At 31.5% G+C, this 72,089-nt stretch overlaps 3 protein-coding genes and 1 long non-coding RNA gene across 13 annotated transcripts; 2 read left to right on the top strand and 2 right to left on the bottom strand.

Annotated features, from left to right (window-relative positions):
* Positions 1–17,205: 17,205 nt before the first annotated feature.
* On the bottom strand, positions 17,206–21,430 carry ARP6 (actin-related protein 6). 8 transcript variants are annotated; one of them, XM_090315088.1, is made up of 10 exons: positions 20,552–21,412; positions 19,849–20,065; positions 19,704–19,767; positions 19,294–19,378; positions 19,151–19,201; positions 18,996–19,058; positions 18,752–18,899; positions 18,493–18,613; positions 17,641–17,818; positions 17,206–17,457 (listed from the first exon to the last, which is right to left on the bottom strand). In XM_090315088.1, the coding sequence occupies exons 1-7, from the start codon at positions 21,280–21,282 to the stop codon at positions 18,770–18,772; spliced, it is 1,341 nt and encodes a 446-aa protein (XP_090171214.1). In that variant the 5' UTR covers positions 21,283–21,412; the 3' UTR covers positions 17,206–17,457; positions 17,641–17,818; positions 18,493–18,613; positions 18,752–18,769. The 8 variants fall into 8 exon arrangements, with proteins under 8 accessions (XP_090171214.1, XP_090171213.1, XP_090171216.1 ...); XM_090315087.1 differs by having other exon boundaries at positions 17,206–17,526; positions 18,493–18,535; positions 20,552–21,406; XM_090315090.1 differs by having other exon boundaries at positions 18,493–18,535; positions 20,552–21,406.
* Positions 21,431–22,498: 1,068 nt separating this feature from the next.
* On the top strand, positions 22,499–31,686 carry BRIZ1 (zinc finger (ubiquitin-hydrolase) domain-containing protein). 2 transcript variants are annotated; one of them, XM_039034071.2, is made up of 11 exons: positions 22,499–22,954; positions 23,435–23,543; positions 23,629–23,743; positions 23,855–23,952; positions 28,574–28,680; positions 28,798–29,047; positions 29,299–29,352; positions 30,123–30,266; positions 30,379–30,443; positions 31,057–31,111; positions 31,199–31,686. In XM_039034071.2, exons 1-11 carry the CDS (start codon positions 22,644–22,646, stop codon positions 31,352–31,354), a joined length of 1,464 nt encoding a protein of 487 aa, XP_038889999.1. In that variant the 5' UTR covers positions 22,499–22,643; the 3' UTR covers positions 31,355–31,686. The 2 variants fall into 2 exon arrangements, with proteins under 2 accessions (XP_038889999.1, XP_090171181.1); XM_090315055.1 differs by lacking the exons at positions 28,574–28,680; positions 28,798–29,047 and having other exon boundaries at positions 22,556–22,954.
* Positions 31,687–32,773: 1,087 nt separating this feature from the next.
* On the bottom strand, positions 32,774–44,426 carry LOC120079780 (topless-related protein 4-like). Of its 2 annotated transcripts, none has more exons than XM_039034163.2 (26): positions 44,202–44,426; positions 43,937–44,057; positions 43,646–43,825; positions 43,425–43,538; positions 43,166–43,324; positions 42,874–43,051; positions 42,633–42,756; positions 42,161–42,276; positions 40,311–40,479; positions 40,074–40,183; positions 39,905–39,974; positions 39,695–39,768; positions 39,453–39,548; positions 39,274–39,369; positions 36,954–37,081; positions 36,608–36,842; positions 36,356–36,520; positions 36,180–36,272; positions 35,846–35,992; positions 35,157–35,267; positions 34,892–35,071; positions 34,311–34,439; positions 34,119–34,214; positions 33,789–33,977; positions 33,529–33,695; positions 32,774–33,409 (listed from the first exon to the last, which is right to left on the bottom strand). In XM_039034163.2, the coding sequence occupies exons 2-26, from the start codon at positions 44,014–44,016 to the stop codon at positions 33,211–33,213; spliced, it is 3,405 nt and encodes a 1,134-aa protein (XP_038890091.1). In that variant the 5' UTR covers positions 44,017–44,057; positions 44,202–44,426; the 3' UTR covers positions 32,774–33,210. The 2 variants fall into 2 exon arrangements, with proteins under 2 accessions (XP_038890091.1, XP_038890092.1); XM_039034164.2 differs by having other exon boundaries at positions 42,161–42,273.
* Positions 44,427–50,695: 6,269 nt separating this feature from the next.
* LOC150035785 (uncharacterized) lies at positions 50,696–53,294 on the top strand. Its single transcript, XR_016530232.1, has 2 exons — positions 50,696–52,718; positions 52,962–53,294. It is a non-coding gene; the product is annotated as an uncharacterized LOC150035785 (long non-coding RNA).
* Positions 53,295–72,089: the final 18,795 nt, after the last annotated feature.

The raw sequence follows: 72,089 nt of genomic DNA, 5'->3' as shown, positions 1-72,089 counted from the left end.
GAACTTTTTTATCAGAGAGATTCTGCGTATTCTTTATCAAACTCAAGAAGTGGTAGATGGTTACAATCCTCTGCACATTTTTTCACACACACATAATAGAGAGAAAAATGCCTCCCAAAATATTTTTTAAAAGAATTAATTAATTAAAGAAATAATATTTAACATTGATATATATTTATAAGATAACTACTTTATCATATAATATATATTAAATTTTATGTTATATCAAATATAACATATAACTTATAGTTTAATATTGTATCAAATACAATATAAAGTATAATTTTCATTCTCTCATTAATGCATGGTATTTAATATAAATCTCATTTATACTAAATTTAAATATATGAATCCAATTCAAATAATTAATATTTGAATCATATTCAAATATTTATTTCCTCTCAAATAAGTTTTATATTATAATATATCAAATATATTGTAGTAATTATATCATATATAATTAAATTAAATTAATTATATCACGTATAATTAATTTCCTCAATTAACTTGAATAATTTAAATTAATCCAAAATTGGTTCTTATTTAATCCCTGTTGAGCTATAGAGGGAACCTCATGGACTAGTAGCTTGAAGCTCCAATGGTACTTGAATAATGAATAATTAATTAAACTCTTTTAATTAAATTATTCAACATCCATTAACTGTCGGGCACTCTACTAAAGACCGACAATTGCACTCTTTAAACTACATATAAATTTTTGTATCCATTGGATATAACCATTTAACAGTGCGATGACCCTTCATAAATTGCTCGCAAGTACAGCTAGGCCAAAATTACCGTCTTACTCATGTAGTTACATTTAACTTCTTAAGTACCACCGATCCCTCTAATGAATAATAAGTCATAGTCCAACTATGATCAAACCCCTCTCGGGCCAGGAGAGAGTGTGACACCACATTGTTTAAGCCCCGTAATGTTGGATTAAGGAAGCAAGCAACGAAAGAAAAACAAGATAATTAAGCAGTCCAATTCATTAATTTTAGCTTCAAATTCAGCATGCTCTTAAATTAAAAACAGAGTTTCAACACTAACTTTTGAAGTACCTCTTGAATCACGATTTCCAACTGCAATCCTCCCTTCTTTTGGATGTGAACCACCAGAAGGTCTTCCCGACTATTCTTTTGGTACCTTAGATTGAGTTGTGGGATTCAAAATAAGTTTGAATTAAGGAAACGGAGGAGAGAGGTTTTCTGGTTTTCAGTAGTGTGAATAACACTTCTTCAACCATTTTTCTCAGCAAATTACAACTGATTGCCTCCTCATTTCCACTCAGATCTCATTGTTATATTACACGACTTTCATGCAAATCATCCTACATGAATTCCAGCTCAAGCTTGAGAATTTAAGCTGTAAAAATAGTAGAACCATGAATGAGCTACTAAGTTGAAGAAATGGGAAATTCCCACGTTTCCAATTTTCTAATTTTCCAATTTTTAATTCAAATTTGAAACTTTTCCAAAATTAAAATTAAAAGTTAACTTTTCCATTTTAATTCTTTAATTAAAATTGAGTTTTTTTTATTAATTTTACAATAATTAATTTTTCTAATAAAACTAATAATTAATAATTAATTAAAAATTTTAATTAATTCTAATTAATTTAATATCAAATATCAAATTAGTTAATCACCAATTCAACTATCATGAATCCCTATTTATGAATTTAATATTTAAATCATATTTAAATATTAATTGATTCTCCAATTTTGTTTAATTCCAAAATTAAACGTGTAATTATATCACATATAATTACTAGTTCCCTTAATTATAATTTGAACATTTCAAGTCAACTTATCACGCTACTCTAAGACTAATCCGTTTGTGAGCTAGTAGGGGGACCTAATGGACCTACAGATCTACAGAGCATGGGCTCTAACGATCCAAGATTAATTGGCTAAACTCTTTACACCAAATAAACCCCCATTTGTTAACTACCGAGTCACCCCACTAAAGCCCGTAGTTGCACTCCTCTCACTGTAGATATATTGTGTCCACTAGATATAACCATGATTAGTAAGTTAACCCTTCACAGGTTGTTCATAATAACAGTTGGGTCAAATGGTTGTTTTACCCCTGAGATTACTTCTTGTTTCTTAAGTCCCACTGATCATCTAATGAATAATTAGTTTGTGATCTGATCATCAAACCGAGTCTCTCAAGCCAATGAGAGGGTGGGGCCCCTTATTCAAAACCCAGAGTCAGCACTTAAGGGAACAACCTCTCTACAATCCCTAAAAGCAGGTAGGAGTGAATTCCATCTTGCACCCTATGTTCCCAGCTATCTACCCGTCTTACCCCTAAAATGGGAGGCTTATTGAGCCAGTGCTTTTAAGTCAACCCTCACCTATGCAAATATAAAGATAATCCCAAATAAACAGGAGTTCATATTTAGCTCAGGATTTAGGTCAAGTTACCTAGGTCATCGTTTTGAAATAGTCAATTATAAACAGTAAATAACGTTATAAAGTAGGAATGACTTATTTCTTGGTCCAATCTTGCACAAACTCATTGCGTAGGACGCCCCCACTTCTCATGTCAATACATGTACGAATCAAGATCACTTCGTTTGTAGCACTTTACAACTCCTTGTATTCATATACTATAGATCATTTAGACTATTTATTCGAACCTGATCCACTTTTATGTCTCCACATAAAGTTCAAGTACTCATGTAATAGTCATGGATCTTTTATTTTATTGGATTTATTTCTAAAACGAAATAAGCAATTCATATATTCAATACAACTTTATTGAATCAAACTTCAATGACAACTTTATTGATTTACAGAATGAGTATTGTTTACAAACCACGAGTTTTAGGACATAAAACCCAACACGGAATCAATCCTTAAAGGAATAATTTATCTACTTACCCCGACATTAAGGAAAGAGTGAATTTCGTCTTGCGTAGCTGTATTTCAAGCTCCCCAATCAGAAGAATTCCTAAAATGATAGGCTTATTGAGTCGGGGATCTGGCCACTTTCACCCATACGAATAAAAGAACCACCCTCATTGGTAAGAGTTCACAATTCACTTAGGATTTAGGTCATGTCACCTATGGTCATCCTGATGAAATATAAGTCTCAATTATGAACGTCGTTATATAATAAGACTAGTCATTTCGTGGTCCGGTCTTATACAAACTCCTTTGTATAGAATACCCCCGTTCACATGTCTCCACATGACTAATCAGGATCAAAGCATTTGTAGTACTTTACAACAATTGTAACATCTATAAAGCGGGTCGTACTCGTACTTTCATGAGGATAAGGTATCCGACCTTATCCATCTACTACAGACCATTTAGGTTATCATAAACATGATCCATTTGTATGTCTCTACATACATGCTTAAGCTATAGATGATAACCTTATATGTTAGTTTATTGGTTTGTAGGTTTAATGCTACTAAATGTCAAATAAAACAACATACTTTATTAAGCAAATAATATAGTTGTACAATAGAATTACAAACTACAAGACCTTACGAGATTTAGGGCATCAATCCCAACATTAACTAGGGTTGTCGATTCAGTTAGTCTTTCATCAAGAGTTAATGAAGAAGTCAGCACTTCAGGTTAGACTCGTCCTTCTCAATCGTTGAGAGTGTCTTCAGTGGGAGGGTTGTGATACAACCTGACCGTTACTTGGGTTTAACCGAAACTCAGGTTTTCATACCAAATGATGGTGTTGATGTCTTATAAATAAGCAATGAATGACGTAGACAAGGACCAATGGGTTAAAGCCATGGACTTTAAAATGGACTATATGTACTCCGACTCAGTATGGGAGCTTGTAGATCCACTTGAAGGGATTAAACCCATAGGGTGTAAATGATCTATAAAAGAAAGAGATGTGTAGTTGGAAAGGTGCAGACCTTCAAAGCTAGACTTTAAGCAAAGGGTTATACCTAGAGGGAAGGGGTTGACTATGTGGAAACTTTTTCCCCTATTTCTATGCTTAAGTTTATAAGAATTCTCTTGTCTATAGCCACATATTATGACTATGAGATATGGCATGGATGTCAAGACTGTTTTTTTTTTTTTAATGAAAATCTTGAAGAGAACATCTTTATGTCTCAGCCCGAGGGGTTCATAGCCCATGGTCAGGAGCAAAAAGTTTGCAAGCTGAATCGATCCATTTATAGGTCAAAGCAGGCATCCAGATCTTGGAACATTAGATTTGATACATCAATCAAATCTTTTGATTTTGACCGAAACGTTAATGAACCTTGTATCTACAAGAAAACCATCAACGATAAAGTAGCTTTCTTAGAACTTTATGTGGACGATATCCTACCCGTTGGGAATGATGTGGGGTACGTTACTAAAATTAAAGAATGATTAGTAACCCAATTCCAAATGAAATATTTGAGAGAGACGTAGTATATACTTGGGAACCAAATCACTAGGGATTGCAAGAACAAAACGTTGGCTCTATCTCAAACAACTTATATCAACAAAATGTTGACTCGATATTCGATGCAAAACTCTAAGAAGGGTTTATTACCTTTGAAGCATGAGGTTCACTTGTCTAAGGAACAGTGTCCTAATACACCTCAGGAAGTTGAGGATATGAGACGTATTCCCTATGCCTCAACTGTTGGCAACTTAATGTATGTTATGCTCTGCACTGGGCCATACATTTGTTATGCAGTGGGAATAGTCAGTAGGTACCAATCCAATCCGGGGTTAGACCACTGGACTGCAATTAAGAACATCCTCGACTATCTTAGGAGAACGAGGGATTACAAGCTGGTGTATGGAGCTAAAAATTTGATCCTTACGTGATACACTAACTCTGATTTCTAAACTGACAAAGATTTTTTGAAATCCGTGTTAGAATCAGCGTTTACCTTGAACAGGGGAGATGTAGCATGGCAGAATATCAAACAAGGAGGCATTGCATATTCCACTATGGAGGCTGAATATGGAGCTACTTGTGAAGCAGCAAAGAAAGTAGTTTGGCTTAGGAAGTTCCTAAGTTATTTGGAAGTGGTTTCAAATATGGACTTGCCCATCACCTTATACTGTGACGACAATGGGGCAATAGCCAACTTTAAAGAACCTCGCAGTCACAAATGAGGAAAGCATATTGAAATGAAGTATCACTTGATATGAGAGATTGTGCAACAAGAAGATTTGTTCGTCACAAAGATCACCTCGAAGCACAACATTGCCGATCCATTTACAAAGGCTCTCTTAGCTAAAGTGTTCAAGGGTCATCTAGATAATTTAGGTCTACGAGACATGTACATTGTATAATCTAGGGCAAGTGGGAGATGTATAGTGGGTATATGGATGTCCTAGTTTATTGTATTTATTTACCATATTCCCACTGTTTTGGATTCTGATATTATGTACAACCCACTAACTAGAGTTTTAGCTAAAGTGGAAGTTTGTTGTGTTTTATACCGTAAAACTCGTAGATAGTAAATGTTATCAATTGAACGTCATCAATAAAGAGTTATCAATGTTAATTCAATAAATATTATTGATTGTGTTGTATTCTACTTGTCTTAATAACCCTAAATTCAATAAACTAACATCCAAGGTTGTCATATGAGTCTTGAACTATATGTGGAGACATGTAGGGATCAATGTTCAAGAAACAACCTAAAGGGTCTATAGTATAGGGATAAGGTTAGGTAACTTATCTTTGTGACACTATGAATACGACCCACTTTGTATTTGATACAAACGTAATGATCCAACGTGTTCGTGTAGGTGACGCACGAGTGGGGGTATCCTATGCAATGAGTTTGCATAAGATGGACCGCGAAATAGTAACCACTAGATGTAACATCGTTAACTAGTTTGGTTCTTATTTCAATTGGATGACCTAGGCAACTTAGTCTTAATCCTGAGTGTATTATAAACTCATGTTCACGAAGCATCGTCGTTAACTAGTTTGGTTCTTAATATTTTCAAATTAATTAAACTCATATTTTGATAGTCATTTAGCTACCGTGTTTTGTCAGAATAAGTGTGCTTATGACTATTTATTAATTTATAACTAATTTGATGTAATTTGAAGTTATATAACATATTTGTTTTTATCAATTTAAATTTCTTTTAAAATTAATACAATTTATATTATTTTTATATGTCATTTTTCTCAACAAAATAATGTATAGAAATTTAAGATTTTTATAAAATAAATATTAATTTAAATATATTACTAAAAAATAATAAGAATTATGATATAACTAAAAATATATGATACACGATGTTGACAGTATTTATTTTATTATATAATGCAAATGAAAATTAATATATATATATATGTGTGTGTGTGTGTGTGTGTGTGTGTAAAATAAAATAAAACGAAATGACAAAAATGTAAAATGGGGATGTTCTCAACTCAGAAATCTAGAAAACCCATGTTTCAGAAGGGCATCCAAAACACCAAGAATCTTCAGATGTCAGACTATCTTATAATACCGCAAAACAAACAAGGCAATCCAGATGTCCACTTCATGGGAATCTAAGATGTCCGTGAAACAAACGACTCCTAAGGGTGATTATTCATTGAATGAAGATAAAATATGATTCTAATTTTGTTATGATTAACTAAATCTCAAGGCCTCTGTCTTTTAAAATTATTTTAATTTTGGTTATTTGAAAAATCAGTAAAAACCAAATTGTTGGGCTTGAAATGAGAATAACGGGCTGAAAAATGCACAGACTCACTAATCTTTGGGCTTTGACAATATGCTGGCCCTTAATCGAATATCGAAAACCACCTTATTTCTTCACACAAACACAAAACAATGTGCTGAAAGCACAATCAGTGTGATGAAGGATCTCGACCTTACACTTTGATGGCTGAGATTAGAGCATCACACTTCTGCTGGTTATGCACTTCGAATGACTATCTTTTCTTTTCTTTTTGCAGAGAAAGAACGAGAGAAAAGAAAAGAGAGAACTAGCAGAAGGTTGCGGGAAATCGCAGAGGGCGACGAATCTTCGGTCGTCTAGACGAAGGGAGGTAAAGCTGGAGATCGTCTACACGATAAGGGACAAGTCGTCTACACGATGAAGGCTTTTCTGAAGATTGTCTAGACGAAGGCGTCTAAACGATGGTCGTCTACACGATGGGGCTTATAGAAGGAAACGATCGTTGGCTAAAAGCTAGACGATCGTTTGCTAAAAGCTACAAGATCGATGGATCAGAGGTACACGATAGAAGAAGACGATCGGGAAGAAGATGAACACGATGGTTTTACGTGGTTCGGCCAAGGGAGGCCTACTATAACGACCCGAGTTCAGGAGGGATACATGAATGAACCGGTATCACATCCGAATGAGAGAGATCCTGAGGACATGAAAGTATGGTTAAGAAAGATTTAAAAGAAATGAAAGTTACTACCTATACCAACAAGGTGCACCTTCCTTTTCGGTGGCTTAATCATAAGAACTCCAAAGTTAAGCGTGCTTAGCTTGGAGCAATAGGGGATATATATTTGGTTTTTGGTATATATATTGCACAAACCGAACTAAGGATATATATATTCTTAAAAATAAACTTTAAAAAGGTATTTTTAGTATTTTAATTATCATGATGCCTATATATATTTGTTGTTTAGAAAAAAGACCAATTTTATGGTGCTTGTGTGTTTTTTATATAAAAAAATGCCAATAAAAAACAAAAATATCAAATTTCAACATATAAATAAAAGAAGTAGATCCAATTTTAATTTAAAATTAGCAAAATGAACCAATTCAAAACAAAAGTAGAAATAAAAATAAAATTTAGAAGAAAAAAAGAAAATACAAAAAGTCGAGAACAATAATAAATCGGACCAAATAAAAGTCAATCCATTTGTTTTGTTTTTTTATTGGACATTGGTTTGGATTCATTCTTTATAAAACTATTGGTCTGATTTGGTTTTTGATTGGCCCAAAATCGAAAAAATCGAACCGACTTTCATTCTTAATTGTTCATATAAACGACTACATTTGAACCAAACTATGTTATTCAATCAAATTAAGAAAAAAAAAATCCAAAAAATCAAAATCTCATGTGAAAAAGAAATACTGTCCCCTCTTTGTTAAAAAGGCTTTTCATAAAGGATTTCTCAGCTCAGATAAATATATACCAAAAAGTAGCAGTTTTTATTTTTTGTTTTTCTGAAAGAAAGTAGTAGTTTGGTTTTAAATACTATTTGGTCTATTTATTTTAATTTCTGTCTGGTCCATTGTTTTCTGTTCTTCTTTATTTTTTTCTTGTATTTTTAATCATACTTTAGACTCCTTTGGTATCAGGATTTCAATAGATTTCAAATCAATAATTTTAGATGATGGAATTGATTTCAAATTACTATTTGTGTTTAGATCCAAATTGATTTGAAATCACTGAAATTAAAATTTATTAATTTGGTTACCCACGGGAAATAAAAGAAAATATATGATATTTTATTCATATTAGTAACTATAAAATATTTGATTAAATATCAATTACTATATCATTTAATGAAAAAAAAAATCAACTTACAAAAATTTAAAATTTGTAAATGTTATCGTAAAAAGAAAAAAGAAAAAGAAAAATCATTTGGCATCTAAAATTTAAAGGAAGATTTTAATTTACTAGATTTTAAAAAGTAATTAAAAATATTAAATTTGTTTTGAACTCAATAAATTTAAATGAAATTTAAATCAATAAAAAGATAAAAATGTATTGTTGGAATATTTAGAAGAAAACACCAAAGGAAAAAAAAATATTCATCTGTATTTTATTAGATAACTTTTTAAATATAAAAAAAACATTTTAAAATATTTACATTCATAGCAAAAAGTTTCAAAAAGTAAAAAATATTCTGAAATGTTTTACAAAATTTTTGGGATTTTTTTTTGTTTATAAGAATTTCTCATTTTATTATATATCTATATTTAAAAAACCAAACTAAAATTAAAAATTAAAAAAAATTACACTTAGTAGAGCCAATCATTTTTGTTCCTCATCCACCTCTTTCTAATATGTCAATCACCCCAACTTTTAATTTAACTGATTTATTTGATATAAAATTGAATTTTGTATCTGATATGATTTTTTAAATTTGCAATTTTACGTATAGTAAGTCCATGAATTTTTTAAAAATGTTAAATAAGTCAATGACATGTTAGATACAAAATTTAAAATTTAAGAAATGATATCTAAGATTAAAAATTTAAAGACTTGCTAAACATTTTTAAGATTAAAATCATAAACTTAAAAGTTCAAAATTTATTAGACACTCTTAAAAATTTAGAGATGCACGAACTTAAAAAAAAATTGTATTAAACTTATCATTTAAAAAGAAGGAAGATATCTTAATTTGGTATGTTTATTATATTTTTTTTCCTATTCCTTGCATTACCCAGTAAATGAGTGTTTATTTTATTTTTACTTCTAAACTTTCTTTTTATAATATATGGGCTGAGAAAATCGAACTATCTGATTTCGAGGTTGATAGTACATGTACTATGATGGTTGAGTTATGTTCATTTTGGTTACTTTTAAACTTTTTAGATAATATACTATCACGCTTAAACTTTTGAAGATTTTTGTTTTAGTCTTAGAACTTGGGAAAAGGTAATTTTAGTCCTTATCAATTTCTTAAAGAAAAAGTTGTTGTAAACTTAACACAACCACATGTTTTGTTCATTTACCTAATGAATAGAAAGTTCATATTTATATACACAAAGTACAAGGATATTCATGAGAAAGAAGAGAGGATGAGGATAGCCATGTCCCTATCCTCTTTTAACTCAAAAAAAAAAAAAAAGTGACAATGAAATGCAACTCCAACCAATCAAATTACACATGATTTTGGAGTTTTTGAAAAAAATTACCTCTCACAATATGATGAAGGATTTTCCTAGATAATATGTATATATAGAGAGAGAGGGAAAAAACATTTAGTTCAAAGACAAATAATGTTACACAGTACTATCAACATCAATTATTTTCAGTACAAATAACAGAAGATTCAAATGCCAAACTTTGACCATTATTGTCACAAAATCAACTCCTCTTTTTATCCACTCATGTTTATGTATTTGGAGCCTCATTATTTTACCATGCTCATTATCTTATATTGTTGAAATGATTTGTTGCCTTTTCAACATTCACACTTGTTCTTTTTCTTTAACACATGGAATATAGAGACATTGGGATTTAAATTAAAAAATTTAGGATTATTTTTTTAAATATGATATACCACGCTTGATGTGGCTTAAATTACATATTTATATTGAAAAAATAAAGTAGATCTAACATAGAATACAAATGTCTCAAGCATGATGTCACAAACAATATGTATGACAAATGGGCAACACAGAAGTAAATAGAAATATAAAGACACAAAAATTGATAACTCAATTTGATGCAATATCACTTGCATCTTGGAGTTGTATGTCTGGTGGAACGAAACTTCATTATATATAAAGTTTAGCGATTACAATGAAAAGTACTTTTCTGATAGACTCTTTCTTTGTTGGATTTTATGCCCTAAAACTCGTAAATAGTAAATGTTATCAATTGATCGTCATCAATAAAGAGTTATCGATGTTAATTTAATAAATGTTGTTAATTGTGTTGTATTCTATTTTGTCTTAATAACCCTAAATCCAATAAACTAACATCCAAGACTGCCTTATGAGTCTTAAACTATATGTAGAGACATATAGGGATGTTCAAGAAACGACCTAAAAGGTCTATAGTATAGGGATAAGGCTAGATACCTTATCCTAGTGACACTATAGATACAACCCACTTTGTATTTGATACAAACATAATGATCCAACACATTCGTGAGGTGACACAAGTGGGGGTATCCTATACAATGAGTTTGCATAAGATCAAACCCCAAAATAGTAGTCACTAGATGTAACATCGTTAACTAGTTTGGTTCCTATTTCAATTGGGTGATCTAGATAACTTAGTCTTAATCCTGAGTGTATTATGAAATCCTGTTCACGTGTGATTGTCTTTTGATTTGTATGGGTGAAAATGGTCAATTCCCCGACTCAATAAGCCTACCATTTCGGGACAGACCAAGTGAGAGTTGAGAACATAATAATACAGGATGGAATTCACTCCTTCCCGACTTCAGGGTAAATAGATGAGTATTCCCTTAAGTGGTGTCTCTGATATTTGAACAAAGGGTTTTACCCTCTCATTAGCCTGAGAAAGGTTTCTGTTTATTGGTTGGACCATAAACAGGTTGTTCATTAGAGGAGCACTAGTACTTAAGGATACAGAGGTAACCCAAAGGTAAAATGGTAATTTGACCCAATTGGTATTATGGAATGAATGACCAACTTGTTGTTATTGGTTATATTCGTGGACACAGAAATATATCTACAATGCGAATAATGCAGCTATCAGTCTTTAATGGAGTGCTCATTAGTTAATGAATATTGATTAATTTAATTAAAAAATTTAATTAATTAATCTCATATCATTGGAGCTTCTAATCTATATGTCCATAAGATCCCCTTGTTGGCTTATTAAAGGAAAAGATGAATGATTTGAATTGTTCAAATCAATTGATGGAATAACATATTAATGAGATTAATATGATATAGTTAATTATAGACTTGATCTATAATTAGGAGGTAAATATTTGAATATTATTCAAGTATTAAATTCTTATAAATCTTATTCATAAAGAATTAATTAATTAATTTTGAGAGGTGGAGGCAAATAAACATATGATGGTTATTAATTAATTAAATATATATTAAATTGGATTTAATATGATTATTTAATTAATAGGCTAATTAATTAAATTAACCTTAAGGGTATTTTTGGAAAGTTATGGAGAAGGTCTCCATATGAATTTGTTATTTTGCCCAAATTAGGGTAAGAGAATTCATTTGGTGAAATGAAATTCTAGCCTTCAAATTAATCTCCTCTCAAAATTTCTCTTCTCCATATTCTCTATTCTTTTCTTCATCCAAGGTGTAAACCCACTCTTCTACCATTGCATTCCTGAGAGAATAACGAGATCTCACTTATGGTAGTGTCCATTGTTCGTTGGAGAATCGTTTCAGAGAAGACGACGAGGAAATCGTGAAGAGTTAGGGAATCAACGAAGGTATATGATATTCTCCTTCTCTTTTTTACTCTTGAATTAGTTTGCTAGTTTATTATATGTTTATCCCCTGTTTGGTTCTGTTTTATGTGCTGATTTTGTTTCATTTAAATCGAAAAATCGAAATCCAAGGCATTCACATGCTTCCACTCAGGATTCGATCCTTTTACTCTTCAGTGACTCACGTATAACTTCCTTTTCAATTTCAATTTAGACTTCTCTAAGCTTAATCTTCCACTTCCACAATAACGCTTCTCCAATAAGGATGGCAACGGGGCCAGGCCGGGGCGGGGATGCACTCCTCATCCCTGTCCTCGTGGAGATTTTTAATCCTCGTTCCCGCCTCATTCTCCAATTTGGGGGGTCGGAGTCGGGGGAGGAATCTCCGTTCGGGGATTCGGGTCCCTGCGGGGAAAATTCCTCGCATTTTATTATATATATATATATATATAATAATAATAATAATAATAATAATAATTAAAAACAAAATCAATAAAATCAACTACTGTTATTGATTTTCTTTTTAATTATTATTATTATTATTATTATTATTATTATATGTATTAACAATTTAAAAAAATCAGGATAGGGGCGGGGATCGGGTTCGAGTTCGGGGACGAGGCGAGGATCCCCTCCCCTTCCCCGTCCCGTCCTCGACCGGGGACCCGATTTAAATCCCCGATTTGATCCCCGTACCCGATCAAACCGAGGATTTCCTACCCCGATCGGGTTGGGGACCCACAGGGACCCGACTCCGCGAGAAATTTTGTCATCCCTATTCTCCAAGCTTTATATGAGATTCCTTTAATACAACATACTTAAGCTCCTCCTAAGTGTGAGATCCTCTCACCTTCACCATACTTAGGCTCCCCTTAAATACAATATGAAAAGAAAACTTCTCCCAAGTTTTACAATGGCTATCGAAAACTACAACTCGACGAGAAATACAAACATCTTTTAAAAACAATACATGAAGGTTGAAGCTTAGACAAATCCTAAGCTTGAAACCCTCAACTTTTCTAATAAAGAGGCTAACTATAAAATGAACAAGATCACAATATAAATATGGCTAACTTTTAGAAGATATTCAAAGAAAGAATAGATCATCTCTGTAGGGAAAAAGACAGCAAGCCACGAAATTTGCAGAATCTCGCTGACAAATAAGAAAAAAATATTATGCACAATTTGCTGCTAGACATGTAACAATGTCCTTAACAATATCCTCAATATGTTGCAAGACTTGTTGCTCAAGTTTTACATGTAACATCAACCAATCACAATGTCAAGATATATATTATGTCAAACTTTCTATTAAATATAATGAAAAAAATCAATGGTAAGTACCAAAATGAATTTGTATGTAAAATTTAATAATAAGAATAGAAGCATAAGAGAAAAATGAAGGGGCTAAAATATAATTTAAACCTAACAATAATATACATCAATCAATAACAATTTCTAAATTTTTTCATATTCTTAAATAATATATTTTTTAGTACAACAACTACGGGATCCACATATTTTTATGAATGTAATCCATCTTAAGATGGAAAAGCAAAAAGTTATCTAAACATTTACTATATGTTCTTATAGCTTGTCTTTGGTGCATCAAATCTAGACAACAACAAACAAATTATGCATGAATATAATTAAATAAATATTGTCCAAATATAATAATCAAGGTAATTGAAGGTAGTTAAAATGTCATTTAGTTGTATCTTCTAGCAAGACTCTTAATTATCATATTTATGGAAGGCATGATAAATCAAATCATAATTTTTTAAAAAAAATAATAAAGAATTAGCATAGCATAACTCAAATAATTAAGACATATGTCTTATATCAAAAGATTAAAGTTTCAAATTTTTCACTCTCATTTATTGTCAAATTTTAATATAACACTTAAGGTTGGTTTAAATTGACTTAAGAATTTTTTTTAAAAAAACTCATCTTTATTTAAACATTCTTTTTTATAAAAAATTATTAAAATACACTTAAGAAACTATTTTGAGTGGTTGTCAGACACTTTAATTTCTTCTAAAATAACTTAATTTTTAAATTAAATACTTGAAAAGGTAACCCAAATATACCCTTAATGATTTACCATATTTTTGTGTATATTTATATTATGGTTTTTTTTCCATCTATAGTTTAACTAATAAAAAATGTGTATTAGCAACAAAAATGAGAATTACTCACTACTTAAAAAAATAAATTTAAACTTCCTTTTCACTTGCATAAAATAATAAAGCAAAACTTAAAGTCAACTCTTCTTTCCCAATGATTCAATAATTGCATTTGGATTTGATTTTTCTTTTCTTTTTTATAAAGAGAGAAATTGATTTCTCTTCCTTCATTATTATTTCTCATCTTCTAAACCAATTGGTGAATAGTAGTGATAAGGATTTAGGGAGCTAAAAAAGCTAAAGCTAATTTTATTGATCATGATTAATAAATAAGTTTAATTTTAACTTTTGATTCTTCAACCTTTTTTTCCTTTTTTGATTTGAGTGTTCCAACTTCTACCACTTCTTATTTTTATGATCTTTTTAACTCGTTTTTAGTAAAATACATCTGGAGATGAGAATTTAAACGTATAACTTCAAATATTTTAATAGTTAAAATATATTCAATGTTGACTATATTATCTTGTTTCACTTAAAATTTTAGTTTTAACTTTTAATTTCTAAACTAATTCTATATTGAAAAATCTCAAAAGATTAAAATCTGATGTAATACTCCATATCATATTACATTTTTATTACTCCATTGTAGATTAAACATGTAATTTAATAAAAAAAAAATTAATTAAGTTGAGTTGTAAAAGTTAAACAGATGAACACAAAAGTGTTCAAGGACCAAGGACTATAAGTAAAATTTTAAAAAATTTAAGGACCAAAATATAAGTGTAGCAAAATTTAGGAATCAAAATTGTATTTAGATGAATAAAATATCAAAAGATATGAGAGAAACTCAAAGAAAGTCTTCAATGGAAGGGTTCATTCACGTCTTCTAGTTTAATCTCGACCACAAATATATTTGTCAAAGCTTGATTGTGTTTTTAATACCAAACAAAGGTTATCTATTAAGGCTACCTCAACTATTGAAAATGTTTACCATTTCATTCTATTTATATCATAATTTGTTCGTACTTTTGGTATTTTTGTTCAACGTTCATAAATCATTCAACAAAGAGAAAAAAAAATTAGAAAAGGTCGTCAATGTTATTATTTCTTTCTTGTCTTGAAGATACGAAAAAATTTCATCAATAACAACATAACTCAACAATTAAGATATAACTCATTTTTTTGATGTGGTTGAAGATTAAGTCCCTACCTGCGTATTTGTTGTACTAAAAAAAAAGTCAAACAAGTTAGAGACAAATTAAAGTTTGATGAGATTATAACTTTTTTCCCAAGTTTCTTTTTTAATCCATTAAAATGGACTAATTGCACTCATGTCCTTTTTGTTTTATTATTATTTTTAAAATTTGAAAAGGGGATAAATGAATGGCTATCTTCAAAGTAAACAGAAAAAACAAAAAAAACAAAAAAACAAAAAAACAGACAAACGACATGTCGCTTGCTTCTTTCAATAGGAAAACGACTCCACTATTTCGAATCTTTAATCCGGGCCGTCCAATAGACGATCGTACCATGCTTTTGATAGTTCCGATTTGGTAGGAAAATAGCAAGGGAATAAAATTGAAATGTTTTGTGTGTGTGCATGTATAAAGTAAATTATAAATTAAATTCGTAACGTTAAAAAGTGTGTACTAAATACAAAATTAAAAGCTAAAAAATCTATTAGACACATTTTCAAATTTAATATAAGTGAAATTATTTTCCTTTTTAACAGTCTTTATGTACTCAAGTGAAATTATTTTAGACCAACATGAACATAACTTAACTGACATAAAATTTTTATTATCAACCTTAAAGCTCAGAAGTTTAATTCCTCTACTCATGCATGTTGTCCAAAAAACAATACTATTTTAAAAAATCGAGACCAATTGATATGTCGTCTACATATGTAATCCAAATTGGTTTCAACAAATTATAATATAGATTATGATAAGAAGTTTGATTTTTTTTTACCCATTGAGGTGTATATCAACTAAATGAACCCAATCAAACTTAAATTCAATCAATGGTCAACCAATATGACAAGTTTTCATTTTAAAATTTTGAATGTGATATAAAAGGCTAGATCAATTAGACAATAATTAGGAAAAGTTTTGAAAAATATCATGTTAAACGTATAATTAATCCCTTCATTGAGATGTAGTTGAAAAATATAATGCAAAACATATAATTGTTTAAGTTAAACTTCTAAATGGTTACAAGTGAATCAATTTAGACCATTTTGAAAATCTTCAATAGATTCATTCTTACGTGTATATATTTTTCAAATGTTGAATTGATAAGAGAGACCATTAGAATTTAATTAAAAAAAATATTAATAGAACCTAAATTAATTCACTTGTAAAAAATTATAGATTTAGATGATTAAATTAGGAGAGCTCTTTATCCAAACAAAATGTAATGAAATATAAAAATTGATATATACAAGTTTTAAATTGATATGATTTACAATACATGATTTAATTTTTCTTTTTTTTTTTTTCCTTGATATCCACAAGTGTTTGGACATACTTACGTGCATCAGAGAACCTGTTCAAATTTTAAATTGATATACTTTATAATTCATGATTTAAATTGATATAACCTCAAAAGTTTAAGGTATAAATTATTATCTTTTCAAAATTTTATTAACATTTTTAAATTAGGTTCACCTTCTATTTGATGAACTCAGAGAAAAAAATATGTTAAAAAAAGTCATTTTCTGCTACAGTCATTGAAATAAAACGTCTTTTCTTTCTTTCAATTCCCCTATTGTTACACGTGTAAGCCTCTTTCTTTCTCCTCCACCACCTCCTTATATCAACCACAGATTGAAAAGAAAAAAGAAAACAAGGAAATGTAATGTAATTTTTAAGAATAATAATGTTAAAAGAAGCTCATAATTGTAATAAAAAAAAAAAAAAAATTATGGTTCGAATCCCCTCATATTCCTATTATACTAAAAAAATGAAAAAGCCTGTAATTAACAAGATAATGATTACTTTTAACATAAATTCTATGTTAAGAAAAATGGTTTTGGGTAACCAAATGGCAACAAGAATAACTTTAAAAAAAGAATCATAGAGTGAATTTACAAAATAAAATCAAAATGTTCCCCAAGTACAGGCACAATAAGATGTCGAGATCAGCCCCAGCATTAATGTGACAGACAGGCAGCATCATTGAGAGATTAAATGCCAAATGTACACCAGCAAAGCAATTATACATCTACAAGCTTCCAACCAAAACAAGATTCAGCAAAACAGAAACAGAGCAAATTACTCTTTTTGACTGACAACTTTTGCTGTGAGAGGCAAATCAGACCATATTCAAATGTTGGAATACAACACCAAAGCCAAATCCAAATCCAAAGCAAGAATCAAAATAGGCAAGTCGCGTGGAAACTCGAACCTCTTACCTTTTGAATGAGAATATATGCTTAAATCGGTTGAATTATGTTCAGTTACCGTTCATGTAAACCCTCTGCAATCAGTCCAATGAAGATTTTGCATCTACCTCCCTTGTATATAAAATTAATTTTCAGCCGATAGTTGGTCTCTGCTATGGCTTAGAATTGACCAACAAACGCCTGATCGCTGACATATACCGGAATGGAATATATCATTGATGTGTGGATGTTACAATGAACCAAGAGATTCGGGTTTAATCTATGTAAGCGATGAATCCATATTTTTAATATGTTGTAAAGATGTCAACATCAATATCAATAAAATATCAAAGACAGATCATAAAATTGGAAATGTGATATTTCCATCAACATCAATACTTAAAAATCTTGCTGGAAATATTTGGGGTTTTCTAGCCACCATCTTTTTGAGACAATTCTTAAAGAGAGTTGGCTTTGAAATAATTCTAAATAAATGATATATTGTCTTTTGGAAAGATGCATCTGGGTAAACCATTTTAATTCAAAGGTGATTTACTTATAATCTAATTTAGATTTTGGCTTATGCACATATAATATATATATATATATATATGCATAGATTTTGGGTACAGTCTTGGAAAATGATCTCTTAAAAGAGACATTTATCAAAAATCATCTTCCTTTTTCTTGGTATTGAATAAAAGTTGCAAGTACTTTTGAAACCAGACTTTTTTTAACATTATTTTCAAAAACTACATTAAAAAATCACTTGATGTCCATATTTCACTAGATCCGTCCCCTCAGCTGAATCCTCAAGCTGAACAATCCTCGGAGTTGCCAAAACATTAAGAAGTTCTAATGAGGAAGAAAAGTTCATTTTACCTTTCATCTGCCTGAACGAGCCACCATTGAAGCTTGCTTGAACCTTCATTATGGGGTGATCAGTTAGTTCTTCCTCTCCTTGTGCATGATCATGTTTTTGCACATAAACTATAGAGAAAATCTACACAGAACTTATTGCTCCAAAATCATTTGAGATACAAATGATTTTAGGGTTTAAAACTAGAAACAGAACAGCAGCACCCAGTAGTATAACTTGATTATAAATAACTGATTTAGTTCAGTCAAAGTTAGTAGTAACCTTTACGCTTTCAAGCACTCAGTGTAAAAATCTCTTCCGACACCGAGCAGATCCAAGTTCCTCGTATTCAGCCTTGGTAACACACATCGCTTCAAAACTAGGACTAGATGCTAATAGTGATCCCCCTCTCCATGCTCCTAAAATGGGACTGCAACAAAAGCACGGGTGTTTACAATTTAGTGTCAGGTCATATATTGAATGGATAAAAACTAAAAAGAACTAAGTTTTGGGTCATATAATTTACTCTTCTTGAGTTGTTATCTTCACTCGACACTCATCTGGGACAAGAGGACGGAGTTCCTTCTCTCTGAGATGATTAATTGAAATTGAATGTCAAATTGTTGATTTAATTGAATCAAGAACGTACAAAATGTCCGATCAAAGAAATGAGGGACTCACAATCTCTCGGCAAAATTGTGAAATAAAGTGCTTCCACCAGTCAAAACAATGCTGTTTGAAAGTACAGTAGTCAGTATCAGGTTAAAACGAGTAAAAATTATATGCCTGTTTATGAGTCTACCAACACATAGCAAACAAAATACCTCTCGTAGAGCACAGGGTGCAGATGAGGATGGCAAGAATTAACAGCTCTAACAATGCACTCTGCTAGGCCGGCCTGGTTCATTCCTGTTTCAACGGGTTGAGTAAGTCCAAATCGAACGGAAATACACATAGCAAGGCATAGCTTTTCGAGTCTTTGATTAAAGATAATTGAGATTTCAAAAGATTCTACATAAAACCTTGAGAACCCATGCCCCATTGTCCAAATTACGATGGTAATTTTATTTGAAAAATAATTATGTTTTCAGGTAACAAACACAAAAATAGATTAACCAAGATAAGAGTCCCTAGAGAGAGGGAGAAAAGGGGAGACATTGGTTTATCATCCAAGGTTATTAAAATTCATAATTGTTCATAGTTTAAATCAAGAATATAAGAATATGATACCTACCCAAATCTGCAGGATGGAAAATCATTTCTGGAACAAGGAAGCGTTCATTTGTCAAATCAAATTCCTGTAGAAAGCATGAAGATTGAATTTAACAAACAAGTGAACAAGGAAAGCTTGATACTGATTCACAAAAATAAGAATTTACATTTTTTGTTAGATCAATTCTCTTCCTGTCTTCCGTCTTTTCTGATACATCTAATTCAATCACATCCTTCTTGACTCCAAGTGATGGAGATGAGGCTTCATCAGTCAATGAGAGATACCTCTTAGCTTCATCTGGATTTTTAACAAATCCCCTTGTATATGAAATGCCATCAGGGAGCACATACGTGCATCGGAAGAGATTTTCCTTTCCCGGTTTCCTACACAAAAATCCACAACAGAATATAGCTTTTGTTCCAGAGTGATGCATAAACAAGGCCAGAAGTACTTAAACAGCCAAACTACTAAAATACTAAACAAAATCACTCTATGGAGTAGCAAAGTTAGAAGCCAAAAGGCCTTAAAACCTGAATAACTTCACTATCCTTTGCCCATATTTACCAGGAAACCCAGCATGCTAAGATTAGAAAAAGACTAACAGCCTAAAACAATCTCATAATAAATCTTCAAACAGACATAAAAGAAACTTCACTGAGATAACCAAAATTCAGAAGCCAGATAACTAGCCTGAAAAAATGGTATTCTAACAACAATTCACGTTCATTAATATTTTCCCAAGAAACAAACAGTCAGAAGATAACAAAAGAATAAGGAATTTCAAACAACACCCATCAAAATTCATCTATGAAATCATTAGATAACTCCAAAGTTCCAAACCCCTGCCCTAGAAGAAAATGGGTGAAAACCTCGCAATCTGGAGGTCGCGGGGGACGTTGAGGGAGACAAAACAGAGCTTCTCTTTGACATCATCCATGATGAAGGTCTCATCCATAACATTCAAAGCACGATATGACACCAACTCCTTCAAATAATTCGTCAATGCCTTCCCTCCCAGATCGATCCTTTTGACACCGTAGTTCAGAGTGAAGTTCTGGAACACTGGAGCAGCATGAGTGAAAGAAAACCCACAATCAACAACAAGGCTACATTGTGCCCTAGATAGAAGGCTCGTCGGGCGGCGGCTGGCCTCATAGAAGTGAACTAAAGATGGAGAATCCGAAACATAGAGAGAAGCAAAATTGAAATCCTCGAAAACGAGTTCGTCAGTGGCGCGTTGAATTGAAGGGAGAGTGAAGAGAGGTTCTGTCAAGAGGAGGGAGGAATTGGAAGGATTGACGTGAAGAAGAGAGGTGAAGAGGTGAGACCAAATGTCGCGTTGCAGGTCGGGGTTTATGAGATACCCTCGGTCAATTGGGCGGCGGACGGAGGCCGATGTGAGGTCGAGATCGGAGGGGGCTTCGGTGGCGGCGGGGGCGGGGGCGGGGGCGGAAATGGAGATTGGAGAAGGGTGGAGCCATTTCTTGGCAGAGAGAGGGCGGTAGAGGCAGTTAGGGATTATGACGGAGGGATCAAGGTCGCCGCCGAGGCCGGCTTTGAGGAGACCACCGCCGTTGTCTAAAACGACGACGTTGGACATTCAGAACGGAGTTTGAGCTTTTTCCGATGGTTGAGAGTCTGAGTCTGAGACAGGTAGCTCTACCAAGCTCCTCTCCGGTGCATTGTTGATGGTGACGTGGTATACAAATTTTAAGTTGAGATAACATTTTGGTCCTTCTAATAATTATAATCATTTTTATACAACCAAATTATAATATATTAATATATTTTTAAGTGAAATTCATTTCCCATTACTGCAAAATTCTTCTTGCAAAATTTGCGATGATCGAATCTCCGGGAGAAATTCACCGTTCTTTCTTTATTTCTTTATTTATAATAATTTTTTAATTTATTCTCAACAAACTAATTTTTTATATTAAATGGATCATTGGCAATATATTCTGTAAAATTTCTTAATAAAAATAATAATATTTTATATACAAATATATAATCAAAATGTTTTTTTAAAACTGAATTATTATTATTGAGTTTCAATGGCTAAATTTGAATAACAAACATATTGGTTAATTTAGTCATTCACACACGAAAATCTTTCAAACTATACACAAGAGGTGTCTTCCAATCTAATCTTTTTTGCCACATAATTAGCAAGATATTACATTCTCTTTTAACAAAATTAAAAGAAATTGATTCAGACATCATTAAAAGCCTCCATATTTCTTCCATCCATATCCGATCTTCATTTATTGATGAATCAACTCTTACAACTTGATAGCAGTAATGTTATCAGACTCAACAATTAAACTTTTAATTTCCAAAGAAATTGCTTGTTTAACATATTCTAAATTTGCCAATATTTCAGCCATAAGAGGATAAAAAAAAACATCTATGAATTTTGAAGTAGCATGCTACAAGTGATCTTGGAGCATTTTGAAATTACACACACATATTCATCGGTGGTGGGGTGGAGCAGGGAATGGAGAATACACGAGGAGAAATTTTTTTATACTCACTTCTTTATTTCCCATCTAATCGAGGATTCTCCACCTTGTTCAGAGGGGGTCTCTACGAACTCTAATACCATAAGGTAAATAGGCATCTCTAAACGTCCATTAATATTTATAAAAAGAAAATTGATAAAAAATATTTAAATTTACAAAGAAGTATTTCATGATTTTACTAGAGTGATAATTGGCGGTTCAAATTTCCTACATTCATATGGGGTTTCTTCTTGTTATTTTTTTTTATTTTTGTTACATTTTATCTATATTTCTAAGACAATAAGAAAATGAAAAGGTTGATTACATGGATATTTTATTAATACGGGTAAACATGTAATATACTAATTATGTGATGTTTATAAATTCACCCAAGTCCGGCCACCGTGCCTTTTAAATTCTCCCTCAGTTGTAGAACCGACTCCACGACGGAGCCGTCGTCATGTTTTTCCTGCAAGTTCATTCAGTGGACACCGATCACCCTATCACTATCGAAATTTCGCCGGACGAAACTTCAACCACCAGCACCATTTCTCAACGAAACAGTACAGCTTCTCACTCCCACACGAAATTTAGCGAACGTAGAGGTATTGTTCACTTATTCCGGAGCATATCGAAATCATCGCTCCCGAACCCTAGCTCTCAATCCACGATCCTCTTTGTTGTTGCTGTTCCAAACTATCTATCATACGATGATTTCGTCACCGTCTGTGGCTCTCGCATCAACCATGTCTCCGAGCTTCTCTTCATCAGGTAACCCTTGATATTGCTTGTATTTTCGTTCTTTTTTTCTTGGTATCCGATGAATCGAATTCTACTGACTGATAACAATATCGAGCTGAGCGTTCTTGATTTACTTGGTATTATGATACAAACATACCTCAATTCTGGAGAAGGTTTTTATTATTTATTTTTATTTTTATGTTGAATTATGAATAATAAGGCCAATGGATTATGAGCCTCAAGACTTGAAATCTTTTATTTTCTAGATTCTTTCCTTGAGTTCTTTTGGCAATCACGAAGCGTAATTGAGTCATTGAGTGTGAATTTACGATTGCTGTTACGTTAGAATTCTCTTGGGAATTTATTGTTCTTCTTGTATGCATTGGATGAAACTGTCACTGTGTTAAAGGCGATCATTGGAGTTAGGCTATTGTCTGAGTTTAATCTGCATATGGTAGAAGGGTGGTTGGTAGCCGTTTTGATAGCTTCTCGTGTCGATGGAATTTTTAGGAACGATGGTGTGGAAGAACGATACAGTGTTTTGATTAAGCTCGAAAATCAAATGGATGCTGATGGGTTTTTTGGCACTTTGAATGGCAAGAAGTTTTCTCCTTCTGAGGTACGAGAACTGCAATTTCGGTTGTTCATTTGATTTAATGGAAACATGCTCATATAATATTGCCGCATATATTATTCATTTTTAGGCTGAGGTATGTCATATTCTGTTTCTGATGTCTGTCGAGTACACAGAATCAGCAGAGGTAGCTGGGTCACCTCCGGATGGATGTACTGAATTGCCTACTTGCCCTGTTTGTCTGGGTGAGTCAAGTGTTTCTGTTTCTCCTCTCTTGATGGATGTTTGATTTATTTTGCTTAGTTCAGAATTCTGATCGGCGAATTCTTCTAACCTAATCTACATTTGAATGTTAGAGAGATTTGATCCTGATACTAGTGGGATAATTCACACACTATGTGATCATTCATTTCACTGCCTCTGCATTTCAAAATGGACTTCTTTATCTTGTCAGGTGAATACATACTCTGTTCTCTTCTATTATATTTTTGTACTAGTTTTTTTACCTATGAACTCTCGCTTGACCAAGAGCCTTTATGATTAAAACTTGTTTTTCTCATTCTATGTTTTAAATAACTGCATAAATTCCCACAGAACGTCCTTTTTTTCTGGATTGAGGCCAGTTTGTATTTATCCGCTAGGTCTTATTCTTTGGATTAGAGCTCAATTTTGTATCGTTAGTCATTATGGCTTCTTTGCTAGGTTGGGGGCAGCTAGTTTGGGAACAGTGAGATTAGCTATGACGTCAGGTGAATCAATCACGATAGAGGGAATTTTTCTCTCATTGATGCGGCAAAGACTTTTTTCGTCTTTAGTCAAGATGATAAAAGAAAGATAAATAAAGGGAGGATTGAACCACTTTAATAGCTTTTTCTCTTTCTTGCTTCTTGTTTCATAGAACGCGTAGTTCCTTGTATTATCAGATTTTCTACCTAGGGTTGAGAAATGGTTTAAACACCAATTCCACAGGTAAAGGGTTTGGTATGTAAGTAAATAGGCTTGATTTTCCTGGAATCCTACCAAGATTTTCTAATAAACCAAGGGAAGTTATTTGTATATATAGTCTGAAAAGATGGATTCAAAAGAGACCCGGATCAATTACTTGAAATTATGGAAATGATGACTCCAAAAACGACCGGTTTGTGGTGTCCGGTCCGTCCTTTCTAGGCCTTTTGACCATTAAAGATTCATTAACCATTTAGCCAAATATGCACATCCTTAAGAGCCATTGCTCAAGAAGAGCCTTCCAAACTCGATTATCCCACTGTAGAGTAGGAGGTTGTTACCGCCTTCTGCCTAATAAATAGTTGCTGTGAAATTACACCACAACTGAAAGAGGACTCGCCATAGTACATTATGTACAGAAGTTTCGGCTAGATTAGGCACAAAATCGTCTATATGGACCACTAGGCCTTGCAAAAGCGGGGGTGCTACTGGTCGGGCATGCGAGACAACGTTGTTGAGTATGTGAAGATGTGCCTCGTGTGTCAACAGGACAAGGTCGAGCGGGAGACTCCTGAGGCTCATGGAGTCGTAGCCTATACCACAAAGACCATGGGAGAGTGTCTCCATAGATTTTTTCGCCAGCAGGAGTATGGGTCTTGATCGTGTGGACCGACTCACAAACAAAAAGAAAGATGCAAATTTTTTGCAACGAAACCACTCAGATCTTTTTCGATAATATCTTCATTGCATGGAATGCCACACTCAATTGTCAGCGACAAAGGACTCGGTCTTTATTAGCTATTTCTAGCAGGAGCTCTTTTGTTTACAAGGGACACAATTTAACATGAGTACAGCTTTCCACCCCCATACCGAGGTGGTTAACCGATGCTTAAAGAACTACCTGGGATGCTTTACAAGCAATAGACCAAGGGAATGGGTACGCGTTTGTTACCATGGGTAGAATAGTGGTACAATACCACTTATCATTCGGCAACCAAACAAAGACCGTTTGAAGTGGTATATGGGTGCCCACGACCTCACATTATGTCCTCGTCCTATACTCATGAGTCCGTACAACAAAGTGCATCAAGTTGATTGCAACTTCCGCTAGGGATTATGTTTTGCAACTTTGAAAAGATACTTTGCATGGAGCTCTGGCCCAGACAAGAAGTAGATAAATATCGATCTAAACGAGAATTTTCTGTGTTACATGGAAAAGTTCAAGGTTGTCTATGCCTTAAAAGAGAAAAAGATCACCATCACCAGCATATATCTTACCAGTGATGCGAAGGAGGACCCAGATGGAGCCAAACGGACAGCCGTCAATCGAAAGCTCAAAAAGGAAGTGAAGGATCAGTTCCTCCCATGCAATGTGGCATGGCTCGCTCCTGACTCATTGAGGAAGGGGCACGGTAAGAGATTATGTTAAGGACCCTAAAGCAAGCTATTGAATTTTTCTTAACCAAAGAAAGTCGATCTATCGATTACGTTCATCTCATAAAGATGTTCCTTTTCACTCTTAAATGAAAGCTAAACTAAACAACAATAACATCGAGTTTCCGCTGTAGCAGTAAAGAAGAAGGAAATTTTTGCTGCTAAAATCAGAGTTGATTCAATACCGAAGGAGTGAACTTCACTAGAAAGGTTATAGAAGTGCATAACTTTTTTCTATAAAATGAAAGAAATTCCAAAGGCTTTTCATAGTATATAGAACGCCCGCTTACTCCCATCTCCTCTTACTTACGCATTTCCAAGAAAATCATGATCCCATCTCGATCAATTTCACATTGATCAGGGCTTTAGTTCGAATCTCCAGACAACTTTCTTCAACCGCCCCTGTTCCAACAGCTAGAGATAATCAAAGTTCAGGTTCTTCCTCTTCATTAGCCAATTCCCAACTTCTTTGCCACCTTAATATCAAGGAAGCCCACCCCAATATCATGAATGCAGAACGTTGACTGTAACAATCGTGATGCTGTCGTGTAAGAGAAAGGTTCTTCCTCTTCATTAGCCAATTCCCAACTGCTTTGCCACCTTAATATCAAGGAAGCCCACCCCAATATCATGAATGCAGAACGTTGACTGTAACAATCGTGATGCTGTCGTGTAAGAGAAAGACAAAAAGAAATGAAGCTGCTTCAATATCATTTTATCAAGGGTGAGGTTTGGAACCCAGTCACTTTACACCTAATGGGAGTCATGGAATAGCATAACTATTCTCAATTGAAGAAAAAAGAAATGAATTGAATAAGAACTCTCATTGACCTACTTAACTCAGTGGTTAAAGTCTTCTATATGGCATCGGTTCACGATCCAATAGTAGGGAAGCCCACCCGCGGGCAGAGGTTCTCGCTCCAAGACCAAGATGTGTTTGGAAGAACGGGCGGGCATTTCCATCCATTTCTATAGAGCAAAGGGGAAGCTTGCAAAGCTTTCTCGACGTTTTAGAAAGGAGACGAGGCTTTTATCCCAAACATCTCCTTACTACACACACAAACAAAAAATAGAAAGCATTGCACCCTATTAGGTTGATAGGGAAAACTAAGGCCTTACTTTTATATATAAAGGGTGCTCTAGGGCTTTGCTAATAGTTTCGAAAGCCAAGGGCTTGAAAGCTTACATTATTATGATAATTTGGAAAAGAGGAAAGGTGTTGCTTTGGAATGTGGTCTAGGTCTATGACACCAAGTAGCCAGCAATCGAAGAATGTGCCAAAAAGCCTTCTTCTAACTAGTTGATGGAGTTGGAGTCTTCTTCAAAGAGTTTTTTTTCGCATTTGGACAGCAACAACCCTCCACCTGCTTACGTAGGCACTGAAACTTTCATCACCTTTCTAACTTAAGAGCCTCGAGATCAGATCTCTTTGGTTTGACATCTAAGTTGTAGGAGTACTGATCAACGACCATTTGAGATAATTGCTCAAACAAGGCTAACTTAGAATGATCTAGTGATGTAAACCATTTCAGTGCAGGGCCTGTAAAACTCTTCTGGAACAATCGGATGACAGCCCCTTCGTCTTTCTCTAAAGGGCAGACATCGGCACAATAGGCTTGTTGATGAGAGATGGGACAACGTTTTCTGTTGTCTTTTTTTGAATTCCTTTTCACCAGGTGTGAATCAAGATAAAGGGAAAAATCCCATAATTTGGTGGTTCCTAAAATCCTCAATTTTCATTTATCCGCATACTCGTACATCCCTATTGGGGGAATGGGATTTGCTCGTAAGTTATAGGGGCGAGGTGGTTGGAGGTGAGCTAAAGTGGAATGATGGAGATTGGATGGCCTGGAAAGCTGGATAGGGTTTGGGGCGAGTTGTGGGCTACATTAGATATGGGTTGAAATGGCAAGAGTTGAGATAACGATGATGTTTGGGAAGAAGTAGACCCGATGGTGCCGAGAATCAAGGAATGACAAAGTACTCCTTTCCTTATGGGGCTCATGGAGTAGCGAATTTCGAAAGAGGGGCCAAAGAAATATGAACATTTCGGGGCCCAGTTTCTGCATCATGATCCACCTAATATAGGTATTGGGACTGGCATATGGATTTTGAGAATGAATTGTTGGGAGGGGACTGATGTGGATTTATGAAGGCGGATATGGGAGAACTAATGTTCAGAGGATTGTAGGAAAACGAAGGAGTTGATTGGGATTGGAGGAAAGCCGAATGCATTGCAGACATGCCGGTGGATATGGTTATCTTTTTATATGCTCTTTTATATTCTTTCAGGAAAGTGTTTATTCTTGTTAAAAAAGATCCTGCTAAACCTGAAAAAGACTGGTGATGCAGGAGCCCCGGTGATTGTTGTGAGCACTTCTTAATTCCTAAATCTAAAAAAAAATTGTGATTGAAATGTCAATGAATTTATCTTTACGTGACCTTTTGACCTTCTCATGATATGACATAGAACAATAGCTATATCTTACTGAATCTGATTCTTATTTTTTGTTTTCTTTTTTTCTTTTTTTCTTTTCGGAACAATTAATAGTCTGAAATACAAAAATTACGTTTGTATGAGTTCTATCTGGTTGTGCTCTTCAAGGGAAGCCTCTTAGAATTGGTCAGTTTGCTTGAAAATCGAAAATATTATATTGGAAGATCACACCATCTTTCTATTTTTGGCAAGTCATCAGGTCTGTCGATTCTGTCAGCAACAGGATGAGAAACAAGCATGCTTCATTTGTGGAACTGTGGAGAATCTTTGGGTGTGCGTGATATGTGGCTTTCTTGGATGTGGAAGGTTGCTAACATTTCCTTCTCTTCTTATATATTCTAAGTTGACATATTCAAGAAGACTGCTATCAGCAAAATACTTCCTGACATTAGTTACTGCCTGTTTGCATCACGTTGATCTTAGGTATAAGGAAGGGCATGCAATCAGGCATTGGAAGAATATGCATCACTGCTATTCTCTTGATTTAAGAACACAACAAATTTGGGATTATGTTGGTGACACTTATGTTCATCGCTTGAACCAGTCTAAAGTTGATTGTAAGTTTGGAGAGATGAATTCGCACTGCATGTCACATGAAGGAGAGTGTGGAACTTGTGAATTCAATGAAGACTCCGGAATCAATGAGGCCCTATATAGCAGTAAAGTTGAAGCAGTATGGTTTTCCAACAAAATTCTTTGGCGAATATATATCATGAATTCTATTTTTTACTAGTCTGTAGACATGTTTCTGTTACGCAATTATGGTCCGAGAACTGTATGGACTTAGGGCCATAAATTTAATCCATGTGATATTCTGAAGGTTTAAAGGTTGGATAATATAAATTATCGGCCTTAGCATTTAGTATATTAATCACATTATCCATACAAGAATTGCTTATTCTCAATTCTTATATTTCCAAACAGATTGTGGATGAGTATAATCGGCTTCTTGCAACTCAGCTGGAAACTCAGAGACAAGTATGCCATCTTATTCCCTACTTTAGATTAGGCTTCTCTAATTTTATCTTGCACCTTATTGTTTGCATGTTATTTTTGTTAAGTAGTTCTTGATGCTTTCAAAACTCTTTGGCTCCCAATATTAGTTCATGTGAAAACATTATAATATTTCAGATTTATCTGAGAATTTTTTTTCTTCTGAAGTGAAAGTTGAATATTTGACAGCATTGATCTTTTTAGTTCTTGGTATTTTATAATTGCAATGGACAGACGTAACTCTTGGTATATGATGAGACAAGACAAACTTCGACCACAAATGCTGAAATATGAATGGCTCTTTGTAATTGAACCTGACTCCAGCAATGCACAAGTATCCAAGCCTTCAAAACTTGGCTTACTCGAGCAAGTTAGCATTGGATCTTTCATGAATCAGTATTTTGGTTTAAAGTTGGTCAGATATGGGCGTTTCTAAATTGAACAGTAACATGTTTCAGACCTTCCAAGTCACTGTCCTATAGCATGCCACTTTGAACCATGCTATCGTGGTTTCGAGCATCTTTTGTATGAACTGTTATCCTAGATCAACATTTTGCATATCCGTGTAATATATTTATGAATTTCTTATTAAGTTGCTTGAAGTAGAAACTAAAAAGTAAATAAACGGTTGTGCTTATTACTTAAGTTTGACCAATTTCCATCATTGGTTTTTTCTTTTCAGCTCTAATTAAGCATTCGCATATGCACATGCACATGCACATCGGTGATCAATTGTTTTACTTTTGTTTCGACAGTATTATGAATCTCTGCTGGCAGAGGCCAAAAGCAAAAAGGAAGTTTCTATTTCTGAAGCAGTGGAAGAGGCTTTAATATCCAAGACTCAGGACATTCAAGACAAACTTGAAAAATGTGTCAAGGAGAAAAACATTGTTTCCGACGTACGTTGTAGTTCAGATGATCACATGTTTCTATGGCCAAGGACACTGATCTTTTTTCTCTTCATCTGTGCCATACAATCATGTGTTTTTCTAAATACTTTTCCTCCTCTAGGTAAATCAGAAGCTCATCAAGAATCAAGAAATATGGCTGGCTAAAGCAAAGCAAATTGAAGAAAGGTACATGATCTTAGTCCTTGATTTGAAGGATTTATACGATACCTTGTCTGATAGTATTATATGAAGATGATGACACACATGATCAGTTCTTGTGAACTTAGTATAAGAAATTAAGTTGGTGTATTCCAACCTCTTTTAGTCCACAATTTCCTTTGCTGCAGCGACCTTTGCTTTTCCACGACACATGATATTAGCATATATTTGGGAATGATAATAGCGTGAGATGTGGAATTTCATGGGAGTCTGCACTGGGTGAGAGAACTAACGTTGGGAGTCTTGGTTCACCTTCTGCTTATTGAATAATAGTTTTCCAGCGTTGATACTCAAGTATGGTGTCACTCATTAGTATGGAATGATTATGATACTATTTGGGACGCTTTTGGTTGGTTATCGGTGTGTCCGAACAACATTATCAATACCTTGCACTTCTTTTGGTGGGTCATTCTTTTGGTGTTTTAAAAAAGATGATTTGGCTAGCCGTTATGCTTGCATTCTTTTGGATTCTTTGGGGGTTTTCCTATTTTGTTTATCAATGAAATGTTTTTTATAAAAAAAAGAAAAAAAAAAGTTTGGTGTCAAGTTCTCACCTTTGTAATTACACTTTGTATGACAGAGAACTCGCTTTGTTGAAGTTGAGGAATGAGAAAATACATGATTTGGAAGAACAGGTAGTGACATTTACACCATGCTGAATGCTCTTATGTATTCCATGTCTCACTAATAGCACTTGGCTATGTTTGATTATGATGTTACAGATTAGAGATCTTACAGTCTACATTGAAGCTCAAAAGACACTCAACAACATTACGGATTCAGATGACATAAAAGGTGGAACACTCTTGCCTGTACCTGCAAAAGAATCGTCACCCAGCAACGGCAGAAAGAAGAAGGGTAGCCGAAGGCGGAATTAGAGAGAGAGAGAGGCGCTTGTTCTTGTATTCACTCACTCAGGTTCTGCTTGTAAACAGTTTGCTTATAAAGGGGGAAATTCTTTCTTTGATCCATGATCTTCCTGCAAAAAATCTATATGATTTGTTGTCTCGTGTAAAGCAAAAAGGTATATATTGTATACACCATGTCAATAGGGAGTATTAGTTCAACATGGGGCGGGATTTGAACCTCATTTCTTTTGATCGAGAATATACATTTTTATGCTAGTTGAACTATACTCACTTTGGCAGTAACAGTATTGAAGTGTATATATATATATATATATATATGTGACACACATACATTAGGCTCTCGTTTTATCTTTTTTTAAAAAAATGAGATGCATATTTTTATGTCAATTGAGCTATGCTCACCTTATGTGCGTCATGCATTTCTCCTAATTGTTTTATAGTTTGTCATGTGGCAAATCTTTTTTACTTCTTTGAGATGCTTCCTAGTATTGTTCTTATCCTCATCTCATTTATTTGGTTGTTAACAATTATCATTGTTTTTAAAATGCAACTTTTTTGTTTGACAATTTCTCGGGTTTGGTTTTATGACCAGAAGGAGGTGTTATTAAAGCCGGTTGATTTAAAGTGTCATCTATCTATGCTATTGTTTAAAAGGTACTATTTATTTAATGTTTCAAAAGAGTGCACTCATCTAATTTGAGAAACATCACATAAAGCAGCATAGTTTGATAGTTCTTTCCTTTGAAATTGAAAGTTTAAATCTCATGTCTACATTTAAGCGTGAAGTTTAAAGTTCCTTGTATTTTATACTCAAGACGTGTTATCTATTTGATATCAACCAGGTTAGTTTAATATATAAAAAAAGTGTCCACTATGCTAAAATGGATATTATTTTATCTTATACGATATATTATACTTTGTAGATTAAATAAAGTATAGTTTTTAAATCCTACTTTTTAACATCATTATACGATTGCCCTTTTTTTGGGGGCGGAGGGGAGGGAGTGAAGTGTAAAATTACGTACTATAATTCTGAGAGTAACTTTTTTGCATGAGGCAGATGAGAGGTACGTGTGAGAATTCATTGATGAAGTGAGGGGAAGGGTTAATTGAAAAGAGTTAGGGTTTTTTCTTTAGGATATTACTTTTGAAATAGTTACTAAGATTCGTTGACATGGTTAGCCTCTTTACTATCACGATCGACAAAGTGTCTACTGCAACAACTTTCATCCCAACTGTTCTTGAAGTTGAAATCATTTTGAGTCACAACCTATAATCGACGGATGTCGGATAGTATGAGAACAAGTGCAAAATAGAGATGATGAAAAATGGATGTTGGAATAAAGTTATAAGGCAAACATGCTAAACAATGACGGACAAAGTAATTTGAAAATGAAGAGAAGATATAAATGTTAATGTACAAACAGATGGTCAAATTAGCCAGTGGAAATCGATGCTATAGAGAAATTGAAACCCTCAGAAAAATTAACATCAGATTGTTATCTACTCATATTTCTCACAAAAGACTAGAGAACAAAAATAAAAAGAAAAAAAAATTAATGAAAAAATTAACTATTGCGAAATTATGAATCTCACGACAGCACAGTTGATACAACAAAAATCGATTTCTTCGATTGTCAGCCATCATCAACCTTCCTTCACGTCTTGTGTCCGCCCCTACAATGCCGTCTTGCTTGTCATCTCTGAGTCTTCGTGGACGAGAACCAACTGCACAACACCACGGTTTGCTACAATGCCACATGCGACAAGCTGCCAGCATGTTTGATTCAGGTATCCTACATCTACATAATCTAATACGGCAATTTGCCTTCCGTTCTAATCACAAACATCTCCTATGGTCGACATCACCGTTGAGGTTGATCGGGACCTGCAGCACCCGAAGCAGTGCTTGGCCCGGCACCATTTTCAACTGGAGGAGACGTCCCCCATTTACCTTCCGACTCTGATGGTTCGAGTACGTGGACACCACCATCTGACAGTCCCAATGCAAACTGGTTGGGTTCGGATGGATGTGCGGCGATAACCAAAGGATGTACCCTCAAGCTGTGCTCATAAATTAACACAATGGAATATATTAGAAAGAATGAAAATTGAAGAACTACGTAGTTGCACATAGCAAGTACACGAGGAGTGAGTTGATCTTATAAAATGAAGAAACACACCTTGGATTCGGAGGCAAGTAAGCGTTCGGATTTATTCGACATCTTAATCGAAGAGTCGAAGCAGTAAGAACACCTACGCTTCCATCTTCAAAACTGACATAGATTGACTGACTATCACAAGAAAAAGTGGCATGTGTGATTGGACCACTGGCTTCTCGTGGGAGCCACTGTTGAAGAAAGACAATACAAATTACAAATTACAAAAAAGAAAAACATGCTCTTGATTCTTGAATATGGCATTGTTCTGCACACTATTTTACCTGCTTAAGGCATTCCAATTTTGGTGCTTCGTATATAGCTATCTGAGTTTCATGAATGGCCAACAAGTGTATCTGGTCTATGTGAAATTGAACACGCGTATCTGCGAGAGGAGCAGTCGTTCGACTGCTTGGAATCTGTAAGAATTTGTTGACCTGTTTCTCCCATCCATCAGCGCTCCAGACGCACAGCTACAAGAAATAATAACGATTATAATACGTAAACACAAATAAAGGATGAAGCAAAGGAGCCATGCAACTCAATAACTCCAAACACAAAATAGATAAAAGCAACAAAAGTTTAAATAAAAAAGCTAAGAACAGAGTTCAAACCTGAGAGTCAGCTCCCGAAGATACAAGAACATTTAGTTGATTCGAGAAGGCGAGCCCAGTTATTCTTTTCTGGTGACCTTTTAACTTGGTTTTCACCTGCATTATGAAAGCTAATGATTATCAAAGACCCGAACTCCAATTTGAATTAAGCTATACTTGCAAACTAAAAAGACCAATCTAACGGAATTTGACCTCGTCAACTCGAACATTATAAATCTGAATTGAAGAGTCCTCCATGCCTATAGCAATAATATTGTTATCCTGGGGATGGAATGCCAAAAATGTTGCTGCTGGTGGTGGGGGCATGAATGTTGTCATTGTCTGTATTGAGAAACACATTTAAGAACCGAAATACATAAAAAATGCAATTCATCAAAGTCATGGCATAGTTCAATATCTACCCACAGCTCCTCCACGTAAGGACATTTTCTTTAAAAAAATTCCGACCACAGTGATGGCCAAGTAAAACCAGCAGATAACATGAGATTGTTAGAACTGTTGGAATATCCAACATTCAGATAATTACAATAACATCTAGTACTTGAAATATTTGGCATGCATTTATTACCTGAAATATTTAGTTTTTCATCCCAAAATAAGTTGTAAATAAATTTATTTGAACATATTAGTTTTGTGATTACGTAAGCCAATCATGATTAAACACCGGCAACTTCCAATATAAGCCTAAATTCAACAACCCAGTTACAAACATATGTAAACCCCCAGAGAGAGAGAGACAATGGTAGGTTATGTAATATGATACAAGAAACTACCTTAAACGTCATCATATTGAATAGGGATATTTTCCCCCCTGAGGCAGACATAACATAAGAGTCATTCTTTGAAAGTGCGAAGCATGGGACAGCATCTTCTGGATTTGTATCACTTATATCGTTGGTCATCAATATTCCACTCGGTGGTTGCCATAACTGTGGTGCTACGCTAGCAGTGGCCTGCACGCAACATTATTTCATAAATAGAGGAGTTCTAGGAATGAATCATCATAACATTCATCTTACATGATTAATAAATATATACCTTCACTGTCACATTTCGATCATTTCTCTGCCATCTCCATAATTTATGTACAGCATTAGAAGCTAATGCCAATATTGCAAGGCCTGAATTTGTATAAATCAACCTAGAAACCTGAAATAGCTATCAATGTATCACAACATAATTGCAAAACAAGATAAATGCGCTTCACTAAAGAAATTAATCCATTGAAATTTGTTTGTAATATTGTTCATTTAATACAGCAACCCACTTGCCCTTCAAAAGGGAATTCTAAAACCATTCTGACAAATCATATTAAAAGATATGATGATATTCAAGGAATAAATGCGATCATATTAAATTTACTTCCTACTATCACTTTATTGTGAACTTTTCAAAAACAAAACAAAACACACAAAAAAAAAAAAAAAAATGGTCTCTACTAGCAATTTTTGGGATCATATTCATATCGTGTCTTTATAAGATTATTATTATTATTCTACTAACTTTGATAAAAATTAATTTCAAACTAATAATAAAAGTCAAGACTAATTTTAAGACCTATGAGAAGTATATAGACCAAATTTGAACATTTGAAAGTAAACAAATAAAATAGAATGAGATTCAAAATACAGGAACAAAATGGTAATTCAACTTATGTGTGATTATACAAATATTTAGTAATTAAAAATTTTGGCAAAAGAAATGAAGCTTCTGAGCAAGACTCGTACCCTTGAAGCTGTTAGATTATCGGGAAGCCTTAAGGAACGACATTGAGTTGGTTCGTTGATTTCTGTAAGTTTCCAGATCCTAGATTTATCCACTGATTCATCAGCAATTCTGGGTTTTACATCAGCCAAACTTCGACTATCATTGTTCTGAAATTGTCAGTAAAAGAAAGGGTATGTCACGAATTATCACACTGCTTATGAGTGTCAACCATGTACTCGTCCCATATCCAATAAAGAACCATAACAAACATCTTTGATAGACAGAACTTATGAACAAGAGTAACAGTAATACCAACTCGAATCGGTTTAACTAGATCATCAAGACGACACTTACAATTCCAACCATGGCTGCAACAGGGGCAGTCCGATCTCCAATGCTCATACCAACAGTCACAGTAGTAGGGCCAAATGAACCTACTGGTGGAGCCTAAAGGAAAATAATTGAATAAAATCACAGCTGGAGGAAAGATAAAGTAAACAAAGCATTATGTAATATTTGAAATATTATACCTTCACAACAGCAGCAGAAGCAACTCTAGAAGCATCGAATGTACGATTTTCAACTGTTCGGAGCATCCTAATTCCCTCTGCATTCGCTAGAATCTTGATACCATTATCATTGGTTGAAACAGCCAATAGTACCCCATCCTTGTTAAATCTTATACAGGGGGATGCCTGTAGATTTTGGAAATCAAAATAATGAGCTTACTGCAAGCATATTATTTGGGTCAGTACAAAAATGATGATCATATCATGACTAACCGGCAATCCACCATCTGCATCAATACTTGTTAAAAGATTTACACTATCCATATCCCAGAATTTAACAGAGAAATCATCACCAGCAGCCAAGAAACGATTTTTGGTGGTATCAAATTGGACAACACCCACTGATCGCTTGCCAAGACCTTGATATGTACGCTTTACAGCTCCTTCACTTTCATTCCACTCAACCAAGTACGATTCTCCTTCCTTATTTGTCCCACAAGAAAACAACCTATAGGATGAATAAGAATGAATAAATATTGTAGAATAACTAACTGGAAGGATAACATTGTATTATTTTGATTTGAAAATGTCCATAATAGTAAAGTATTAACATATAGACCTTGTTCCATCAGCACTATATGCCATTGTAGTAGATGAGTGGCCTGGTGCATCATAGTCAACTCTTGAGCCCATGTTATCATATAACCATGCCTTTATTTTTCCATCAGCTGCTGTTGAGAAGATAAACTAGAAAGAAAAGAAGTTGAGAATAAAAAATCACAATACTAAAATATGCCTACCCTAATATACAACAAAAAGGCTGTTTCCATAGGAAGGTACAGACAAATATAGAATTCGAAATAGCTATTAAAAGTTATGCATACATGATACACCTAACTCGACAAAGAAAACGGTCGACACACACATGGTTATTTCTCTAAAACCAAGCCCACAACCCCCCCTCTTCAAGAAAAGGGGACCAAGTATAATGTTTCCTAAAAGAGTAGAAGCCTTAATCTTAACCAAAGCCAAACATCACTGCGCACCCTCTCCATCCGTCTAAACACTCTTGTTATTTCTCTCTCCATAAAACTCATAACAAAGCACACACCTCAACATCTCAAAGAGAGTGCCCTTCTATCCCTACAAGGCGAATGAAGGACGAACTCCCTGATCAAGCCACTGACACTCTTTTGAGGAGCCAATATATAACCCCCTTCTCTTCATTCCTTAGACAAAAAATAAATAAATACTACAAACAAAAATGCCTTAGACAGGGTGATCCCCACAATCCTTGTGATTATTGATGTCCTTTAGCAGGTCAGTTTCCATTGAGACAGACAGGAGTCTCCTTCAAAGCCTTTTGTGTGGGTGGGAAAGAAGTCCATTGCTGATGAAAGAAAGTCTCTCGTTCAATAGTGCAAGCCCGAAGCAAGATCCCAACAAAGGATAAGAAAGAAGTTGCTACACCTGTTTATTAGAATGTTCCTTAGTCAGACCATCGAAGATGATCAAAATGATCTTTTTAAGGACAACCTTAATCATCCGAGGGCTTTCAACGATCCTCTGCCATGCAAGACCTACTAGTTAACAAATGAAAGAGTGATCCTTTCATGATTAGGATTCTTGAGTTCATTATGAGTAATGCATCAAATGTATGTACGAGTAACAATGGTTTTCTTCACTGAATACATGAGAGATAGTGGGCGGGGTGCTCGCTGATCGGAAACCGTTCCCAACCTCATCTAGAAGAAGAGCGTACTATGGTGCTTAATCTGTCCATGTGGGCAAGCAAGCTGTAACGAATGGGAATCCACCTATCTTTGTTCCACATTCATTGACGTAATCTCATTGACTACCTGCTTCGAGTGCGACAAGGATGCAAGCAAAGAGAGATCCTTTCCTTTAATGGATGGGGCCTTATCTGAACTTGGCTCCACTCGGGGTGAGCTCTTAGCGATTAGTCAGTTCTCTTTTTGGGAGACTAGCATAGTGGTTTAGACGATGCCACACTTTCTTAATAAGTTTTCTAGCTGCCAGCCATATAGGGAACCCTGAAGTTACCTAACTCTCCCAAGGCCAAGAAGAGAAGTGCTTACCCACTGGAAGACAAGAAGAGCTAGCATCTCTCTTTCCTAAGGCATAAGGTAAAAAAGCGGCATCCAGGCCAATGGACTCAACACTTTGCCTAAGCAGGAGAAAATTAACATTGTCGATTCTACTCAAAAGGCTTTTCCCCAAGCAGCTGGAGCCGCAGTGGTGCATTTTGTACAAATATGCCTCAAGAGAGTTTGAATCATGTACCATAGAGATGTAATGTAACTTTGCTTCCCTTAACAATTTTTGTTGCTTTATGATGGAGAAGATATTGTTCCATCCTCCATTCTCAAAGATAGAGGTGTTTTGCGGACTACTACCTTTTTAGCTATTTTGGGGAACTTTTAAACGCTGAGGTTGTCTTAGTGGAGGTTTGGTCTCGACCTAAAAGTCTTGTACTTATCCTTTATATTGTATTCTAAATAGTTGGAGCCCTTTTCCGTTGTGTTCATAGCCCTTTATTGATTTATGTCGACATAGTTGATATCACTTCTTTTTTCTTCTTCTTTTTTTTTTTTTTTTCTTCCTTTTTCATATTACCTAGTTATATATCATTACTTTTGCTTTATGAAAGTTACTCACACTTCTACTAGAACTTTTGTGGAATTTTTTGATGTCCTCTTAGATAAATCCAGGTTACTAGGTCTGCCCATGGAATTTCACTACATGAATCATATCTAGAACTAGTTTCTAGAATTGAGAATTTTATTAGGATCAGTTTTCCAACTATGATACATTTTTTCCAATTAGGAAAACGGACAATTGTGACAAATCACTTAATGCTCCATTTCACCAAAAAAAAGGGGGTGGTCATAAATTGAAAATAGTGAGATTCATACTACCTGAATGTTCTCCTTGTGATGTGGACATATAGAATACACAGGTGCATCATGACCCTCAAAAGTAAACTGCTTAACTCCAGTGACTGCATCCCACACCTGCAAAGTATGAAAGAATAGTTATTAGTAAGAAACGTCCAACTTGTATGTGGAAGTCATCTAAAAGTCACTGAGAAACAAACCTTAATAACCCTATCTTCCCCACAGGTAACCAAGCATAGCTGCTTGTTTGGATATGAAAAGGCAAGATCATTGACACTGCCAACATGAGCCTCAATCTGTACTTAGAAATTAAAGAAGAAACGAAAGTCAACCACCAAAATTATCCAAACAAAATCAGGATTAAGCAGTTTTAGTTGAATACTGTGATTATATGGAAGTACTAAGTTAAAATTGATCGCGATTTCCCCCCCCCAACACAAACCTCTAAGTGGTTTCTTAATTCATCACCAGCCTGATAGGAATATATGTGCACAATATGCTTCGAATATGCAACACCTGGATGTTGAAAAGCAATCCAAACTAGTCAATTACCAATTTGTTTTTTTTTTAAAAATACATCTCTAACAAAACAACAGCTTCTCAAGAGTATCATTAGCACAAAGAAAAAACAAAAAACAAAAATTGAACTCACCAAAAAGAGTTCCATCAGGGCTCCACATTACACGATTGATTGATGCTGTATAATCACTGGCCAACGATGCCTAGAAGCAAACCAAAGAGTTCAGTATCTCAAAAGTCCATCTTCAGATATAAATTTAATAAGAAATGTTTCACGTAGCCCAATGCAACAGGAGCCAAACCTGTAGAGGCACTGAACATGCTGAAAGATCCCAAACTTTAAAATTTCTAATAGCAATCCTTTCACGGCCACCAACCTCCCAGATCATGACATCACCCACATTCGTTCCAACTGAATTCAAAAATACGTTGAAAGAAATGTGAGATATTCACTCTTATACAGATATCTACAAGTATAGTAAAGTTAACAACATAATAACAGAACTATTGATAGGCTTCTAAAACAAATTGGGACGTACCAAGTAGTATAGTTTGTTGTTGTGGATGGAAATCCATACTCTTGACAACTGAACCTTGACTCAAGGTCGTAACAACATTCTTAGGCAAGTCATCAGAGGAATAGGAGCTCTGCCCATGAACTTGGTTGGCGTATCCAACAGGAAGAATGTTTACCGGTAAATTATTAACCTGCAATAAACCATGTGGTTGTTCAAAACCAATGACATAAACCTTAATCCTAACTTTGAGTTTCATTATAATAGCGGGTAAAGAACATACATAGATAAGAAACTTAAGAATATTCCAAGATTCATCATCAATTCCAGAAATAACCAAAAGTATTGCTACAACCAACTTCTCGATGATAAAATATTTAAGAAAAAGAAAAGATCGAATTTAGAAGTGGAAGAAAAACTTTTTTAGGAGAAGAAGGCCCAGTGTTAACTGGAAACACACTTAACGAAAACAATAAGGTGGTAATACACTATCTTCTCTCATATGCTAAGGAAGAACCATTTGTAAAGGTGACGAAGGATATAGGGAAGAAATGGCCAAGAATGATAAAATCACAGATTCAAATGTTGATGAGAAAGAAAACCCCAATGGATTGAGTGAAAAAATCAATGAGGAAATTAATAGGGGACTTACAGGAGATATTTTCACTGACTGGCATAAGGTGCCCTTGGCATATCCAGAATTGACAGTTTATTTAAATGTCATCAATTCATTTCACTAGTCACTACAACAGTTTCTTGCTAAGAAGTGCAGACAAAGATCAGGAAAATCAGGCTAGCAAACACTGGGTATGACATGATTGGTTGTGGTTAAACTTCCATCCAAAATTTGAAGCTTGAAGTGAAAGTTCCCACAAGAAAATGAAAAACTCAATTTTTCCCTCCTACGCTGAATGGATAACACAAGAAGCATTCCCATTAACAGACATAAAAAAGTCATATTTCAAGGGAAGGTAGAGAATGTGGAAATTTCATTTAGTGTAAAAAGACTTTTAAGGAAACTAGAACCCATCAAAGCTGAAAGTAAAGTGAAAGAAAATATCCATGTCGTTATCCCAACAGACGTTTTACTATCACCAGAACTCATATGGTAAGGTAGTGGTTCCATCCATAATCGACAGGAACAAAGACAAAATGGAATTCCCCAAAGAGGCAGCAGAAATTTTTTTATGAAGTCAAGATTTCAATTTACGGACCAAATCTGAAAAGCACCCAACATGATAACCTTTCAAAAGGAGACATGTGTCTTATTTAACTTATGTAAAACTTCTTGGAGGATTAGATTGAATGGGAAATATCATGCTTTATTGATGAAGAGGCCAAAGCCTTTTATAGACAAAATACAAGAAGGCTCTCGCCAGCCACCTCTTCTTGCAAAAATCAAGATTCAAAGTGTGCTCCTCTGGTGATGTGGGATAAATAATTTAGACAATACTTTTGCAGCTAAGTGAATGGAAGAAATGCTCTTAATTGAATAGGATTCAGTCTTACTCTTAAGCTAGAAGGCCAATCTTGCTACATATAACATTTCTTAATTTTTAACATTTATTGTTCTACATGAGGTGAGACATTTCGGGATTTTTTTTTCCCTTTTTCTTTCCTTTTTTTTACAGGAGATAAGTGCTAAGACTTTCAATTAAAATGTAGAATGCGAAAGGGTGAGACATTTCGGGATTTTTTTTTTCCCTTTTTCTTTCCTTTTTTTTACAGGAGATAAGTGCTAAGACTTTCAATTAAAATGTAGAATGCGAAAGGGTGAAAGGCTATGCTCTGGGATGCATGCAAAACAGGAAAAGAGAGAGAGTTTTTAAGGGTAGAAAAATAAAAAGAAAGAAAAACAAGAAACCAAGCAGTACCTCTTCAGATAATCCAAATGGTCTTGCTCGCTTCAACACATGTTCAGAATCAGCTGTTTGATAGTCCATAGTTGGGTTATTGGTAGGAGGAGTTCTAGGTCGCTTTAAAATAGCTGCTAACATATTTCCATCAGAAATCACAGGGTGAGATTAGATCACAAGAAAAGAACTTGAGAGTAGAAAGAAGTGGACAACAAGGAAAATTAACAAGCATTTGATGACTTTGAAGACCAACTATCTCAATGAGAGGGGTTGATTAGTGTCGATTTAAATAATATTAGAAAATTCCACATTTTTTTGTTACACATATTCTTCACCTTGTTTATTCTAAGTTATTGATTATGCAATTGCACAAGAACAAAATATTACAAGTGCACATTCCATACATCTGCAGCATAACTAAATGCAAGAATGTAAACGTGTATATCCTCTCCACCTAGGTGAAAAAGGAAGAAGAAGATTCACATCCTACCCGCATTATTAGCTGCATTGAGACCAATAGCACCGGCAGAAGCTGCCGGATGAGGCACAGGGGATGGATTTGCCATCCATCCAGCTAAAGAAGTAGGAAGAGCAGCTGGTGTTGGCTGAAATGGCTACAAGCACACAAAGTGGACCAGCATTCAAACTTCAGAGGCCAAGAAACAATCTAATAGCTTGGAAATTCACAAAAAAGAGAGAGAGAGAGAAAAGCAATCTCCTCCTAAACTTACACCATGAGCACTCAAGGGAGGAAAGGCTGCAGCCTTCGGAACGGCCCCCATTAAAGGATTGGTCACAGGAGATGGAGCCCTGGCACCATTAGGTTGTCCACAACTATGGTCTACAAATAAGGTCTTTATGTCAGGGTTTGGCCTTGGATTCTTACAGAGCTGGTGCTGCCAATTTAAACTGCATTCTCAATTAGGAAAAAAAAATGTAATAATTAAATTCAGGTTTTAAAATTTTTTACAATTACCCAACCATAAAATAGTGAGACAACAAAAAGTCAGAATTAGTAGAGACCTCTGATTAATTAAAGTCCGTAATCTCGAGTTCTTCAAGGTTGGAAATTGAAGCTTATCACGAAAAAGTGGATTGGCTTCAATCAATTTTTTCAATTCAGCAAGCATTATACCCCTAGCAGACTTAGTGTCTCCATACTTCGATAACTGCTCATTATCTCTGTGCAAACATAACACAACGAATGAGATCTCATAACAATGATAGAACTGAAGTTCAGGAACAAAAAGTAATTTCCTTTCAAAATCAAGTAACCTCGTACCTGAAGTTATCCAAAGTCAATAACTGTGTAATTTCCTTGAAAAGCTCTTCATTAAATGCCGAAAACACTTTCAAATCCTTAACTAGAATATCCACAGCTTTTGCTCTATCCCGCCTACAATTTCATTCTATCCTTAGTAAAGTTGAGGCGAAGAAAGAAAAATGTCAAAATGAAAAAACAAAGCATCATAAATCAAATCCATAAAATTTCTTTTATTTTACTTGTCCAAAGCTTCAAGGTACTTCTGCTTCCGTATTTCAAAAAATATCTTCATGGAGTATCTATTATCATCAACCTTCGTAAAACCAGATAGATACTTCTCCACCTCTTCCCACTCGCCATTCGTAACCATATCCTCAAAATATCTCATGTTGAAGAAAAACCCCGACTCTTGCTCCAACCTCCACCAACACCCAAAATAAAAAGAAAATTAGCAACATCACCCAAATTAACAACAGAACATGCGAAAACATAGCAACGTGAAAAATCAGAGAAAAGAAATTTAAACATACTTATGAACCGTCTCCTTGAATTTCTCCTCGTCCAGAAACTGGAGTATGAGAAACACAAGCTCTCTGCTAAGCGAAGACATATTTATGTCTTCAATTTTGGAAACAAGAACCTCGACACGATCTAACCAAGCAGATCAATAACATTAGCAACATCAAACGCACAAGAAATATCACAACAACAATCATTATTTCCAATTGAAATCCCAACGAACATGTTGAAAATTACGAATTACATAAAACAATTAAAAAAAAAAAAAAAAAAAACCTCCGCGAGATTTGGCAAGTCAGATCGGAAGTCCTTGAAAGGATGAAGACGAATACGACGAAGACTAAGAAATTTAAGAGAGTTTCAGTGCTTTTTCTCGCTCTAGTTTCTCTCCCAAGCTCGTCTGGTTGAAGCTTTTATACAAAAAAAGAAGAGAGGGTTAGGGATTTGGAAGAGAGAGAGAGAGAAATATGAAGCGAAGAAACAGAGGTAATCGGACAAATTAAATACCGCGACCGAGAACGAGATGATAAATAATAGTGTAATAAGTTTGCCAACTTATCCGTTGATAGGTTATGTGATAAAAAAGTGATAAGTAATTCTACTTATATTTGTCTTAAATAGCCTCGGACTTGCGTGTATCTTCGGCTGCATTTGCGGGATTTTCGAAGACTAGTCGCTGTAATTTCGCCCACCTAACTTTTCTAACTTAGCCCACTACCTAATTAAATTACGAAAATAGCCTTACATTCTCTCTCTCTTTTAGACCACCCATATATTTAATGAAACTTTTTTATTTTCTTTTATTCTCGTTAACCCATCTATAATATTTCACTCGCCATCTAAATTTGTTTGGGGTTAGAATTAAAACAAAACAATTAAATTTGTATTATTAGATGTTATTAACACGGATAACTGAATTAAATTATTACAATTTAGAAGTGTACTTGATCGAGTCGAGATGGTATATGACATCAATTATTAGTGTGTCCCTAATCTACTCTCTTTTTTTAGATCAACCATCTATGTAATAAAACTTTTTTATTTTCAGTTTTATTTTCTTTTTATTCAAAAGAGAGAATGACAAGACAAAAAAAAATATTTGACTTGCGAACTAAATTTGTTTGGTGTTAGAATTTAAAAAAAAAAAAAAAAGATTTGTGTTATTAGATGTTATTAAAATGGATAAGTGGATTAAATTATTATAATTTAGAAGTGTACTTGATTCAAGTGGAATAATAAATTGTCGAGGTGATATATGTCATTGATTATTCGTGTGTGTCTAATGCTCTGATGCTTAATTTAGTATAAATTGAAGTAGTTTCGAGTTTAGTGAGGGCAATGTCCATATCTACATATATGGAATGTATTCCACTATTTATAAAAATTTGGAAGAGACAACTATGTTACACTATAAACGCATACTCGAGTCTAGTAACACTCGTGGGCTCAAATTGAATGTAATTGAGTTAGGCCACATCAAATGCATGCATGACACGAGAATTGTAGCGCTCCCGTTCTAGTTGGGTTGACAATGAGAAAAATATACTACAACAGTATAAAAAAATATAATACCTCTATTCATTATTTGCCATAAAAATAGAATTTAAGAATTACCTAGAATATACAAAATAAATAAATATATTCCAACTAGTCAAAAGATTTTTATTTTGGTAATAATTTATTTTCATTTGTGTGGTCCATTTGAATTTTATTTTAAATCCGTCAAGTTGGTTTGAGATTAGTATATGTTTTTACGATTATATTGATAAATTTAACTAATTTTCTTTTTTTTTTTCAAAAATATAAAAAAAAAATAATGATGAATTTATTACACCGTCCAAAATATCTCTTATTTTATATCAGATAAAGAATTTAAATTCATTTATGGAACCCTTTAAAAAATCATTTTATTAAACTTTTTATTCGTTATTTGAATTTCAAAGTCACGTATCATTTACTAGCCTTGATTATTCAAAATAAAATTAAAAACAACACATTATTAATAAAACAATGAAACGTGATATATTTCACGAGTCAATTCAAATATTTTATAATAGAATTCTCATATCCAATTAAAATGGATGTAATGGTTATCACATATAGACAATTTTTTTTTTCTTTTTTTTGGTAGGAAAAAAACAATTTTGAACACTTGAATCATTATTGGGAAAAATAATAATTTTTATTATTATCGTGTTAGGTAAATGACAGTGAAATTTCCTTCTACTTTGGCGAGAAGATTCTAATTAAAAAATAATTATTATATTTCCATTTTTATTTATTCTTACCTTTAATTAATTCAAGTTGCATTTTTTCTATTTGCATATGACAATTCAAATATAAACCGGTCATTGTTTTACTAATAAGCGGCAATTAATACCTTTTTTTTCTTTTTTCGAAGTGGGTTTAGCTATGATCATGTTGGTAATCAATAATTATATTATATTAAATTATGATTTTGATACATAAATCTTCATGGTGGATTGAATACGTAAAATATATATGGTAATCAATGCATATAATTTTTAAAAAGTAACTTAAAATTTGATCGCGTTGTCTTTATTATAGTGTATTATATACATTATAATAAATGAGGGGATATTTGATAATATTCTTAGTTCAATTTTAAATTGAACTTGTCTATAATAATAATGATATATTTTGGTCAAAACGTGCATAGTTTATTATCAAGCAAAAATAAATAATAATAATATTATTATTTTTTTTATTTGGTGTGTTATTATTTCTTTCAAATGAAAATAGTATTTATATTTTAAAATTAAAACGAAATCGCATTATTTGCATCTAACAAGGATGGAAACAACATAAATGGTAAGAATCCAAGAGAAGTATTAAAGGGCAAGATAAATGACATTTTTAGACTGAAAAGACCTAAATGAATAATGTTTTATGTATGTGGGGATCAAAGGTTGCTGATAGGAAAAAAATCGAAATGTGAAATTTGTTGAAAATCTGATCAAAATTCTACATTGGTTGGATAAAGGAATGGTTATAGATATATAAGTGAGAACAACTATCTCGAACCAGTATGAGATCTTTTGGGGTGAAACCAAAAGCAAATTCATGAGGGTTTATATCCAACGTGGACAATATCATACCATTATGTTGATAGTGGAGCGTTGCCCATACAAATTTTATCTCTAATATTATATATTTTATCACGAAGAACAAATGATGTAATGCAAGAAAACTATTCTTAGATTTATAAAAAAAAATAAGGTCCTGTTCGGTAAACATTTTGTGTTAATTTTTGTTTTTGAAAATTAAGTTTATAGACACTAGTTTCACTTCCAAATTTCTTCCTTTGTTATTTACTTTTCACCAATGGTACAACGAAGCAAAATTTTGGAAAGTAAAAAAAATAACTTTCAAAAAGTTGTTTTATTTTTTGAATTTGGCCAAGAATTCAACTATTGTAGTTAAGAAGTATGCAAATTATTGTAAGAAATGTGGATGAAATAGGCTAAATTTTCAAAAAAAAAAAAACTAACAGTTATCAAACAGACCTAAATTATCATGTGAATGAATTAAAGTGTTAAAGAATAAAAGTAGGTGCTTTTTTAAAAAAGTATGTGTACAATTTTTTTTTTTTAGAAAAGATCAAATATAAAAATATTAAGCAATGATTTGGTACAATCTAACTAAGTTACACACATCTCCATATTAGGCCTTTTTTATTATATAGTAAAAAAGATTATAATTATTTTTTAAAATTTTTATATAACGTTGATACGTGTCAAATTTTAATTGGACACCAAGGTGAGTTATATAAATATATATGCAGCCAGTATCTAGTGTGTTTTTAATATTGTTGTCCAAGGAAGTCTTAAAGTTTAAAATATATATGAAGATATTACAATGAATGCACACAAGACTTTAAAGTTTTTCAAAATAATTATAGATATAATTATAAAGTGTTTCTTATAATAAAATGCATTATTTAGTTTTTTGTTAAATATAAAACATTATGATGATGCAATTTAATATATGGTTTTTTTGTAATTTAATTTATGTGGGGATGTTCATCGGACAGTTACAATTTATTTTTCTTTTATTATTGAAACTATAATAGTATTACTTTGTCTTTAGGTCAAATCTATCATTTTAGTTCTCATGTTTTTTTTTTCCAATTTCATTTTATTAATTTTAAAGGAAATGTTTTTTTAAACCAAATATTAACATTTTTTTTTCCTAAAGTTAACTTAAGTTTAGTTGCTCGTGCATCCCTTCGTTTAAATTTACACCTCTTTAAAATTGTCGTAAATTTTAGAAGTTGTGTCAATTTATACCATGAACTAATAATTATATTAACTTAAACTCTGAAGTTTTGTAAATATATCAATTTAAATTATCAACTACATTTTGTTTGGTTAACATTATGTGATTCTTATAATTTAATCAACTAAATCCATAAAATTTCAAAAGCGACTGAATTTAATTTAAATTCTCAATTAAGATTTCCTTTTAAAATTTTCATGCACTAATCTTAGTCGTCCATTATATTAATCCGACATTTGAATAAATTTACTTGTAGGAATTAAATGCATAGACGATTTCAAATGTAATATTAATAAAGGGTAGAAGTTTAATTTGAAATAAATATATGTCTTCACACAATAATTTTCAACTAAGTTTGAAAGAGAGTGATAATCGATATACTCACAAAAGTTGATAGTTTAAAGTGATATAATTATTAGTTTATGGTTTAAATAGATACAAACTCCAAAGTTTAAAAGTGTAAAATGAGCATTTCACTAATATTTTATCAAAGCTGCTCAAATAACAATAATAATTTTCCTGCAAGAAAACACACCATGTGATATTTTTTAAAAAACTTCAAGTGAAAAAGCTTATGGATTTTTTTAAAAAAAAAATAAAAAATAACAACAATAAAATTGCAGTAGATACGTACTATTGAATATGTCTTTAAATACATTGACTAAAATGATATTTTAATCTTAAAATTAAAGAGGATCAAATATTCACATGCCTAAAAGTTTAGAGGTTAAATTAACACAAAATTTTTATTTAATCTTCATTATTCAAATAATTCAAATGACAAAGTTTTAAATTTGTTGCATTTTTATTGGCTGTGATCAAAACAACCACTCCACTCTAAGACAGATTATTTTTTATTTGATTGAGACAAGCATTATATAAATAATTGTTTATCATTTACTTACTAATTTATTTATTTAAATTAATGGGTTTGATACAATTTCAAGGATTCCTTTAGGTCAAATAATTTTAAATGATTGTCACAAACAAAAGGATAAATCAGACTCGAAAACGTGAGCCATGTATTTAATTATTATTATTATTATTGTTATTTTCCATATTTTCCTCCTTTTAACAAAATTGTCAAATATGACCAATTTATTGTAGACTTTCTTTCTTTCTTTCTTTCTTTTTTTCTTTCTTTTACAACTTATTGTATAGGCTTATAGACATTCTCTAAGTTCTCCCAAGTTTGATTAAAGATATTTGTTCCTCTCTTGTTATTAAATTTAAAGTTGAGATGATAAGATTCATTCTAACTTTATAATTACTTTTAAAAAAAAAATCTTATACTAAATACATGAATAAGTGCAAATATAATATAATTTAAATATAAAAATAAACAAACTTTTATAAATTAGACACCAATTGATTTTATGGTGTAGTGGTTAGCACTCTGGACTTTACTGAGTTCAACTCCCGGTAGGACCTATTGATGATTGTTAAAATATTTAATTCTAAATTTAAATCGAATAAATTGAGTGACAAAATAACACTTTTCATCATTTTTTACAACATTATTTAAAGGATAAAAACAATTATATTATTCTTGTTAATTTTGTATCAAATTTCATATGTATTAAGTAATGCAAAATTTTGATAATTATATTTTATATATTTTAACATAATTATACATTCTTTTACCTAACATAACTAAATTATATTAAACTATAAAACAAATGAAAATAAGACAAAAACGTATCAGATACGGGAAATAATAAATAGTTATTAAACAAGTTTTTGTTTTTTGTGTTTTGGAACATGATCTTGGTCCCATGGAAGTTTATGATTTTTGCTTTGGCACGTTCGTTTAAATTTGGAACCAACATAACTCCTACAAAGAAGTTGTAAGTTGATCTCGTTGGGTTTTATGCCCTAAAGTTCGTAGTTTTGTAGTAACTAATTATTGTTATTAATAAAAGAATTTGCTATTTTTTATTTTGCATAACATAATCCAATAGAGTAAAAAAAATCCAAGGTTATTATATGAAATCTTGAACATTATGTAGTAGATATACAAGTGGATGTAGATTCAAGCAATAGCCTAAAAAATCTATAGTATATTGATAAGGTTTGGTCTTTATCCTAGTGACACGACCTACTTTTTAATTGTTACAAACAATTTAATCTAAATCGTTCATGTGAAGACATGTGAGTAGAAGTATCCTATACAAAGAGTCTGCTTTGTATAAAATTGGATTGTGAAATATTTAATCTCTTTATGTAAATTCGTTAATTGAAGAGATTTATATTTCACATAATGATTCATATGTATTACTACAAAAACCACATTACTTGACGTTTGAAACTTTTGAGTACTTACGTTTTTAAAAGACATCAAGTAACATGTAAATTTGATGAAAAGAAATGGAGGTTGATAGAAATTTTCGGATTTTTTTAGTTCCGTTTGTACCTCACGATTTATAAATGTCAAGTAATTTGTGGTTTCTCTGTTTTAGGTTTCATATACTTGAAGAGATGAAAATTTTGGAGAGGTGCCTCCAAACCCTTCACATCGGTGGTTCCTCTTCACGCCGTCGATGGAATCATCACTGCTGGTGACTAGAAAAATTGGATCATAAGAATGAAGTGATCAATTACACATGGCGATTGAGATACGATTGATGTTATTTCTTCTTATGAATTCGTAGCTGATACGATTTGTTTCTCTTTCCTTTGAATTTTTCTCAAATTTGGATCCATTTTCATTTATTTTTGCGATGTTCAATTCGTTTATTGACATTGGCTATAACGTAATATCTCCGTAATTAAGGATTCTATTCTTGAATTCGCATCGTTTAATGTTCAGAAAGCTTTGTTATTATGTAATAGGCAGTCGAGGTCTTTAATGAGAATTGAATTTTTTTCTTGATTAGTTTCTGCTAGGAAATTGTAATGCCATCGATTAGTTTCTGCTTAAAGGAAAATAACAATGTTAATGGTTTAGAGAGCTGAAATTTCCATTTGATAGTGGTAAATGTTTATTAAGCTTAACAAAAAGCCATTTTCATTTCAATTAAAAAGATTGGTACACAGTTTCTATTAGTGAAGAACTAGTTAAACTCATTTGTGCTTTGTTTCAATTAGAAAACAAGTTAAACTTATTCATGAATTTGTTTCCCCATGGCAAGTTTGATTTGGCTTCGCCTCAGTTTCTCTCTCTCTCTCCGTTTTTCCTTTCTTTTTAAATTTATGTTCACAAACTTTTTCATATGTATACTTTTGGTGTGTATATGCTAGGCTAGACATCCGTGATTATTCGGAGGGAAGTGCAATAGAAATGCTTGGTTTATTTTGTTTCATATTTGCATCATTTTTTGTTTGATCATTTGGGTTGTTTTAGATGCACTTGGTTTGGTGGCTTTGATCATTGTTTTTATGCGTTTTCTTTATTTGGGTGTTTTCTTCTTCAATTGGGTTATTGCACACAACCTGTCTGATAAAATTCATGAGAGAAAAAAGGGTTGGGGTATATGGATTTGTTGGATCTAACTGGAGTAGTGGATTGAGTCTGTTGGACTTTGTATTTTGTCCCAATCTTTCTTTCACAAAGTGATTCTGATCACATTTTTGGCTGTACTTTTGAAATTATTCATATGAGATTGAGTATAATGTTGGAATTGTTCATTCTATTTTTTTTTTTTTTTTTGAAATTGTTCGTATGTGGTTGTCCATATTCTTCTAACTTAGAAATCCTTTATAATGTTGTAAGTTATATATAGACACTGTTGAAGAAGTGAACTTTTGTGAAAGTTATTGGTGAAAATTTTGGTTGATAAGATTGTAAATATGTTTGTTGTTGATTTGGGTTGATGAATGTTACTTATATATATATATACTCTTTAATCAAGTGATAAAAAGAGATGGATATGTAATTGTTATCTTATTATATTGATCCTTTTTGAGTTTTCAAGAAGTTTATGATCGCAGAATAATATTTTCTCTACGCAAAGGCTAAAATGGAGATCAACTTGCTCTGTAAGTAAAAAGAATCTTATATCATATGTCTTAATTTTAGATGGACGTGAAACTAGTTTGGAAACCACTTATAAGATTGTCTCACCCTAGTAAATGCATGTGTTCCTTTTAATAACTAGATTCTTGTTGTCTTCTTGGTTTATTTTGTAGGATTCAGATAAAGTTAATCTCGATGGAATTTACATTGTTTTTCATTGTTTGTTTTCTAGAATCTTGTTGTTTTCCTGGTTCTTGGTAAATTAGAGATTGAAATATTTGCAAGTTCAAACTCAATTTGCTACATAGAAGGTATTTGAAAGAATGTCGTAATGATATATCAAATATGTAATGTCTTCAAAACTCAATCAACTTCTTCAAAGATCTCTATTATTTGATGTTATTTGTTGTATTTTGATGTTATTTTCTCAGAGCTTTTCTTCTTGTTGTTTGATTCATGATATTGGCCCAGTTTGTGAGTAACTTTGCAGAGCCTGATGATCCGGAATATGCTTCCTTGTTCAAAAGGGTGAAACTTCGGTAAGATAATTGGGTAGTTTGTAAATTGTAAGGACAGCGTGTAAGTACAAGTGTTTTTGTCTTTATTTTTACTTATTGATCGTCTTTTATGTTCCTTTGTTGGTAAGTATATCTATCTATACTGGTATAATAGTTTATGGTGAACAAAATGTCCCTTTGTTGGTGAACTAATTTTAATGCTAAGCTTGATTGGTTGTTTAGACTTAAACTTATGAGTTTTAGTACTTTCTCTTTTGTTTGTAGATTTCAAGGAGTTAGAATAATATTCGATGAGGCTTTGACTTTGGAGTTACCTAAGAGTGTTGTGGTGCTTGGAGGATGGTGTAGTTTCTCTTTCTTATCGAGGATCATAACTAGTTTTTTTTGTTGTTAAGTGTATTATTTCCAAATGAGTTTTATCCACTTGTTGGGAGAGATAGTTTGTAACTTTTTAATTATTCATGAGGTTGTTAGTGTTGTAATATTGAAAGTATTGATATAGAATTGTGATTTTGGAATTATTCATGTAATTGTTAGTCTAGTAATGTTGTAGACATAACATTTGAATATATTTCTTTGTTTATACGGTTGACAATATTGGAAATGTCGTTTATTTGGTTGATAAATATTGTTTGTCTTATATATATCAATGTGATTGTTGGACCTCAAAACATGAGCAATTATATAGGTAATTTCTAATAGTATAATTTTTTTTTTTAAAAAAAAAAACACATACAAACTTGACAAGTAAAAAGTATCAAGTATTCATTAAGTTGTCAGTTTTTGGATGTCAAGAAGAAATTACATTTGACAAGTAAAAACTATCATGTTATGAAAACCTTGATCCATAATAGATGTTAAGACTTTAAATACTTGATACTTAAAATAAGTCAACAAATCTCATATACTTGACAGTTATAATATTTCAAGTAAAATGTTGGGTTTTATGTCCTAAAACTCGTGTATGTAAACAATAGAATAGAGCTTATTCTGAAAATTCAATAAAGGTGTTATTGAATAGATCTATTACCCGAATAGAAATCCAATAAACCTGATAAGTACTTGAACTTTATGTGGAGACATAAAGGTGGATCAGGTTTGAGTAAATAGTCAAAATGATCTATAGTATATGGCCTTATTCTGGTAACACTATTGGATATGACCTGCTCTGTAGTTGTTACAAGGAGTTGTAAAGTGCTACAAACGAAGTGATCCTAATTCACTCTTACTTTATAACGTTGTTTACTGTTTAAGACGGACTATTTCAAAGCGATGACCTAGGTAACTTGACCTTAATCCTAAGCTAACTATGAACTCAGAATTGTACTTAGATTTGCATAGGTGAGAGTTTGCTCAACTGTGTCAGCTCAATATGACTGCCATTTCAGGGATGAGATTGGATAGATAGTTGGGGACATAAGGTGCAAGAGAGAATTCGCTCCTAGTCGTTTTAGGGATAGTAGAGAGGTTGTTCCCTACTGATTCTGGGGCTTGAATAAGGAATCCTACCCTCTCATTTGGTATGAGAGAGACTCAGTTTTGTGATTGAATCATAAAACAATTGTTCATTAGAAGATCAGTGGGAACTTAAGACAATAGGTAATTTTTGGGGTAAAACAGAGATTTAACCTAGCCGTTATTGCGGACAACCTGTGAAGGGTTAACTTATTAATCATGGTTATATTGAGTGGACATAATATATCTACAGCGAGAGAAGTTCAACTATGGGTTTTAGTAGAGTGACCCATTAGTTAACGAATGGGTTAGATTGGTCTAATGAGTTTAGCCGATTAATCTCGGATCATTGGAGCCCATGATCTGTTGGTCCATGAGGTCCCCCTACTAGCTCAGAAATGAATTAGCTCTAGAGTAGCGTGATAAGTTAATTTGAAACGTTCAAATTAAAATCAAACGAAATTGGAGAAAATATATTTAAATGTGATTTAAATATATGAAGATGAATTTGTGTAAAAAATTAATTTAATATTGGATATTAAATTAATTAGAATTATTTAAATTGTTTAAATAATTATTTATTAATTTTATTAGAAAATTAATTTATGAAATTAATTTTTAAAATTAATAAATTTTGATTTTAGAAATAAAATATGATTTTAATATCAATTTTGGATTTTTGAAAATTGAAAAATTACACAGAACTTGAAAAATGGGGTTTTCAGGTTCATTTTCAACTTGCTCACAAGGAACTCACCACCTCTTTTTTGGTTTTACTCCAGTTCCACCTCTTTTTTGGTTTTACTCCAAGCATGAGCTACATCCCATGCAGCACATCTCTTTCCATGATAGTCTGCAATATATCGAAGAGATTGGAGTGAAGAAAAGAGGAAGAACCGATTGAATTTTTGCTGAAAAATTCGGATGAAGAAGGTGTTTTTTAATGGGTTGGTTCAGTGAGCTTTCTCCATATTCCCTTTAATTCCAGCTTATTTTGAGTCCCACAACTCAATCTAGAGCACCGAGAGAATAGTAGGGAAGATCTTGTGGTAGTCTACATAAGGATTTAGAGGATTTTGCACCTGAAAATGGAGATTTCGTTGGTTCGGCCAAGGTATGTTCATGAAACCCATTATACTTTGTTTTTAGCATGTTTCCTTTCAACCAAAATTAATGAATTAGAATGCTTATGGATCTTATTCCCTTCCGCTACATGATGGTGTCGATCCAACAGTAAATTATAGCTTGAGCTTTTAGCCAGTCAAAATTTTCTCTTATTCTTGACACTGGATTACTTGACATCTTTTAAAACGTCAATTAACACTGATATGACTACGAAAAAAATATCAAGTAATATAGTTTTTGTAGTAGCGATGTGACAAAATCTTAATCCTGAATGAGTTATGAATTTCTGTCTGTGAGAGCTCATCCTTTAATTTGCATGAGTGAGAATGACCTGAGTTACCGACTTAATATGGCTACCATTTTGAGGACTTTACCAAATGGGAAGCTGGAAGGGAAAAATAAATAAATGGTTAAGTGTTGACTCTGAGACTTGAACAATGGGTCTTGCCCTCTCACTGACCCAAAAGGAACTTGGTTTATAGTTAACTATAAATAAATTGTTCATGTATTTAAGAAGATAGAGGTAATTACATGGGTAAAATGGACTTTTGACTCAGTTGTATTTATGAACAACTCGTAAAAGATCGCTTGACATGCGTTGGTTACATCTATGGATACAACTTGTCTTGTAGTACATAAGAGTGCAACAACATACGTTTGCACTATAGTTAATGAAAATTAATTAATTAACTAAAGATTTTAAATAATTAACAGTGTATCATTGAAACTTATAATATGTAAGTCCATAAAGTTCTCTTGCTAACTCATAACGAATCAATAGGGATCAACGGTATTAAAATAATAATTTGAAATATCCAATTTTATGTGTTCAATTAAGGAAACGTATATTTATTATATTAGATCCAATTAATATAAGCATTTATGTATTTAGGTACATTATTATATAGTAAGTTTATTTAGTTTTAAAAATGAGATTTAAACTAAAACTATATAATATGAGAGAATTAATATATTTGAATATGATTCAAATACATTAACCATTTTATATGAATGAGATCAAAATTAAAGTTATAGAATACGAGAGAGTTAATGCATTTGAAGATGATTCAAATAATTAATATTTTTAATATAAGATATTAAAATTGGTTAATTGGGTTTTAACCTTAATTAGGTGTTAGGAATGTCATAAACTCGCAGTTCGTAAATATTGTCAATATATTCTATTTATCAATAAAAGTATTATTGACTATTTTTCAATAAATTGTTATTGAGATTGTATTCATTTATAAAAGTCCAATAAACGAATCAATGACTATAATATGAATACTTTAACTTTATGTGCTGACATAAAAGAGGATCAAGTTTTAGTATATAGTAAAAATAGTCTATAACTATATGGATGAGATTTGGTACCTCATCTTGGTGACACTATTGGATGCGGCCCATTTTTGTATATTGATACAAATGATATGATTCCAAAATCATTCATGTGGAGACATGTAAGTGAAGGGCATCTTATGCAATGAGTAAATAGTCACTTTTCTTTAAAACAACTGTTTATTGCTAAACTGACTATTTTAAATTCAATGACCTAGGGTAACTCGATCTTAATCATGAGCTAACTATGAACTCGTGTTTATTCGGATTGTCCTTTGATCTGCACAGATGAGAGTGGTCCAATAGCACTACTTAATAAGCCTCCTATTTTGGACATAAGATTGGATAAATAGGTGGGGACATAGTTTTAGAAGATGGAATTCACTCCTACCCAATTTAGGGTTAGCAGATAAGTTGTTCTCTTAAGCATTGATTTCTAGTCTTGAACAACGAGGCACTGCCTTCTCACAGTTGAGAGTGTCATTGTTTATAAATTGGACTATAAACCAATTGTTCAGTGGAGGATCAATGGGTGTTTATGGAGCAAGGTGTATTTACAAGGGTAAAATGCTAATTTTGACCTAGCTGTAAACACGAACAACCTGTGAATGATTGACTTACTAATTATGGTTATAGTGGATAAAAATATATCTACAGTGAGGAGAGTGCAATTATCGAGCTATAGTGGTATGTCTCAGTAGTTAACGAATATTGATTAATTTGGTCTAAAGAGTTTAGCCAATTAATCTCAAATTTTTGGAGTTCGTGATCTGTAGGTCCATAAAGTCCCTCTACTAGTTCATAAATTAAATTTTGGATTAGTGAATTGAGCGGATTTGCAATGTTCAAATCGAAATTGGATTTTTGAATTTGACGTGTTCAAATTCGGTTTAAGGTTTGGTTAATTATATTTGATATAATTAATGAAATTGGAGAGTCTTTTAATATTTAAATGTGATTTAAATATTAATTACATAAACTAAAATTTATTGTAGTGAGATTGATGTTTAATTAATTTAATATTTAATATTAAATTAATAAAATTAATTAAATAATTTAATTAATTAATATTTATTAATTTTATTTAAAAAATAATTAATTGAATTAAATTTTATGAAATTAATAAAGTATCAATTTATTTATTATTAATAATAATTAGTTTTGAAATCAATTTTTCAAAAGAAAATTAAAAAATAAGAAGAAATTTCAAAAGTTGGAAAACCCCACTATGTGTAGCACCTTACTCACTAATCTACTCCAATTCCACTCATAATCATGAAGAAGGAGTTGGCTTTCATGGATACAATCTAATTGCATGGTGAAAAAGAATATAGATTGAAGTTTTTGGGTTGAGAATTCAGCCATGCATTCTGAAGCTTAACCCCAAAAACCTTATTCTTCCCTAATTCCATCATTTTCAACTTCAGTGTTTCCACCATACAATCTGAGCTAGAGATAGTAGAGAAGGTCCTCTTGGTGGTCTATTGAAAGATTGAAGGTTCAATTCATGGAATTCAGCTGGAATTGAAGAGTTTTCATCAAAGGTAATGTATTATTAAAACTCTCTTCTGAAAACTGTTTCAATGCATATTTTAAACTCAAAAAGTGCAATTAGAGTGCTTATTGATTTTGATTTCTTCTGTTGCATGTTAGTTTACTCTATCATTATAGGATCTCACAGAGAGCTAAAAAATGTTAATTGTCTTTACGTATTGTTTGCTCTCCCTCTCAAAAAGGAAAAAAATACAAAGACACAATGAGAAAGACGTCGTAGAAGAGACATCAATTGAAGGGAAGATTTGTTGCGTGTTGATCAATAAAGGTAAATTTCAAAACATGCTTAACCTTTTCTTTTGGTTTTAATTGTTTGTTTTAATTCTATCAAGAACCAAAACACGCGATTTTATTGCTTCTGTTGCGGATCCCTTCAGATTTAAATTAGGAAGTGTGGAATAGGGTTGACAATGGGCTAGGGATGCACCCCCTGTCCCCATAAGGATTTGTAATCCTTGTCCCCACCCCATTCTTGAATTTAGGGAGTTAGGTCGGGGTCAGGGAATCTCTATTCGAGGATCGGGTCCCTGCAGGAAAATTTTTTCTATTTATATTTATATTTTTAATTATTTGTTTATTTAAAAATGAATTAATTTCGATTTTTACATTGAAATTGTAAATATTTTAGATAATAAATTAATGTTATTATTTTTTATTTATTTAAATTAATAATTAAAAAATTAATTCTTCATTGTAAATTTAATATAAAGTTCAAAGTTAATTAGATTATAAAATGAAATTAAAAAAAAGTTAAAAAAATAATATGTATGTATATATGTATTAAAAGTATTAATAAAAAATATTCGGAGTGGGATCGGGAACGAGGACGGAGACTCGATTTGTGTCTCCAATTTGATCCCCATTTTTTGCCAACCTCAGTGTGGGAAGTACATGGAAGAGATGAATTCTAGTGTCGATCAGGAGAGATCACAATCTTCATAGTCCCAACAACGGTACAAGATGAATAGATCATGATGAAAGCTTTTACTTTTAGAAAGTGAAAGTAAAGCTTTTACATAAGCTGAAGATTTATGCATTTTAAGGAGCAGTGAGTTACAGAGTCATGGTTCAAAATTATATTCAATATTACTATTAGAATGCCTTGAATTCAAATCCGAATTGGTTTAGGAGATTTCAAGTCAAGGTGGAGATTTATTGGAATGCCTTGAATCCTAATCAGAATTGGTTTAGGAGATTTCAAGTCAAGATGGAGATTTGTTGGAATGTCTTGAATCCTACACCTAATTAGAACTAATATTTGATATATTTAATTATTTAAAAAATTTTCTTCTCCAATTAGGGTTTAGGAGAAATGCACCATATAAACTTTCTAACAATTATTTGGCAGATTTTATATTTTCTATAACATTCTCTCTAATAATATTATTCTTCCTCTGCCCCGTGGACGTAGGTAACACATTGTTAGTGAAGTGCATAAATCAGTGTGCCAATCTTCTCTATTTCTTTTTACGTTCTTTTGTATTCTTTAATTGTCAATTTCGTAATAATTAATATTAGTGAAAAAGACTCATAAATTCAAATAAGTTAATGAAACTTGTTGAGGCGATTGTATCTATAGATAAGATTATATTACAACAAAAGAAGATGAAGGAATTTATCGTTTTTGGCTTGAGATAGATTCATTGATTCTTTGAAATTTTCTTTAAAAAAAAAAAAAAAAAAAAGCCTATGCCATTTCAATAATGAAATCCAAGCTTTTGTTGATAGACATTCAAACTTACCACCAAAGAAGTCTCCTTTATAGCTTTTTTTTTCTTTCTTTTTTTTAAGTCTAAAGAGCAATTATCAAACCTATTTTAATCTTTAAATCCACATCTTTAGATGGAAAAGGGAAAATAAATAAAAGAAAAAATGGGTCAAATCAATGGTTGGAATCTCAATTTCATTTTCCCACTTCCTTCCAACTAACCAAATATACTATTAATGGATAAATTTCAAGGAAAAAGAATTAAAAAAAAAAAAAAGATGAAAGAGAAAGAGGAGCGTGAGAGTCACGTGCTGAAAAAAGATGAGGTTTGGAGTAGAATAGAAGAGTTGCCATGCAAAACGTGGACCTTTGGTTGAAATACAAGGCACGGAAAAAGACACTTAAAAATTATTTTAAAATTTTAAACCACCCTATTTTTGACACGTGGCAGTCCATGTTTTTCCCTCTTAATTTCTCTCTCACTCATCCCAACGGCGCCGTATTGAACACCGCTCACTAACTATCATCTATCACTTCATCAGCCTACTTAGTTTGACTTTTATTTATTTTTTGCTTTTTTTCTCATTTCCTTTTCAAACGTATTTACAATTTAAATCTCTCTCTCTCTCTCTCTTTTTTCTTTTCGAAAAGTCTTATTTTTGGTATTAATTATTTTATTGTTAAATTGCAAATTTAATATTTAATGTTTGATTTTTTATCCATCTAGTCTCTCAATTTTAAATAAAATTCAAATCGAAAAATTTGGATCTTTAACAAGCATAAAATTCAAATTTAGATATCAATTAAATTTTAGGAGAATATTAAAAAATAGAACAATAAAGAAAACTATTTATCTAGAATAACAATTTTTTAATATTATTTGATAGTGGTTGATAGCTATTGATATTTTTTTTACTATTTCTATAAATAATTTGATATTTTTTTTTATATGTGAAAGTTTGTCTAAATTTTAACACTTCAAATTTATCAGTACCTTATTTAACAAAAAATTGAAAAACAAAAACTTATTACACACTTTTAGAAATTCAACGATCAATTCAACATGGATGTTAAAGTTTAGAGACAAAATTTCCGATTAAACTTTATTCTATTTTCCCATTTTAACTTTTTAAATATCTATTATGGTTTTCCTTTTGTTTGTTTCTTTTCTTTGATTTTTCAATTCTATTTATTAAACTTCAAAAATATATATTTTAAATTCGATTTGGTAACCACTTTATATTTAGTTTTTGTTTTTTAAAATTAAGTCTATAGACGCTACTTCCAACTCTAAATTTCATCATTTTTTTATGTACTTTTCAACAATGGTTTAAAAAATAAAGTCAAATTGTGAGAATTAAAAAAAGTAACTTTCAAAAAATTGTTTTTGTTTTTAGAATTTGGCTAAGAATTCAATTATTGTACTTAAGAAATATGCAAATTATGGCAAAAAATGTGAATGATATAGACTTAATTTTCAAAAACAAAAACAAAAAACTAAATAATTACCAAACAAGACTTTAATTATTATCATGAGCTGTTTATTTACTAATAAACAAGATTAGATAGTCGGTATAGTTTCAATTAAGATAGTATTAATTTTGTATATATTAATATAGCCCAATAATAATAAGAATCAAAATAGGTTTTTTTTATACATATATAAAGTTTAACCATAAACAAATATTTTATAATTTCAGAGATAAAAATGAGATATATTTTTTGAAAAAAGATCTAGACTCAATTAAAAACATGAAGTTGGTTTTTCATGTATGGCTGATAAATATTCAAATGGATGAAGGTTTGATCTCTCTATAATATGTTTTTTTGTTAGGTTTCAAAATCTTTTGTTAAATTATATTTAAATTTAATTACTGAAATAATTTTTAATGAACCAAAAGGAGATAATGTGAGGATGTGTGAGAATGAGATAATTAGAACAATATACCTAAAAAATTAAAATGGTTGTTATTCATTTTGTATAGTGTATAAAAATAAAACATAGGCTTACCAATGTAATAAAGAAAATGACCATATAATGATCTTTTTAGGCTTTTCATTTCTTGGTATACACTGATTTTGGATTCTCTTTGCTGTTTTTTCCCCTTCTTTTTCCATCTTTTATATATCACAATCATGTATCCTTTTTCAAAAACATTATGATTTATAAAGTTTGAAATATAAGAAAATCAAAAAGTTAGGAATCATTTTTTTAGTTCAAGTTCTGTGATGGAATCGGATTCTTATTAAAGAGCTACATATCTAACATAAATCTAAAAAAATAAACGTGATAATTTAGCTAATACATACATGCCTGATTGTTAATTATGCATAAAATAATGGAAGAATATGGATTTTTATCTTCCTCCACACTATATATGCGAAGAAATAAAAAATCGTTAGATAAACTTGCTCATTTGAAAACAAATGAGAAAACTAAAAAGGAAAAAGTCAATTTTGACTTTGAACTTATTTCGTCGCATCAATTTCAATCCTAAATTTTTAATTTCATCAATTTTGATTCTAAACCTATATAAGTATTGTAATTTTAACATTCGGCTCAATTTTCACTAATTCTCGTACTAATTTTAACAAAAGAAAAAAAAAAGTAAAAAAAATCTTCATAAACTCATTAATTTTAATAGAATAAAATATTACACAAAAATGTTCAAGTTTGGTCCATGTAGAAGTTAACCACTGAATAACATTCCCAAATTCCATCGTTACTAACAAAAAATAGCTAAAATGTTCTTGTCGTCTACAAAAGAATTATCAATCTATCATTTTCACATGTTTTAATTCATCAAACATATAAGAAGCAGAATTTTTAACAATATTTGGAAAAAAATTTATTAAATGATTAAAATTGTAACATTTATATAAATATAAAGTAATTATTGATGGAAATTGAAAATTTAAAATCTAAATTGATACAATATTGATCACCATAAAAAAATTATATTTTTCCAAATTGATACACATGCAGGGAAAAGTTGTAGCTAAAAATGCTTGTTTTGATAGTTTTGAGGTGTTTCTTGATCCTGGTGTAGTTAGTATTTTAAATTAAATTTAGAGATTCTCCCTAGTTTCTATAGAAATATAAATAAATATATATATATAAAAATTGGTTGCTCCTTTGATGACACCTATTTGGGTGTATCCCAAAAAATTGTTCATAAAATTTTAACATATGCAAATTTTTTTCTTAAAATATTTTATTTAAGATTTTTTTCTTTATGGATAAGAAAAGAAGATGTATATGGTTAGACTGCAAAGGAGATGTACATAGTTAAGTTGCACCTTATCATTATCCTAAATATATTATCTAAAATGTCTTTTTGCATGTCTTTTAAATATATTGGCTACTTACTTTTCTTTTGTTTTGTTTAAAGTTAAAATTACTACTTAATAATAATAATAATAATAATAATAATAATCTTTCTTGTTTAGCTACTTAGGTTTGGATTTATTTTGCATTTAGTTGGGTCGTTAATGCTATTAATAGATTGTGACGCTACACGTCAACACGTTGGAAATGACTTAGGTTTTAGCTCGTTAAAAAAATCCTTTTGACAAATTAATAGGTATGTTAATATTTCATTAATTTAAATATAATTGTAAAATGTAAGAACGATAGTTTAAATATTAAAAAAGAAGTCCATAACTAATAAAAAAGTTAAAGAAATAGATTTCTGATCTTGTCGTTGAAATAAGAGAAATTATTATAAATTACTTATAGGGTGTTTGTAAGGAATAGAATACTTGAAATTAATGTAATTAATGTGTCATTGGCCCATTATTAAACCTGTTGATGAAAGGTTATCCAAGATAAGGCTTAGGTTCACGACGGGTCAAGCTCAAAGGTATCCCTATAGTATATTTAGGGGTTTGTACGTCCCTAAATGGAAAGTCAAATTCTCAGTGTTGGGTCATTCATGAACAAGCTAGATCTTTATCAACAAAGAGGTAATAATTGGATTGAGCTCATGGGTGGAAACTTGTAACCCATGGAGACTACACCTATATTGACGTCACCGACATTACATACGTCCTAAGTGGATGTCAAACTCTATAAATAGTCTCATTTCTACCCTTCAAGAGGTACACAATATTTTGAGTGCTTAGCTGAATTAAATATTTTCTGTACTGATTTAGACATCAGAATATATTTGACTTGACACCATATTGGTGTGAATTCTCTAGAAGATCAGTCTAGATGTAGTCACAAGTCTAAGGGAGCTCTATCCACAAACCTAAAACAAAATATACGTGCAATTAAATATGATTAATCACTGGACGACCTTGTCAAATGCTAGATCTTCAAATGATCAAGGAGATGAGGCAATTTGACGGTGTGGCTCATACCAATTTGACACTTATTTTTCCTAATTCTTCGTCACTTCTAATAAATCACAAAAAAAAAGTTTTTTTTTGGATATGATTAAACGAGATGATAGCTAATGTGAACAGTCTTTAGGAACTGTTTGTTTTTTGAGAATGTAGATAACCAGAATCTTTGATGCTCGAAATTATATATATTAGAAATTATAAATGTCTGACATCTTTAAATTACCATGTTTGTTCTATAGGAATATTTTTGCAGATATTTGAGAATATTTTGATAACTGTGTTTGTTTTGTAGAATTTTTACTCGGGAATGTTTTAAATTTATATAAAGTTTCAAGAATGTCTTCATGACTAGTTATTACTATATGTAAAATAAAATAAAAAGGAAGGACAAAAAAGTAAAATAGTGATGCCCTCAACGAAAACTCATGTTTTAGGAGGGTATCTAAAAATCTCTAAATACCCTTCGTCCGGACATCTTAGGATGTCTGAAAATCTTCAAATGTTGGGGCATCTCACAGTACTACAAAATAAATACGGTAATCTAGATGTCCATTTCATGAAAATTTAGGTTACCTGCAAAACAAATGACCCTTAGGATGTCCAAAAATCTTCAAATATTGGGGCAATACGGTAATCTAGATGTCCGTTTCATGAAAATTTAGGTTACCTGCAAAACAAATGACCCTTATATCTTTGCTTCATTTCATGCCTTGAAACTTATTACCCACTGACATGATATTTGATATTGTCATTTCATCAATCCATCCATTTTAGCATGATATTTAAAAATACAAACTAGATTTAAAATATATTTCATTTCAAGTAATAATAAACATATGATTTAAAATATATTTCATTTCAAGTAATAATAAACATATGATTTTCTTTGATAAATCCATTTCAACTAAAAAAATCATTCAAAAACCTTGAAAAACAAACTGGTCTTAAAATTAGAATTAACAATTAATTTTCCATTAAAAAAAATAAAAAAAATAAAACCAATAATAAACAAATCAAAAGAAGAAGAAAAAACCGACCTAATGAAATTACACAGTCAAACCCACTTGAGGTAGGTGAAATGATACGTAACACATCAAAAACAAGCAAGTACCAGAATTTCATACTCGCGCGAGTACACTTATAATTTCACTATTTCAATTGCTTTTTTGGGCCCATTAAACAGGCGTGTAAGAAACGTATGCTAAAATAAGACTTTTTTTCTTTTTTTAACTCTCTCATGATACCGCATATCATATCATATCGTATCAGCTCGTCAATATCTCGTGAGAAAAAGTAACTATATGTCTATTCCGCATGACGATCAACATTTTTAAACGGTTTTAATCAGACCATTTCAGATTTATCTGGAATGATGGGAGTGTACTATTCTCTACATGTGCGTCTATTGTAACAATTGTAGGCTTCATTCCACAACCAATCAGAAGAAAGATATTGCTATTCATTTTTCTAATCAATTTTTTTTCATCTTTTTTTTTTCTAAACAAATATTTATTACAAATTGACCACTCAATACTTTGGCTAAATTTCAATTATGCCACTCTATTTTAGTAAGTTTTGTTTGAATTCTTGAATATTTAAATGGTTAAAAATAAATAAAATAACTTGAAGAGATTATATAATTTAGAATGACCGAAAAATATTGATGTGAAAGTTAATGGATATTAATTGAAAATACGTGTGAAATAATCGATAATTCAATTTTAATTTTATATAAAGTACTAGGATTGTTGTTATCAATCAAAACAACTCAAAATAAATGGTTGATATTACTTACTATTACAACTCCATCCACATTATGAATTGTTATACCTTAGATGTTGGATCCATGTATGTGAATGACGTTGAAAATGACCTAATGTAAACTTTCCAATTTTGCACATAAGATGAAGCTTTTCAAAATCGGTAGACATAATTAAAATCAAAGTTTAAGAAATATTTCGTAGTTTAACCTTTTTCTTAATAACTAAATAATAAGACTGAGAAAACCATTAATCAATTCACATATACACCAAAAAATGAATAGACTAGATCTTGTCAATTTTTGTTTAGATGAAAAGTATAATTTATGGTAAAATCTTCAAATAGATAAAATAATACAAGTTTAATCATGTGAATAACCTACTTTAATCTCTCGACATGTTATATTTAGACCTTGTTAGATAGCTTACTCGTTTGATTAATATTTAGTTTTTGAATTTTTGAAAAATAAGTTTGTTCACACTTTCTAATTTCTTTATTTTATTATCTATTCTTTTACAAATATTTTCATAATATAAAATCAAGTTTGGAAATTATATAATTTTGTTAATAATTTTATTTTTATTTAACTAAGAATTGAAATATTTTCTTACTAAATAATGAAACCACATGTTTTTCTTTTTTTAAAAAATCAAATAATATCAAATAGAACCATACCAATTGTTAATGAAAATTGTATATAAAAATGTCAATGTAAAGCCAAAGTTAATATCCTAGAGCTCTGACAAAATCTATTGCTAATAAATTGGGTACATGTTTTCTAAGGAAGAAATTCCAAGAACTAAATCCTCCCATCATAATTTTTTTTCAAATATTGAATTTTTTCATAAATTTTTAAAAAAATTAAATACTTCATTTGTTTTGAGTGGCTTGAACAACTATGAAAGAGGTTGGAAATTTCTTTAAATTAGATATAAAAGAAAAGAAGGAATTTTATTATTTATTATAATTATTTTGGTTTAATTTGAGTTTTCTTTAAGTCCTATGTCTGTATTGACCAGAAATTCCCAAAAGTCAACAAAATGAGAAAATGATTTGCTAATTAACTATATATCACAATTACAATATTTAATTTATTTTAATGAGAGAGGAAAAATAAAGGAAATTGCTTAAAGTTTCAAGTCAATATTAGTTTTTGGTACACTCAAAATTTAATGAAGACAGTGATTGGAGTATATTGTCAATTCAATTAAGACAAGAAATTTACCAAAAAAAAAAAAAGAAAGAAAAAGAAAAAGAAAAAAAGAAAAAAAAGAAAAGATTTTGTGAAGAAGATATTTCATGGTTTGGCGAAGTGATCAACTTTTCCTTAAAGAAAAAAAAAAAAATACAATAGGGATTAACATGTTCTATTGATTATTTTGTAATTTCGTGTTTATATCGATTTTAAATATAATTCCTAACTTCATAAACATTTAACACATATATTAATATGATAATATATAGTAAAATAAAGCGTACGTGTATGTTAAGAAATGTTGGGAAAGTTTCAATAAATATTGACAAATATAATGGCATCAACAATATATGCACCAAATATATTCACTTATTAAGATAATTATTGAATTTTGGAGTTTGAAAATATATCCCACGATTGAAATATCTATGATATTTTTTCATCATTTCTTTGAATAATATATTTTTAGTTTAATAGCATGTGAGGTGAGAGATTCGAACTTCTAATTTTTATTCATTTTGTCATTTTTTTTATTTTTAATATAGTTTAAGATTTTTAGAATAGAAAATTGACAAAATAGAATTAAATGGAAGGATGACTTGATTTGAAATAGAAAATTAAAAATGCATTTAAAAATTAAAAAAAAAGAAGCTAAAAAAACCCCACAAACATTTAAAAGAACTTTATGAGATTTTTATAAATCTAGAATATTTTCATCCCTTTTTCCAAGTTAAACTTGAATTAGAAGCAATTTAGTTGAAAGGTCACTTTTTTTTAATTACATTATTATCACAATCATTTTAATGAGTATGCCTTTTTTTTTTTTTTTTTTTTTTTTTTAAATTTATTATTTTATTATTATTATTTTTAACATAATGGGTATGGTTTTTCAAATGATGTAAAAAAAAAAGGCTGGAAAAAGAGTCCCTAAATCTTGGCAAAGTGGGCCCAGGGAGAAAAGGGATTCACTAATTAGATATTAATAATATTCCATTTAATCGATTTGCTTTAAAAGTTTAAGGCTAATATGTAGAAATGATTCCTATTTTTGGTCATAAAAGATGTGGACTAAATAGTGCATTCCAAAGCATTCATTAAACTTATTAGTGGATAACAATTACCATTTACAAGTAATTAAGAAAATTATAGTTTTATCTTTTTGGAAAATTAGTTATTCGGTCCCACTAATTTTCATTTGATATCCAAATTTCAAAATGCTACACATTTAATTCAAATTTTAAATTTGGTTTCAATTTAGTTTCTAGGTTCAAAATATTATAATTTTATCCTTGAGATTTGAGTTTTGTTTCAGTTTGATTATTAGATTTTAAAATTTACACTTTTATCCTCAAATTTTCACTAAATACTCACTTTTCATCTTTAATATTAACATCTATTGATTAGTTTAAAAGATTTATAATTAATTAAGTTTCACTATTTTTGCATCACTATTAAAATTGAATTAAAATTTTCAAGTCACAATTATTTTTAATTAAATAATAGACATTAACGTCAAAGATTGAAAATGAGTATTTAGTAAAAAAAAGTCGAGATTAAAAGTACAAAATTAGAAACTTAAGAACCAAATTGAAATAAAACTCAAATTTCAAGGATAAAATTATAATATTTTAAAATTTAAGAACTAAATTGAAATCAAGCTTAAAATTTAAAAACTAAAAATATAACCTTTTGAAAATTAAGAATCAAATAGAAATTACAAAATTTAAAGACTAGTGAAACGAATAAATAAAGATGGAGAAAACTTTAGTAGCATAATCGATCACCATGAGGGGGGATGTTCCTCCTCCAACCATATTTCAAATACATAGGTCTTATGTGAAAATTGTATTCGCAGTCCATTTGAGATTTAAATCACGGGGAAAATGAATCTAGCCTATCTTTTTAAAACTTCAGTTCTACGAGATCGTTCTGACGTATATGCATGTTGATATTCGACTCTCAATTTTGTTATTCGTTATTGTTATTCACTAAAAAAAACAAGCGAATATAGCGAGAATTGAATATTGATATTCGTAAACAACATAACCGGTTCCATAATTTCACTTTTCAATAAGAGAAACAAAAGGTTATAAAATTTATGTTATTAGAAATTGGGCCAAACATAATTTCATTTGAGTCGTCTTTTGAAAATGGTCATTGGTACAAAAAAAATTGGGTCTTATGCACATGATAAGTCGTCTTTTAGATGTGTTACAAGTTTGAGGCATTAAGAAGAAACCTTCGACCATCACTTGATTAAAAAAAAAAAATTAATATACAAATGAGTACATGCCAATTATTGTTGACATATAATTGATAAATATTAATTAATTAAATAAAAGAATAAACAAGGTAATATAAATTCAACGATAAAAAAGTATATAAAAGAAATATTCATTAGGATTAAGTTCAAATCAATTTTTAAAATGTCGATGTCAATGAAAATATCAAAATCTAAATTGTACAAAAATGTCGATAGAAATATCAAGAAAATGTTAGTGTCAATGAATATTTTTGAAATTTATTAAAAACAAAGAATATTTAAATTGATAAATAAATATTTTAAGATTTTAAAATAACTTGACGTGTTTATTATTTATAATATTTACATTAGTGATATTTTGTTATGTTTTGTGGATTTTCTACGATAAAATTGAAATATTGGTTCACTTATCATATCAATGTCAAACTCATGAAAGTATGAAAATATCGAAATGTCAACGAAAATTTAACATCATAGTTCAAATCAAGCTTATGTTTATTATTTTAAATATTATTAGATTCTTACTATTTATCTCTATTTTTGAGTTCAAGATTTAGCCTAATTAATACTCTTGCTGGTGAAGATTGAATTTTGACAACAGTCATGATTTGATTTGAAAAATAGATTATATATATATATGTCTATGTATGTATAGATATCTATGTATATGTATGTATATGTGTATATCCATATTTGTATGTGTATATATATATATATATATATATATATATATATATATATATTTGCATGTATAGAATCATACTTTTGCATTGTCTTTTCCTAATAACAAGTAGCAGATATATAGAATTCATAAGGAAAAAGAAGTATCAGACACATATGCCACACTTTATAGACACTTTCCATAAAAGTTTTATCTAATTAATATTTATTTTAAAAATTCTAAAGTAATATAAAAAGTGGAAAATTTTGCAATGTGTCATAAAACTACCTTATCAACCAACATAGTACGGTGAGAAAATTTCTAGTACTACAGTAGTATGAAAAATTTTCCATATTGTCTCCATTCTTACTTGCCACAAAAGTAGCATTTAAAAGTGTTGCCTTGTTGGCCCTTAATCTTAACTTAATTAATTTTAAATAATTAATTAATTGATGCTTTGATGATAACAAACTTGATTTTATCTATTAATAATTTGAGTGTTTTGAAGTATCTATTGCGTAGAGCTCGGAACAACGATCGAAACATAATTTTAGTAGCTCAAATCGGAGTTCAAACGAAGAAGATATAGATGATACAAGCTTAATGGAAAAATCTTGAGTTGATGATGTGAAAGATATTTTTTATCAAACTGAACCAATCGGAAAGTGTCACTAGGAAGAATGATAGATGGTGAGCTTTTGATTTTTAGATTGGTCTTAAAAACAAAATGAATTTAATATTATATATTTGTATCTAACGGCTAGTTGACTTTAAAAGTAAATGAATTTATGTTTGTGTCTAACGGCTAGTTAACTTTAAAAAGAATTATATTTATTTTTACTTTTAATCTCAACCATTCATTTTTCTTTTACAGAGATGTAAAGGACAGTACAACAAATATCACATACGATAGCATTAAAAAAGCGCTATCGTAGACTTTTGATAGCTTTCTCGAAATGCTGTCATAGCCCATGTTATAGAAAGTCTCATGCTTTTCCATAGCGTTTTTTAACGCTATAAAAAAAACTATAAAAATCAACTTTTGATAGCATATATTTAATGTTATCAAAACTTTTTATAACGTTGACAAAAAACGCTATTGAAGATATTTTATAGCATTTTTATAACAGTAGAAAAACATTATAGAATGTCTTTTATAACATTTTTTATAGCATTAAAAAAAGGTCATCGTAAACTTCCAATACCTTTTTCGGAATGCTGTATAACCCATATTATTGAAAGTTCGTAACCATTTTCAGTTGCATATTTTAATGTTTTGGAAACTTTTCATGGCATTAAAAAAATGCTATTATTGACTTTTGATAGCAATTTTTACAATAGTAAAATAAAATGCTTTAAGAACCATATTGCATTCTTAACCTCGTTGTGATAGCACTTTATACATTAACAAATTATAACAAATGTAATTATAAAATCAATTGTAACCATATAAACCTTTAATATGTATTCAAGTTACATCAAAATAAATTTACAATAGTATAAACATTGTTCGTAATGGAATGCTTCAATTAATACCTCCAAAGATATAAAGAACCATATTTTTTGTGGGGTTGTCATGTTCTTCAAATTACATTATGATAAATGAAAAAACAAGACAACCTTGAATTTCTACTTTCCGTAAGACACATAAGTATCCTTTAGTTTTCACCTTTATGAAGTGATGCATACTTTAGTATACACATAAAAAATCTGACATGTCTTTTATTCTTGCTTGTTGCAAAAGGACATATATTTACCATCAAATTCACCTCAAAACAAATTCATCAAATATGATAATATTTTTCTAAAATAGAGTACAATTACGCATGATGCAAAACTGAAAATGTAGAACACAAATATGAGAGGAAAACAAAATATTAGAATCAATTTTAAAAAACTAAAAATGTACCTAACAATTCGCATGTCAAACTAGTAACATTGAAATCCATAGCAAAGTGAAGACAAAATGATCAAATCATAAA

Source organism: Benincasa hispida, chromosome 6 (genome assembly GCF_027475165.1).
Source record: "Benincasa hispida cultivar pf3 chromosome 6, pf3_genome.v1.1, whole genome shotgun sequence".
NCBI classification, from domain to species: Eukaryota; Viridiplantae; Streptophyta; class Magnoliopsida; order Cucurbitales; family Cucurbitaceae; genus Benincasa; species Benincasa hispida.
Note: the sequence above shows the minus strand (reverse complement) of the source record. Positions and strands in the feature narration are given on the sequence as shown.

Excerpts from the sequence above, each read along its gene's own strand:
- ARP6 (XM_090315086.1), bottom strand. The coding sequence starts at position 21,282 with ATGTCCAACGTCGTCGTTTTAGACAACGGCGGTGGTCTCCTCAAAGCC. Across the intron at positions 20,066-20,551 it reads CGCGACCTCCAGATTGCGAG|GAAACCGGGAAAGGAAAATC; the intron begins GTTTTCACCCAT and ends ATTTTTGTGTAG. Across the intron at positions 19,059-19,150 it reads CACAATTTTGCCGAGAGATT|AGAGAAGGAACTCCGTCCTC; the intron begins GTGAGTCCCTCA and ends TAATCATCTCAG.
- BRIZ1 (XM_039034071.2), top strand. The coding sequence starts at position 22,644 with ATGTTTTTCCTGCAAGTTCATTCAGTGGACACCGATCACCCTATCACT. Across the intron at positions 28,681-28,797 it reads GGCTTTCTTGGATGTGGAAG|GTATAAGGAAGGGCATGCAA; the intron begins GTTGCTAACATT and ends CGTTGATCTTAG. Across the intron at positions 29,353-30,122 it reads AGCTGGAAACTCAGAGACAA|TATTATGAATCTCTGCTGGC; the intron begins GTATGCCATCTT and ends TTGTTTCGACAG.
- LOC120079780 (XM_039034163.2), bottom strand. The coding sequence starts at position 44,016 with ATGTCTTCGCTTAGCAGAGAGCTTGTGTTTCTCATACTCCAGTTTCTG. Across the intron at positions 42,757-42,873 it reads CTCCCTTGAGTGCTCATGGT|CCATTTCAGCCAACACCAGC; the intron begins GTAAGTTTAGGA and ends GTGTGCTTGTAG. Across the intron at positions 33,410-33,528 it reads TACTTGCCTCCGAATCCAAG|CTTGAGGGTACATCCTTTGG; the intron begins GTGTGTTTCTTC and ends TTATGAGCACAG.